This window comes from Glycine soja, chromosome 20 (assembly GCF_004193775.1).
Source record: "Glycine soja cultivar W05 chromosome 20, ASM419377v2, whole genome shotgun sequence".
NCBI lineage: Eukaryota > Viridiplantae > Streptophyta > Magnoliopsida > Fabales > Fabaceae > Glycine > Glycine soja.
The window spans coordinates 12464019-12536107 of NC_041021.1; the positions used below are offsets into that span (position 1 = coordinate 12464019).

At 34.7% G+C, this 72089-nt stretch overlaps 2 protein-coding genes and 1 non-coding gene across 3 annotated transcripts; all 3 read left to right on the forward strand.

Annotated features, from left to right (window-relative positions):
• Positions 1 to 10422: 10422 nt before the first annotated feature.
• Positions 10423 to 10529, forward strand: LOC114403972. Its single transcript, XR_003664738.1, has one exon. It is a non-coding gene; the product is annotated as a small nucleolar RNA R71 (small nucleolar RNA).
• Positions 10530 to 18956: 8427 nt separating this feature from the next.
• Positions 18957 to 39922, forward strand: LOC114402766 (nucleotide exchange factor SIL1). Its single transcript, XM_028365432.1, has 7 exons — positions 18957 to 19161; positions 19552 to 19643; positions 19717 to 19867; positions 37931 to 38058; positions 38165 to 38323; positions 38412 to 38597; positions 39440 to 39922. The coding sequence occupies exons 1-7, from the start codon at positions 18972 to 18974 to the stop codon at positions 39650 to 39652; spliced, it is 1119 nt and encodes a 372-aa protein (XP_028221233.1). The 5' UTR covers positions 18957 to 18971; the 3' UTR covers positions 39653 to 39922.
• Positions 39923 to 44570: 4648 nt separating this feature from the next.
• Positions 44571 to 44957, forward strand: LOC114401872 (uncharacterized mitochondrial protein AtMg00860-like). Its single transcript, XM_028364451.1, has one exon. The coding sequence runs from the start codon at positions 44571 to 44573 to the stop codon at positions 44955 to 44957; it is 387 nt and encodes a 128-aa protein (XP_028220252.1).
• The last annotated feature ends 27132 nt before the right edge of the window (positions 44958 to 72089 follow it).

The following is a 72089-nucleotide window of genomic DNA, read 5'->3' on the forward strand; positions in this document are numbered from 1 at the left end:
GGTTATTCCTCAAGTAAAGGAATTGTTGGATGAGGGTTTGGTTCATAAGAGCTTAAACCCTTGTGCTTTGTTGGTTCCCAAAATAGGTATTATGAGGCACCAAATCCCTATGATAGGTGGTATGATGAATGTGTTGAGTGGTGCAACCCTCTTTTGTAAAATCACTCATGCATTTAACATCTTCATGATTGGCATACATAGAGACTCATTAGGTAGGTTTGTTCTTATTTTTGGTTTCAATACAAACCTAGGTGCTCATATGGGACACCTTAGGTTTGTCATACATACTTTTTGATAGGAGTAATCAACATGAAAATATATAAAAAAAAAAAGGTATGTTTTATTGCATTACTTTCCTTAATTTTTTAAATAGTGATCAAGGGGTTCCCATGGACCCTAAGAGAATAAAGGTCATTCCTGAGTGGCCCACTCCACCAAGTATAAGGTAAATTTGGGGCTTCCATGACTTAATAAACTCTTACAAAAGGTTTGTCTCATATTTTTCTATACTCTTACAAAAGCTTTCTCTTACGAAGAGGAACACTTTAATCAGAGCGGAATCTTCAAAATCCACCTCAAGGATTCGGTCGAGAGCAAAGCTCCCAACCCTTTCTTTTGTAGTTTCTTTGAGGTAACCTTGACTTATATGTCTTTCTCCTAGGTAATTTAAGCTTTTCAAAGTATCTCTTGCGATTTAGGTACCATTATAGGATGTTTTTACACTTCCTTTGAAAAACCCTTGAAAATGATATGTTGTAAAATTTACCTTTTTATAAAATTGATGTTGTTTTCGTGACATTTGCTGAACCCTAGTCACATTGGCATGATCGAAATTTCAAAATGGTGTCTTTTTGAAGTAGACCCAGAAACACCCCTTAGCCCCTTTTAATTTGACAGGGGTATTTGACCTCGAATGTTAATATTAACATTGTTTTTGAAATCTAAACTAAATTGCCTTTGATTTGGTATATAGAACTTTATGATTTGACCGGTGGACATGAACATGAGAGACCTCCAAGTGACGCAGGGAGGAGCTGACGGAGGGATATCAATAGGTGAGGGGAGTTTATTTTTTGGTTTACAGTTTTTGATACCACGGTCGGGGTTAGGGAACTCAATTATGGGGATGTACGTATGTCCCTGTGCATGCTGGTTTTGAAGAAAACTGAGTTTTCGAGTAATAGGATGCAATATATTTGTTATTGATGAATGATATTGTTGTTTGATGAGACTTATGTTGTCTGAAGACCTGCGGAGTGTGAATCTCAGACACGAAATTTATATGTATATATGTGGAATGCTATTACTAATGACATTGATGTTGATGTTTATGATAATGTTGATATGAGATTATGTTGATGTTGATATTGATTATGTCATTATAATGATGTATGTTGTGTATGTACATGGGGGGTGTAGTGACCATGATGGATATCCCTGGTAGGGGAAATAGAATGGTTAAAGAGTTTTAAGCATCTTTGGTGAAGGACAGCTTAGAATCTCTAATTATCTACATTCAGTGCATTGATGGTGCCCATGTTTCATACTTCATATTGCATGGAAATAGTAAAAACTTTATCAGTAAGTACTTGTAGTTTTTCATAACGGAAAACACTTGAACTTAGGGCATATCACTCGATTTAGAACTCCCTTGTGACTCTGGCTGATCACCATGGGGGGGTTGCATATGCATGATAGGGTGACCTCAACACTTGCTACCTAGTTTTCCTAAGTAAGACTGTCACATGGACACACTTAGGCTATTTCCTGATGAATGGTACCACATTACATTTGAGAGTTGAGTCAGATGCATACATCATTCTTGGCATAATTGATTTGAATTGTGTAAAAGTTGATGACTGGTTTGTTAAGTGTATGTGAATTGATGAGTTAGTGAGGATGATTATGGTTATTATTATTCTTTTCTTGTTAATTATTGTCATATGATGCTAGTTGATTTTCTTTTAAATAATAAACCCATCCTTGCAATTTTGCACCGTGCGGTTGGTACTTTTGATGATCGTGAACTTTTATTTGTGGGAGTAGATGAGCAGTAGTAGATGATGTGGAGAGATATTCTTTTGTTGGAGCCGCCAGGCCGACGTGATGATGTTGGAATTATTTTGGGAGAAAGTTGTGTTTTGTTATCAACTCCTTCGTAGTCGGTTCCTTAATTCTATTTTGAATTAGACATGTAAATCATAGGCTTAGATACACGTATAAATTAAATTACTTTATGCCATGTGGTGATGAAGGATGGTTATTATATATATATATATATATATATATATATATATATATATATATATATATATATATACACACACACGTACTTATTTAAGTATTTGGTGTGTTTTTTGGTGAATGTATATCTCTAAAAATAAAAGAAAAACTACACATTTTAGAGTAGTGATATCATAGCAACGAAGTGGGTCATTACACTTTCACCATTGAACCCATAGTCGTTTTGCTAATGAAAAAAGAGGGAGAAGTTTATGAAAGAAATTTTTTATGTAAACACCAGTCAATCAATAAAATAAGGTGTTTTGAAAGCCATATTTGTGTCTACAACTGCATCCACTCATGCACATACATATTAGACGTAGGGGGAGCTGATATACATTGACATTCATACCAACTATTATTCTTATATATTGATGTGTCATCATTTTCTCATATTTCTTAACCCTTTTTGTCACCATTTTAATTACTGATTAGCCTTAATTGTCAAATTAATTATGCAATTTTATCATTTGGGCCTATTGGATTAATTTTGTCTTTTTAATTTAATTTCAGGAGAATTATAGGCAATTGGGCTTGAATCCAGAATTGGGCTTGGACTTGAAGAGAGCATACTATTTTATTCTACCAAATCTTATCTTATCCAGATTTTATCTCATCTAGATCTTATCTTATCTAGATTTGATCTCATCTAAATATTATTTCATCTAGATCTTATCTTATCTTATCTAGATTTGATCTCATCTAGATATTATTTCATCTAGATCTTATCTTATCTTATCTAGATTTTATTTTATTTATGGGCTTGGATTTAAAACAAATTTGTAAGCTTTGAGGCTGAAAACTATCTAACAGCACCAAGGTTCTAGTTTAAGGGATCTGTCTCTTCTCTCCTCTCTCTCTCTCTCTCTTTACTCTCTCTCTCTTTTTTGTTTTAGTTTTAGAGTGCTACTCTCAATTCGTTTTAGTCTCTTTTTCATTTTGGAAGAATAATTCTTGTTTTCTTTGTTTTCTACTGATTAATGGAAGGCTAAGTCTCCAGTGTTGTTTTCTCTTGAGGATCAAGCACAGCTCTCTTTGAGGTTCTATTATTACTATTAAATTATGATCAGTTTTTTCTCTTCACCAATTATTCTATATTTGTTCCTATTGATCCATGCATGCTTGGTGCTTGATTAATTATCTCTGCGCTTAATTTACGTTCATGCTTAATGATCGTTCATGATTAATTGGTGTATGTGTTGCTTAATCACATAATGAATGCCTTATGTTAAATTTCGCTTAGTAATTTAATTTAGGGTTGGATTAAGTGGTTGAATTGATAAAGGATAAATTCTCATAACCTAGGATAAGAGACTTGCTTGTGAATCAAGGGGAAGCAACGTGTTTTAATTATGATATTTTCTAATTCAATTTTACTCGCTGTTTAATTTACGAAAACAAACAACCCCCCCCCCCCCAATTCGTTATTGTTTTATTACCATCTATTATGAACGTTTGGTTGACCATTGCTCGTTAGGAGACGACCTAGGATCACTTCCTAGATACTGCATTTTTAATGTTTATTTGATTTGGGTACGGCCTCGATCAAATTTAGCGCTATTGTCGGGGAGCAGTGGTCCAAAGGTTCATAATAATCTTCCTAATCCCCTCACACTTATCCTTTTGCACTCCTGGGAAAAATTAAAAAAAAACAAAGCAAGGGACAATTCCAGAGACATTAAAGAGAAACAAACAGACACAACAACAATTACATATTTCTTAATGAATCTCAAGGAATGAAAAGAATGGGTAACATCCAACACGTAAAGAGTTAAAGAATCAAGGCCGCCATGAAAATCATCCAAGCATCTCAAACATGGCAAGATAGTAAATCAGCTCAAGAATGAAAAGTGATAAAGCCTCACAAGATATGCACTCCATCTCTCAAGTGTCTAGGCTACTGTTTACTCTCATAGCACCCATGAAAACAAACACCACATAGACTTGGCAAGACTCTAAAATTGACAACCACATCACAAACACATGCACATGAGTATCAAAAAGTCTTTTAAGGTTTTAATAGGCCAAGGACAAGGAAGATGAAAGTATGGGATAGTAGCTAAAACCCAAAGGAATAGAGGAGCAATGGGGAATAAGTGGGAACTAAGAAAAAAAGTAGTAAACCCCAAAACCAAAATTAAGAAGTAAACCCAAAACAAAATCAATCAAGTCCTTAAACCAATCAAAGTCTTCAAACCAAGACCTCATTTATTCAACTTCATTCTTTTTCTATTTTTTATTTTTTATTTTTTTATATTTTTATATTTTATTTTATTTTATTTAACATGAACAGTAGCAATTGAAAGCATTTGAAAAATAAAGCAACAATTAGGCAATATATGTATATACATCAAGCATGGCCAACAAAAACATATCATCCAATGAAACATACCCCCCCCCCCCCCCCTCACACTTATTCCCAAAACAATTCCAAAGCTCCAAAATTCCTTAATGGTAGGGTGAAATCATGGTTTTTCACTTAAGGCTTGTAATGAACTCAAAACAAAGAAAGGGGAACATAGGCTCAAAAGGGCTATCAAAGGAATTAATTCAGGGTAGACTCATTTGGCTAGAGGCTTATAAGAATAAAATGCCTAAATCATCTCCCAACATGCATGTGAAGCAAGAAGTATCAACAAGAGTCAAGCCAAGGCTATTGTGCAAGCAATCAATGGGGCAAAACACACCGAATAAAATAGATGATGATGGCTCAAATTCTCACTAAGGGTAAATCTATCAATTTCAATTCGAACCTTCAAAACTAACTTGACATGTAGAGAAAAACAAGGGTTTCAATTCACAAAATGCCAAGAAACTCCTATTTCAGAAACAATTACCCATTACATGTACATAACCCAAAATTCAAAGAGGAACATGCAATGTTGTACACAAACATAAAACCAAAATAACAAAATTAACCTAGAACCTAACAAACTTAAACTAGAAAACCTAATAAAATTAAACTAGAATACCCAACAAAATTAAGGAACAATCTTCTCCCCCCCCCCTCCCCCCCTCACACTTAAACAACACATTGTCCTCAATGTAGCACAATCATAAGATCAAGAACAATCAAAGCAATCAATAAATTTGGACAAGTGCAATAAAAGTAAAGAAGGAGACAAGATAAAGAAAACTCCCTAAGTCATGGCGGAAGAGAAGTAGGGTGAAGTAAGGAGGTCTCCTCCACCACTAAATCCACTAAGGAGGGATTTGTGAGGAATGGTTTCAACTAGTGTCCATTGACCTTGAAGCTTGTATTTGTGGATTCACTTTTGATCTCAACTGTACCATAAGGAAAAACATTAGTCACCACAAAAGGACCAATCCACTTTGACCTCAACTTACCACTCATGAGTCCGAGCCTAGAGTTATACAATAAAACTTTTTGTCCAACCACAAAGTCCTTCTTAGCGATCAAGCTGTCATGGAACTTCTTGGTCTTCTCCTTGTAGAATTTGGAATTCTCATAGGCTTCTAAACGGATCTCATCTAGCTCACTTAGTTGCAACTTCCTTTCCTCTCCAGCCTGGTCCATCGAGAAGTTGTAGGTCTTTACAGCCCAGTAGGCTTTGTGCTCTATCTCTACAGGAAGATGGCATGCCTTGCCAAAGACAACCCGATAAGGAGACATTCCTATGGGTGCTTTGTAGGCAGTCCTATACGCCCAAAGAGCATCATCTAGCCTAGTGCTCCAATCCTTTTTGTTCGGCTGCACAATCTTCTCCAAGATCCTTTTTATCTCCCTGTTTGAAATCTCAGTCTACCCATTAGTTTGGGGGTGGTATGGTGTGGAAATTCTATGCATGACCCCATACTTTTTTAGCAACGCGTACATGGATCTATTACAAAAATGGGTGCCTTGATCACTAACGATGGCTCTCGGGACTCCAAACCTACAAAATAGATTAGATCTAACAAAATCTACAACAACCTTAGCATCGGTAGTTCTGGTGGGTTTGGTTTCCATCCATTTTGAAACGTAATCAACAACAAGGAGAATATAAACAAAACCACAAGAGACAAGGAAAGGCCCCATAAAATCTATACCTCAGACATCAAACACCTCACAGAATAACATGGGTTGTTGAGGCATTTGTTGTTTCCATGAAGGTGAGTCGCCTGCTCTCTGACAAGGCTCACAAGTGCTACAAATTCTCCACACATCCTTGAAAATGGTGGGCCTATAGAAACCACAGTCAAGCACCTTGCGAGCTGTCCTCTGTATGCCAAGATGGCCACCTGGTGCGGAAGAATGACAGAATTGCAAGACTGAGTCAATCTCATGGTCTGGAATGCATCTCCTAATAATCTGGTCACTGCACAACTTCCACAAATAGGGGTCATCCCAAATATAATGCTTAGCATCGCTCTTAATTTTATGATTTTGAGCTTTAGATGCTAAGGGAGGAAAAACAGAAGCAACCAAATAATTAACAATATTAGCAAACCAAGGAGTGGGAAAGGAATCAGAAATACTATACAGAATATACCAATGGTCATCCGGAAAATCATCCCGAATGGGTGAGTCCTTAGACGCTCGCTCAATCCTACTCAGATGGTCAACCATGAGGTTTTGCGCACCACTCCAATCACGGATCTCTAAATCAAACTCTTGGAGCCAAAACATCCACCTGATCAATCTAGGCTTTGATTTAGCCTTCTTCAATAGGTACTTTAGAGCTGCATGGTCAGTATAAACAATAACACGAGTATCAAGCAACTATGAACGAAATTTTTCAAGAGCAAAAACTACCGTTAATAGCTCTTTCTCTGTGGTAATGTAATTTGTTTGAGCAGCATCCAAAGTTCTGGAAGCGTAGTAGATCACCCGAGGCAGCTTATTAATCTTTTGAGCAAGGACAACCCCCAATGCGTAATTGGATGCATCGCACATTAGCTTAAATGGGGTTGTCCAATCAGGTGCCTGAATGATAGGGGTGGTAGTCACCGCACGCTTGAGGCAATCAAAAGCCTCTTTGCACCGGTCATCAAAATCAAACTCCACCTCCTTTTGCAGCAGATTGGATAATGGAAAGGCCACTTTGCTAAAATCCTTGATAAAGCGCCTATAAAACCCTACACGACCAAGAAAAGAATGAACCTCTCGCACGCAAGAGGGCTAAGGCAATTGTGAAATAACATTTATTTTTGTCAGATCTACCTCTATGCCCCTACTGGAAATGATATGCCCTAAAACTATACCTTGTCCTACCATGAAGTGACATTTTTCAAAATTCAGCACAAGGTTAGTTTCAATGCATCTATTAAGAACTCTATCCAGACTATCAAAATATGTATCAAAAGAGGATCCATAAATAGTAAAATCATCCATAAAGACCTCTGTGCAACTCTCTAAGAAATCACTGAAAATGCTAAGCATACATCGTTGGAAGGTACCAGGGGCATTGCATAGGCCAAAGGGCATCCTCCTATAGGCAAAAGTGCCAAAGGGACAGGTGAATGTGGTCTTTTCTTGATCCTCAGGAGCAATATGAATTTGTAGATAACCAGAAAAACCATCAAGAAAACAGTAATGAGACTTACCTGCCAAGCGCTCAAGCATTTGATCAATGAAAGGCAGGGGAAAATGATTTTTTCTGGTTACCTGATTCTGCCTCCTATAATCAATGCAGACTCGCCAACTGTTCTACACTCTTGTGGGGATAAGCTCATCCTTTTCATTCTTGACCACTGTGAGGCCTGTCTTCTTAGGAACCACTTGGACTGGACTCACCCACTGGCTATCAGAAATGGGGTAGATGATTCCATCTTGTAAGAGCTTGGTCACTTCCTTTTTCACCACATCTAGAATGACAGGGTTGAGTCGTCGTTGTGGCTGCCTCACTGGCTTAGCTCCATCCTCTAAAAGTATCATATGCATGCATGTAGATGGGCTAATACTAGGAATGTCTGATGAAGTCCATCCAATGGCTTTCTTGTGCTTCTTGAGAACTAGCAACAACTTCTCCTCTTGCATAACATCAAGGGAGGTAGAGATGAGCACTGGAAATTTTTCCTTGTCCTCCAAGTAAGCATATTTGAGGTTTGCTGGTAAGGTCTTCAACTCTGGTGTGGGTGGTGGCTGAACAGTGGGAGGAACCATGGTAGGGGAAGAAGAAGGTTCCTCAGCCTGTACCTCATAAAGCAAGTCAGAAGTATATGTACTTCCTGCAACATGGTTAGTGCATTCTGACTCTAAAAAATCAACATCAAGAGGTACAACACTAGACTCAAATTCAAATTCACTCTCAGCATAAAAATCAGATATATGATCAAATTCAAACTCAGATTCAATGCATAAGGAATGACAAGTATGCAAATCATATAAAAATGGATGTTTCCTACCATAAAGAACAGAATCAAAATCAAACATATAATTATCAACAATCTGATCAATTATCTCAGCACAAAAAATAGAATGATCCTCAGATGGATGTTTCATGGCATCAAGAATGTTAAAATGAACAACAATATCACCAAATTTCATAGACAATGTGCCCGCATAAACATCTATCTTGATTCGGGTTGTTTTCATAAATGGCCTGCCTAAAATAATTGGAACTGAACCATGGGAAAATCCCTCTTCCATATTAAGAACATAAAAATCAACAGGAAAAATAAGTTCACCGACCCGAACCAGCACATCCTCTATGAAACTTGCGGGGTAAGCAACACTTCTATTTGCCAAATGAATCACCACATCTGTAGATTGTAAAGGTCCAAGAGATAAAGAATTGAAAATGGATAAAGGCATGACATTAACTGATGCTCCTAAATCTAGCATGGCATTCTCAAATTTATTGTTCCCAATAATGCAAGGTATACAGAAAGTACCTGGGTCCTTACATTTCTCAGGAATGTGTGGAACAGATTTACCTATCAATGTTGACACATTTCTGCCCATGCTAATCCTTTCATTGCCCTTGAACTTCCTTTTGTGGGTGCACAACTCCTTTAGAAACTTGGCATATCTTGGAATCTGTTTGATGGAATCTAGCAGAGGTATGTTCACCTCTACTTTTCTGAAGGTCTCCAAGATCTCCTTTTTCACTTCTTCCATTTTTTTGTTTGGAATTGCTCTAGGTGGGAATGGAAGAGGGATATGAGGCTGCGGTAAGTCAGAATTACTAGAAGAAGGTCCACCTACATGAAAATTTCTGTTAGGAAGCTTTCTCTTTTGTGCAACTATCTCATCCTCTTTTTTAGGTGTAGAATGAAGCTTGATAGGTTCTGGTGCAGGTGGTGCTACTAGTGGAGGCACTTGAATTTGGTTGTCAGACCTCATGGTGATGGCACTCACATTTTTCAGATTTTGCACAATTTGTGAAGGCAATTTGTCAGAATTATGGGACTGAGCTTGGTTCAACTGAGTAGCCATCTGTCCCATCTGATTTGTCAAACTCTGAATGGAGGCTCTTGTCTCTTGCTGAAATTGCATATTCTGGATGGTCATTTGCCTCACTAACTCTTCCAAGGAGGGTTGAGGAGGGGCCTCAGTTGCTTGTTGTCTTTGTTGTTGTTGCTGCTGTTGTTGCATTGGAAGAGGAACATATGGCTTGTTTGGACCAGCAGCATTCTGAAAAGGAGGGACAGGATGTTGTTGTGGAGGACTTGTCCATCTCAGATTTGGATGATTCCTCCAACCTGGATTGTATCTTTTGCTTGAAAAGGTCATAATTATTTTGTTGTTGTTGGTTTTGTTGCTGTGGAGGTCTATTATAAATGTTTGCAGCATAAGCTTCAGGTTGCCCATTGACTCCAGATTGCTGCAAAGAAGGACAAAGATCTTAATGGTGATCTGCAGAAGAACATAGACCACAGACTCTTGCAACAGGTGTAGATTTCTGATTCATGGCAAGTTGGGTTACTAGGTTAACCAAGGCATCAAGTTTTCCTTCAAGCTTTTTATTTTCAGTAGATGAAGATGAATCCGTGGCCACCTCATGGACTCCTCTAAGAACAATAGCATCATTTTTTGCACTGAATTGTTGGGAGTTGGAAGCCATCTTCTCAATCAAATTCCTAGCCTAAGTAGGGATCATATCACCAAGAGCTCCACCACTGGCAGCATCAATCATACTCCTCTCCATGTTGCTAAGTCCCATATAGAAATATTGAAGAAGAAGTTGCTTAGAAATTTGGTGGTGAGGGCAGCTTGCACACAATTTCTTGAATCTTTCCCAATACTCATACAAGCTCTCTCCACTAAGTTGCCTGATGCCTAAAATGTCTTTTCTAATGGTAGTGGTCCTAGATGCAGGGAAGAATTTCTCCAAGAACACACTCTTAAGGTCGTCCCAACTGAAAATAGACCTAGGGGCAAGGTAGTATAGCCAATCTTTTGCCACTCCCTCCAGAGAATGAGGAAAAACCTTTAGAAAGATATGATCTTCTTGGACATCCGGGGGATTCATGGTGGAACAAACAATATGGAACTCCTTAAAATGCTTATGAGGATCTTCACCTGCAAGACCATGAAACTTGGGCAGCAAATGTATTAGTCCAGTCTTGAGAACATATGGAACACCCTCATCAGGATATTGAATGCACAAGCTTTCGTAAGTGAAATCAGGTGCATCCATCTCCCTAAGAGTCCTCTCACGAGGTGGAGGTTGAGCCATGTTCTCAATATAAAAATTAATAGTGGAATGCTCAAAATCAGAATATTCAGAATCACCCTCAACATAATGCACAAAATGACCAGGATGCACACTAAGCCTAACTAATCTATGAAAGGTTCTATCTATTTTAGGATCAAAGGGTTGTAAATCACCTGGATTTCCCCTAGTCATGCACTATATGCAGCAAATAATGTGTTTCTCAACAAGCACATAACAAGGGGGTAAAACTACAGCTATACTCAAATGATATCAAAATGAGCTGAAATTTTGTGAGGAACACCCTAAAATCATGAAAAGATAGCACAAAAAATTTCAAACAAAAATTCAAAGTCTAACTATGGAAACTGCCTAAGGAAAGTTTAGAAAAATAGAACAATAAAACTTGAAAAAAAAACTAGTAAACATGCAATTTTGGCTAGTTAGAGACCTTAACCATGCTCTGCTGGGTTGCAAAAGTCTAACTATGGGAAATTTTTTTCTACCCCAAATGCATATATAATAATAGTCGTTCTGATACCCGGAGCAAAAGTTATGGCTGTTTTAAGTTTTGCTAAAAATAAGTTCTCAAATTTTTTTGAATCTCTCAAATCCAGCCACACCAATTGTTCCTGGTATTTTTCACACAAAATATGAGTCAAAATAACCTCCCACACAAAAATTCAGCCAAAAATAACAACCCTAACTATCAAAACAAAAATCGCCAATTAAATTGTAAACAGTCGTCGCTAATTCAGTCACTAATGTAATGTTGTGTGAACAGTAACGCAGAATCAGTCTCTAATTCCGTTGCTAAGCACTATTCACAGCAAAACAATAAACTGAAAAAGAAAAAGCGCTGAACAAGGGGTACTACTAAATTGCAAAACAGAACATCAAATAAAACAGAATACCACACTAACATGACACGAACACACTAAACAAAAGAAGTAAACGTAAAACAACTAAACATAAAACACGAATCACTAGCTATTATGAACCTTTGGACCGTTGCTCCCCGGCAACGGCGCCAAATTTGATCGAGGTCGTACCCGAATCAAATAAACATTAAAAATGCAGTATCTAAGAAGTGATCGTAGGTCGTCTCCCAACGAGCAATGGTCAACCAAACGTTCATAACAGATAGTAATAAAACAGTAACGAATTGGGGGGGGGGTTGTTTGTTTTCGTAAATTAAACAGCGAGTAAAATTGAATTAGAAAATATCAGAATTAAAACACGTTGCTTCCCCTTGATTCACAAGCAAGTCTCTTATCCTAGGTTACTAGAATTTATCCTTTATCAGTTCAACCACTTAATCCAACCCTAAATTAAATTACTAAGTGAAATTTAACATAAGGCATTCATTATGTGATTAAGCAACACATACATCAATTAATCATGAACGATCATTAAGCATGAACGTAAATTAAGCACAGAGACAATTAATTAAGCACTAAGCATGCATGGATCAATAGCAACAAATACAAAATAATTGGTGAAGAGGAAAAACTGATCGGAATTTAATAGTAATAATAGAACCTCAAAGAGAGTTGTGTTTGATTCTCAAGAGAAAAAAACACTAGAGACTTAGCCTTCCATTAATCAGTAGAAAATGAAGAAAACTAGAATTATTCTTCCAAAACAAAAAAAGAGACTAAAACGAATTGAGAGTAGCACTCTAAAACTAAAACAAAAGAGAGAGAGAGAGGGGAGAGAAGAGAGAGAGCCCTTAAACTAGAACCTTGGTGTTGTTATATAGTTTTCAGCCTCAAAGCTTACAAATTTGTTTTAAATCCAAGCCAATAAATAAAATAAAATCTAGATAAGATAAGATAAGATTTAGATGAATTAATATTTAGATGAGATCAAATCTAGATAAGATAAGATCTAGATGAAATAATATCTAGATGAGATCAAATCTAAATAATATCTAGATGAGATAAAATCTAGATAAAATTTGGTAGAATAAAATAGTCTGATCTCTTCAAGTCCAAGCCCAATTTTGGATTCAAGCCTAATTGCATATAATTCTCCTGAAATTAAATTAAAAACACATAATTAATCCAGTAGGCTCAAATGATAAAACTGCATAATTAATTTGACAATTAAGGCTAATCAATAATTAAAATAGTAACAAAAAGGGTTAAGAAATATGAGAAAATGATGACACATCATATATACTTGCAATATTCATTGCTCAAAATTTATATAGTTTGTTATCATCAAAAGGGGGAAGGTTGTTAGATAGTAAACGATCCATCACTGGATGACCCAAACATCTCTTACGGTTTTGATGAAAATAATTATTTAAATTTATGTTAACTACTTAGCTGTGTGTAAAGCTAATAGGATTGATGACTGGAAACAACACTAGAAGAGACCTATCCACAAATGGATAACTCGCCTACTGGAAGCATGAAACACTTGTCCAATGCATCAAAGCAACGAGTGAAACAAGCATTTTGTTGAATAATATATTTATTCCACCTTATATGATCTTGTTTTCAAAAGGAATATATCTGCAAAATCATCCTTTATTTCCTTTTATTTAATTAGTGGTCATATTGAGTTATGAATGACAGGAATGGAAAGTTCTGATCGTATTAGACAAGAATGCACAACATCCACTTAATTCAGGAAACAAGGATCAATTAGCACAATAGTCATAACATTCAATTCACAAGATCTTCTCTAGAACTACAAGTGTCTCTCTATATATAAATGCAACATCAAGGATTGAAGAACGTTGATGAACACATAAAGAAAGAAAAAAGTTGTGATTTAAGAAACAAGAGAGGAACAATAGTTGAAAGACACACTAATCCTAAGAGAGTTTATCCTTTGTGTATACAAAGTATCAGTGAGAGATAAAGAGTATTATTGTAAATCCACTCTTTGAGTGTTGTAAAAGAATCTTTGATTCTACCTCAAACATCTATTTGTGAAAGCCAAGAGTGGTTTAGTGACAAAATAATACTTGAGTGTTCTTAAATTCAGGGAGAGTCTAAGGAGTGTGCCAGGAATGGCATTGAGAATACTTGTAAGCCAAAAGTGGCAGGAAGGAATACTAGTTGTAATCTAGGTTGATTAGTGGAACCTTATACCGATTGGTAAAGGAGAACTAGATGTAGTTCAAGTTGAGCGAATTAGTATAAAACAAAGTATTTTTATTGTTCTTCATTAGATTATTAACAATATTTCATTATCCATCACTATCATACCTTGTACACAAGGTTTTCCATTAAAAGACAAATTTCAACTCACTGGACGACAACCCACCTCTGTCATTGGATTAGGGTTTTACAAACTATTATTTCAACATCTTCCATTTTCAAAAGGTTTTATATTTTAACTAACACGCTATTCAACCCCCCTTCTAGTGTGATTTGTGCTATTTCATGATTATAATTATCATAAGTTTAGCCTAAGGATCTTAGTTCATTGAGAATGGTTTGAAAGTGTCCAAGTATTTTGACTTGTTACTCCTGGCTATACAAGTATTCTTAATACCACTTCTGGAACTGTCTTAAACTCCCCCTAAATCTAAGAAACCCAAGTATTGAGTGAATAAACAGTAAAGCTCAAATACAAGATAGCTTTGCTTAACAAAGGATAAATAAATGAAAACTTTAAATCAGTCGTCCGGTGATTTCAACGGATTTTTGCTTTAGAGATATTCTCATAATGATTTTTTCCTTCTTGTTCTTTTCCTTTTGAGTAGAGATTGCCTTTTATAAACTTAAGAGAAAGATCCATTAGGGGATCAATGTTGATTCCTTGAGAAGACCATTGTCTCTCACTGGGAGATAAGACTACATGTCATGTTCTGATTTGTGAGGAAATGAGCAATAGTACAAACAATGTCATGTGCTCCTTGTCCTCGACAAAAGTGACCTCAAAATAATATTTTGCGAATACCTTCTATTCACTTCTATTCTATCTTTTTCTTATATTCATTTCAAAACAAAGAGAGGCAAAATAAATTTGTATAAGATAGAACACATGTACTTTGAATCACTTCAAAAGAATGTGTGAGTCTCTTACTAGCTGGGCGCAAGAGTTAACAAAATGTAGTGTATAACACTGATTAACATAGTCAGTAGACGCTCTTTGGTTTTAACACGTTGGACGCTAGTTAAATAATTAGCACAACATTTTCTTTTGGAGTGTAGATGATACATGTTGATTATTGTGAAATCCTTTAACATGATGATCTTGTCCACTTGTCAAATAACTCATTAGCGCATCAATAATTTATACTTATTGATCATCAATAAATTTGTAGAAGATAGAACACATGTACTTTGAATCACTTCAAAAGAATGTGTGAGTCTCTTACTAGCTAGGCGCAAGAGTTAACAAAATGTAGTGTATAACATTGAATAACATAGTCAATAGACGCTCTTTGGTTTTAACAAGTTGGACGCTAGTTAAATAATTAGCACAACATTTTCTTTTGGAGTATAGATGATACATGTAGATTATTGTGAAATCCTTTAACATGATGATCTTGTCCACTTGCCAAATAACTCATTAGAACATCAATAATTTATACTTATTGTTATTCATAAAAATCAAAGATAGATGTGAAGAGTGGTTATCCAAACCTAACACTCATGAAACTTTAAGTTTTAAAAATATAATTAGTATTTATAATCAATTTAAATTCAATTTTTTTTATAAAAAATTATTTTAATTGAATTAATTCAAATTTATTAGTTTTAAGTATTTGAAAATGGTTATGAATCCTTATCTGAAATTTTAAAAATATTACAAATGTTTTGTTGATACAAGAAAACAATGAAATAAATTAGTTATATTAAGATTTAATAAATTTCTTCTTAAAATTGTAATAAATTATGTTTTGTGAATATTTGAATTGATTTTATATTTTTTAATAATCTAAAAAATTGATAAAATTTTTAATATATTTTTTTAAAAAAAAATCCCTCCAAATTTATTCGTGTATTGCATGAGTATTAAGCTAGTATTTGAAATAGTATATGATATTTAGTTACATTTGCCGCTAATAAAAAATGACTATTTTATAATCTCAATCTATGATGGAATTGTCTATTAGTATAAAATAAAATAAAAATATTTTTTTAATCATTTTTAACATACTTCTATACTTTTTTTTAAAAAAAATAACATACTTCTAAATATTCACATTTCTTTGTATCATCCATTCATTCTCTAATTCTTCTTCATTTTCATACATTCAATTATGGTACAGGTTTATTTATATCAAAACAAAAGATCATAGATGACATCAGTATTTCTCTAAATTTTAACTATGTTTTTTTTCAATTGTATAGCTTTTTTTAAAACATTTAACCTTATGAAATTTCTTTTTCTTCTTTAGGAAGGTTAGTTTCAAAACTTATGGTGATTGGAAGGATGAGTATGATCTCGCAACAATGACTCCAATTGACCACAAGGTTATTTACTCATGTATACTAAAAACTTGATATTTTTTCATGTATCACGTAATCAATTTCAACTATAGTGACAAATAGAACTCAACTCTAAAATTTGGTCAAAAAAGAATTGTTGGCTCAAAAAAGGCATAGGTAACATAATTCATCTATAATTTTCAAATTATTTATGTTTCTCTAACATAATTCTAACTATTTTTTTAATTGGTAGCAAAATCTATGATGCAATTTCAAGTGATCACCGTTGTAATAGATTATGCATTTATGAGGTTGTAATTAGTTATTATATTTATTTTTCATTGTATTATAGGTTTGAGCAGATAATCTAACTCATCATTTTGTGCATTTTTAGGAGTTCTTCTATTAGAGACAAAATATAGACGATGAATTTTATAAAGAAACAAGAAGTATCATACAAAGGTATACAATTTTTTCGTGTAGATTGCATGAAGAATATTTTTGAATAATTTTGTTTGTCTTTAATTACAAATTCTATTGTTTTTATTTTTTTGCAGGGAAACTACAAATCGTCCTAAAATACAATCATTCGATCTCCTAATGAAGGAATAATTTAATATTATTAATCCTTGGAAAATTTGTAACCATATTATTTTTCTTATCTTTTAATGTATTGACAAATAAGTTTCTGGCTTATTACCCAAGCGATGCACGATCTCTAGTAATACATGAAATACCTAAAACACACTAGAAGGGGGCTAAATAGTGTGATGGGTAAAACTTGGTCTTTTGAAAACTATAAAGGCTTTTCTAAAAGCAGATGTCAATGGACGAAGAGTTTTGTCCAAAGGGTTCGAAATAACTTTGGACTTGGAAAACTAGTCTGGAAAACTTGGATATGATAGTGTAGAAGTAACTTAAAGAAAAGAACAAGATATATTGAAGCAGTAATGAAAACACAATGGTTTTATACTGATTCACCCCAACTCTTGGGCTTGTCCAATTCTCCTTCAAACTTTGAAGGATTCCACTAATCAAATATTTGATTACAACTAAGTATTTTATATGCCACTTTTAGCTACAACAAATACTCTCTAGGTCACTCCTAGCACTACACTTAATCTTTCCCTGAGATTAAAACCAAGTATCCTTTATTACTAAGCTACTCCTGGCTTTCACAAATAATATATGTTTGATAGAAAATGTATTATAATCACTCAATGAGTATTTACACAATAAGCTTGAATACAATGAAACTCGCTAACTTAACAACACTAAGATTCACTCAATTCGCTCAAGTTTCCTTCGCCTAGTGGATTGACAGCGTTACAACACATGTTTGTTTTGTTTTAGAATATTCTCTTGTTTTTCGACAACTTTAACACGAACATCTTTAGGCTTTATATGGATTTCAGAGCTTTGATCCATTGAGAGATCCCAACTAGTCATTGTCTAATAGCTTTGGCACTTGACATGAGGTCGCTACTATGTAGAGAGAGTGGGGACCACAGACGCTTTCTGCAGCATATCTTTAGAGAAGTTTGATCGTGTTGTTAGTGCTCAGAGCTGAATTTCAGCATACAAATAAAAAAACATTAACATCATAAGACAAAAGGAATTAAGAATGTCAAGATAAGACATTTTAAATCTTTCCTTTTGTGCGCTAAATCCTGAGCATTGTCTTTGTATTGTGAGCCAAGTACAAAAACACTTGTCTTCTCAGGATTGGATGCCAAAACATTATCGTCCAGTGACTAATACTTTGTCTATTGTCTGGTGTCCTTTTGTTTATGCTTTTCTCTTGTATCTTATAGAGATAAAATAATCTATAACTTAAGCATGAAAGATTAGTACATCAAATTTATTCTTTGTTAACATCAAAACCTAAGGGATTTAATTATTTGATACAGTCTAATGTGACTTGGACATACCAAACTCAACAATACAATAATTGTTTTTTCATTAATTAAAATTTGTGCATCCATGATCAATTTCTTTTCATTTTTGTTATAATCAAATTAATAAAAATTGACATTGAGAGTGTGTGTTTAAATAATTTAAAATATATAGATTTTAAAATATATGACATGAATAAATTAATTTGGTCACATTTATTACTTACCTTATATCTTTTTAATTGATATGTAATATTGTAGAAAAGATATAAATAAAAATTTAATTACAAAATTTGTCCCACATGAATATTTAGTACAAAATATAATATTAATATAAATTTTATATAAAAATAATTCAATATTCTAATTTTATTCTTTTTTAATTTATTATATTTTTATAATTTTATATATTATCTTTTAAAATATAATATATAAGATTAAATTTTATTTTCACATAAATTAAAATATGTATATTTATATAAACTTTATTTTTATTTTATATATTATATTTTTATTATCTTATGTATTTTTATCATATTATTAAAAAATTATTTTATAAAGTAAATATATAATATAAATTTTATCTTTAATATATATTTTTTTACATAAATTATAGTTTCATAAAATGTATTTTTTTATCTTTTCTTTAACATAAATTTTTTGTGTGTCGGCGCATCGAGAAAAATTCCAAACCGTTGGATCTGAAACCAACGGTGTCGATTCATCCGAGTGACGTGTCCTTGGTATAAAAGTGGGAAGAACGAACGCGAAGTGCAAATGCTTAGTGTGGCTAAATGGATCGAACACTCTGCCTCTCTCTACTTTTCTTCACGGCGGCGGTAGCGGCGGAGACCGGCGGCGCAGAACCCAACCTCACTTCCGGCGGGCTGTTATGGTCTACTGCTGCGGAGGAATCCGATCTGGCCCCGCCGCCGGATGACGGCGGCTTTTCTTCACTCGATGGCATGTTGCAGTGGGCTATAAGTATGTATTCTTTTTTGAACCTTTACAAATACATTGAATAGGCATTTGATAATAAAATTAGCCATTGAAGATTGATCACATATTTCATTCATCGAATTTATTTGATGAATGAAATACACGGCCTGGAATCTTAAGCCTAATTTTTCATGCTTCATGAACAATATCATGAACTCTGCATTCAAGTGAAAAATCATTAAAATTCTATTTATAAGAGTTCTCTGGTTAAGTTGAATATGAGTTTAATTTTCAGTCTAAAACTTGCTAACCAATTTTTTTAAATGCGACTTTTAGATTGATTATTGCAAAAATTAACAATGTTATAATATAACAGTTATCAGTGTATTTTACCTAAATTCATCACTATAAATAATTCTTTCTTTTATTGCATAGGTCATTCTGATCCTGGAAAGTTAAAGGAATCAGCAGAAGCTCAGCAACGGCTTCCACCAAGCGAGCTATATAAACGTCAATTTGAAATCAAGGTGCACTGAAACTAATTCAACTCATTTTTCTTGTGTGTTTAATATTCACTTATGTTATGTATTAATTAAATAGGAAATAATGGAGAAAATGAAGATGCCTTCTGATGCTGAATTGATGAGAATCGCAATAAGTGACTTGAATAACGTGTCTACATCCTTGGAAGATAGGCACCGTGCTTTACAGGAGCTTCTTGAGCTTGTTGAGTCGATTGATAATGCAAATGGTAGGTGTATACTATGAAGCATGGACTTTGACATGGACACCGGACACGGACATTTCGACACAACTAATGTCTAAAATATAGGACACAAGAACACCACATACACACACAAACTGAAAGATTCTAATTAAATGAAATATGAATAACATAACAAAATATCTAAGTTGATGGTATATACATCTTTTTAAATAATTTTTTTTATGTTTTTTCAATTGTATTAGTTGTTTAAAGGTGACAACTTAAGGGTTTAAGCCACCAAAAAGTAATTTTTGAATTAGACACTTAATAAGAAGTGTCAAATTAGTATTTAGGTGTGTTGGTGTCGGAATTAGACACAGCAACACTTTGAACAAGAGAGGTGTTTGTGCTTCATAGGGTGTATATGAATGTTTTCAAATACCATAATGTTTACTCGTCAATACAAATGGTAGCTGTCGTAATGCAGTTGCAGGGACCTCTAACCTAGGGTATAACTACTGCAAATTGCAGTTGAAGACTGCAATTTAAAACCTTGTAGTGTTGATTCCCAATCTAGTGTTTATGTCATTTTGGTTGAATAGTTGCTAGTTTAGAAATGCTATATTTGTTTCTTATATTTTTAAAGTATTTGATACATTCACTAGAACAATCATTCTTAGCTATCTCCAAATAAAAAATCATAATATCACACTCTCTAACACTTGGCAATTTGGGTGAAATTCATGTGGGTCTTATTTCCCATTTGGTGAGTCTCATTCTTGGACTAAATAAACTAGTGAGGCTCACATGAATTTCAACCAAGAAGAGACTGCTGGATGGAGTGTAAGAGAATAGAGAGTGTGCTGCTCATATTCGCCTTCTCCAAATAGATGCCTTGTAATTTAAAAGCCTCAAAATCTTCTTTTTTATATGATGTGCTTTATATTATTTAATATTCACTTCCCCTGGAAGCTTGACAATATGATCTCCTCTCATATTTTTTAGTGGAACTTTGGAAACAAGTTAAATGAAAATCAGGTCATAAAATAATTTCGGATGAACAAATGGAACAAGAGTGGAAGATTGTAACATTACATGTGTTTTTCTATCTATTGAATGATGTGTCAAGAACAAATAGTTGCATGTTTTTATTCTTTTTATTTATATTAGAGTAGAAGAGTAGAATTACTCCTTTTTCTTTTTACTCTATTAAGTAGAGTTAGTTTTGTTAGTTAACTCAACTAACCTTAGGTTAGTTGAGAGTTGTTCTGTCAGTTGTGACAGTTGTTTACAGTTGTACTCGCTCTAGTATATATACTAGAGTTGTAACCTCTTTTTAGTTGGGTTAGTTAATATCAAAACTCCATTTTTGAAGTTTAGCCTTTCTCTCCTTTATTGATTCTGAAAATCTTTTATGGTATCACAAAGCTTTGTTCGATCTTAGGGATTAACAATGGCTTTTGCATCTTCTAATCCTCCTTCACCCTCTTCACCATTGTTTTCATCGTTTCCGGAGGCTGAAACTTCTATTCCGGTGAATGCGACACCGATCCAAACAGAAATTCCGACGAATGTGACACCGCCTCAAACGGATAGGATGCTGATTCCGACGCCAAACTCAACGGTGACTCTGACACCGACTCTAATGTCGATTTCGATGGCTGTGACATTGTCAACACAGTCTTCCACCTTTTTCTTGCATGCGATTTTGGAAAAATTGACGAACTCGAACTACTTGTTGTGGTGTCAGCAAGTAGAACCAGTGTTGAAAGGCCATCATCTTCATCACTTCCTCGTGAATTTGTCGATTCCACCACGGTTCAGAACTTTAGCGGATTGTGATCTTTGAATTTCCTCATCGGAGTACCTCGCTTGGGAACAACATGACCAGCTTTTGTTGTCCTAGCTTCAATCAACCATTTCCGACAAAGTGCTTCCGCAGTTACTTTGTTAGGTTGAAGATTATCAATCTATGATTCCTTACTACTCTCAGAACATAGAACCAAGACCTCACACAAGAACTTAGAATACAGAGGAAGAAGGGAAACTCACTCGTGGAACTCACACGAGGAAGAACAGTCCCAAGGGATTGAGTGTTATTAATTTTTCTGAATCAATCTTATTACAATAGGCTACTGCTATTTATACAAGTGAAAGCAATGGGACCCGCTTAAACTCTAACAACCCATTTTATTTTTAACCCCTTACGGTTATTTTTATGAACCAAGTATTACATACTTGGTTGTAGAACTGCATGGCACCTTTGGGATAAACATCACTCTCATTTCCGATCCATGATTCGTGCAAAAGTAGGTCAGTCTGAAAATTTTCTACGTATTCAGATGCTTGTAAATTCTCTAGACTTGATTGGTGTGTCGATTACTCTCGAGGAGCAACTTGATGTTATTCTCGAAGGTCTGCATGAGGAGTATGAGTCAACTATGTCATTGATTTTTAGCAAGTTTGAACCTCTCTCCATTGATGAGGTCGAAACTCTGTTACTAGGTCATGAGGCTCGGCTTGACTAGTTTCACAAAAAGAAACTATTAGTTTCCTTCAATTTGATTGAAGGTGCTTCAAATTCCTAATTCTCTGTCTAACTTGCCTAATTCTTCAATTGACAATTCAAATAATCAGAATTTTGATGCACAAGCAAATCTTGCTCAGGCGAGAGTGCTAACAATTATAATGATGCTAATGGTGGAAATCGATTTTTGATGCACAAGCAAATCACAATTTGCTACATGTTGTAATCAAGAAGAAGTTAGGAGAGAGAAACATGAGAGGAGAGAGAAATAGTGGGTGGGAGAGAGTTAGGACTAGGAGGGAGAGGAAAGAGAGTATTAGAGAGAGATCTAGAGAGGGTCAATGTCTGAACTTCGCTGGCAACAGGAAAGGACGTCAACAAAGCTACATGCGAACAAATTGGAGAGACCATAAGGATATATCATCCTTCTACTTCACCTGTTTCCCTGAGGATGCAACTAAGGAAGAGTTGTGGCAACATTTCAAAAAAGCGGGCGACGTAAGGGAGATTTTCATCGCCAAGAAAAGAAACAAAAATGGAAGGAAGTATGGATTCGTAAGATTCAAAGGGGTGGAGGATATGCACTAGTTAGGGAGGAAGTTGGACAATATTGTCTTTGGTGGGCTAAAAATGTTTGTCAACATTCCAAAATTTGGAAGAGCTATTCCTGGAAAGTCACAACCAGTAGCCTATGGACGAGTATACGCTAAGCCAAGTGAGGAGGAGAACAGAGATGCGTACTTGAGAATGAAGCAAGGAGGGTCCATGGGAATGAAGCGAGGATCGTACGCGGATGCTGTCAAGAAGAATAACCCAAGAGCTGACCAGGGTCAGTCAAAGGGGAGTACTCATGCAATAGGTCGCAATCAGAGGTGCACCTCGACATACCGTTGGCAGGGCATAAATGGCTCAACGAAGCATGGGTGGGGAGATTAAAAAACTTGTCCTTGTTTGATAGAGTCGAGGATGACATTCTATGGGATTTCGAAGTTAACGTATCACCAAAGTACATTGGAGACGACATGATCCTGCTCCTCGGCCTCACAGACGACAAAGCATGAAAATTATGGATGAAGAGAATGAAGGAGGGGGTTCAATGTTCCACACTTTGGAGAAGTGGAATCCGCGGATGCGCCCTGGGTATAGGTTGACATAGATACACTGCTGGGAAATACCTCTAATAGCTTGAGACATGCAGCAAATGAAGAAGATAGTGGCTGGTATCGGTGACATGGTCGATGTCGATGATGACGTAGAGGGACTTCGGAAGACGGATATGGCAAGGATTTTACTTAAAACACCGTGGAGACCGCTTATCCAACATATCGTTACTGTGCACATTCAAGCGGAGATATTTCATGTGCATACAACGTAGGAATGTGGAACTTTCTCAAATATCTGCAAGTGCCGGCGCGATATGGAGTACAGTTCATCGGACGAGATACAATTAGAGGAGAGTGCTGATGGCTCGCCGCGGTGGATAACGGCGCCGATGACGCAGGAGAATGATGGCTCGACGCGCTGGATATTGGCGTCGACGATCCGATGGACAAAACAGCCAGCCTGACCCAAAGGACAAACAACGCCTATCGGGTACAAGTGTCAGAACCAGGAAAAGTCAGCGCTAACAAAAACATGCCTACCAAACACGAAATGTCCGTCATTTGCTGCGGCAACATAGATACCCAACAAGGTACTGTGCACAAAAATGGGGGAGCACAGACTAAAGGGACTCGTAGCCCTGTCGGAAGGAGAGAGAAAATGCACAAAAAATGAAACCTGGAGGCAGAGTGGAACGTTGGTATGGTGGGGAAGATTAGCTTTATTTCAAAAGTGTCACGTGACCTAGGGGCAACAGATATTGTTGGGTTGGGCTGTGCTAACCACCCCCCCCCGCACTCCATTAGTTAAACAAACTCTTCGAAAAGCCAGGCAGGCCCAGATAATTCATGTAGAGTCTATTATAGGAAACGATGGTGCAGAAGCAAGACACCCTTCCGGACGCAGCCATGATCAAACAATTAACAACGCACCCACACATGCAGGAGAGAGCACACACCCAGCGGAGTGACTGAGAACAAACCTGCCAATACTATTCATCACAACAATTAGTGAATGAGGAAGCAAATCTGGACAATAACCACATTCAGAAGGCAGAAAATTTATGGGAGATGGCAAAAGAATTAGGGTTTACAGTGGGGTTTGCACAAAGGAACCACCTGAAGCAAATAATAGAAATGGAAGAAAGAGACACTAAAGAGGCCGAGAGATTGGGAAGCAGGAGGAGGACCCCATAAACATTATTACATATAATGTAAGAGGGTTAGGGAGGGGGGTCAAATGGCCAGCAATTAGAAGGTTGGTCAATAATCATCACATAGACATGCTGTGTATCCAGGAAACAAAAAAGGAGGCAATCAAGAGGTCTATGTGTCAAGCTCTATGGGGGGAATCTGAAGTTAGGTGGGAAGCACAACCTTCATCCAATTCAGTGGGTGGCATTCTGTATATGTGGAGCGAAAAAACATTTATGCTGGAAACGAAGATTATTGGGACTGGTTTTATAATGCTGATAGGGAAGTGGCGTGAGGAGGCACAAACAATTAAGATTATCGACATCTACTCACCTTGTGATATTCAAAGTAAAAGAGTGCTACGGGATAGTATCAAGCAATTGAAAAATCACAGCCCTAAGGGACTATGGTGCATATTGGGGGATTTTAACATCAGGACTGCTGCAGAGAGATTTGGAGCTTCTCAGAGGGGGTTGGAGGATAATAGTTCTAGGGAGTTCAATGAGTGGATTGCAAAATTGGAGGTAGAGGAAGCACCATGGGTTGGTAGAAAGTTCACATGGGTTAGACCAAACGGAACAATTAGGAGTAAGCTGAATAGATTCCTGGTATCCCCGGAATGGCTTGCCAAATGGCCTGGAACCTCTTAATATACATTGGAGAGGAACTTCTCGGATCATTGCTCACTATTGCTTAGGTCCAAATGTGTTGATTGGGGTCTAAAGCCTTTTAGAACCCTTGATTGCTATCTATCAGACAAATCTTTCAAGAAAATTGTACTTGAGAGTTGGACCTCTAACCAGCAAAGAGGTTGGAGAGGGTATGTGCTAAAAGAAAAAATTAAAACTCTGAAAGAAAGAATCAGGGCATGGAACAAAGAACATTTCGGGTATACCTTCAGGAAATATAAGAAGATTGAGGAACATTTAAACAAGCTTGAAGAGGAAACAGATGACAGACAGCTAGCTCATCATGAGTTGGTAGCTAAGAAGCAACTTCAGCAGGATTTATGGGAAGCAGCTCAATCACATGAATCATTTTTGAGACAGAAGGCGAGATCTACGTGAATTAAAGAAGGTGACTGTAATTCTAGATATTTCCATCTGATGATTAATGCTAGCCGCAGAAATAATTGCTTGAAAGGAGTGATGATGGATGGATCTTGGATTGAAGAGCCGGCAACAGTCAAAGAGGCAGTCAGGAGGTTCTTTTCACAGCGTTTCCAAGAATATGACTTTGATAGACCTAGATTGGATGGTATATGTTTTCAGACTATTGCCAACCAGCACAACAACATGCTTGTGGAGCGTTTCCAGAGGATAAGGTGAAAAGGGCTGTGTGGGACTACAGGAGTAACAAAAGTCCGGGCCTAGATGAACTTAATTTCAAATTCATGAAGCAATTTTGGCAAATTATTAAACCTGGCCTCCTAAGGTTTTTGGATGAATTCTATTTCAATGAAATTTTTCCAAAGGGCTCTAATGCATCTTTCATAGCCCTAATCCCCAAGGTAGTGGATCCACAAATGTTGAACGATTACATACCTATCTCACTGATAGGCTGTACGTACAAGATAGTGGCTAAGATCCTGGCTAACAGATTGAAGAAGATCATGCCTCTTATTATACATAAAAGGCAAGCAGCATTTATAGAAGGAAGGCATATGCTACATAGTGTCATGATTGCAAATGAGGTGGTTGATGAAGCCAAAAGATGCCAAAAGCCATGCATTGTCTTCAAGATTGACTATGAGAAGGCGTATGATTCTGTATCTTGGGAGTTCCTGACTTATATGATGAGAAGGATGGGCTTTTGCACCAAATGGATTCAATGGATAGAGGGGTGCCTAAAATCAACATCTGAGTTCTTACCTCAGAAAGGACTTAGGCAAGGAAATTCACTATCACCTCTTCTCTTTAACATTGTTGCCGAGACACTTAATGGCCTCTTCTCATAGGCTATGGAGAAAAGGATATATCGGGGATTCTTAGTTGGCATAAACAAGGTGGAAGTGAGTATCCTCCAGTATGTGGATGACACAATCTTTTTTGGGGAGGCAACTATGGAGAACGTTAAAGCAATCAAAGCAATTTTGAGGGCCTTTGAACTAGTATCGGGCCTCAAAATTAATTTTGCTAAATGTAGTTTTGGTGCTTTTGGGGTGTCAGAACAATGGAAAGTTGATGCAGCCAATTACCTCAATTGTAGCTGGATGTCTTTCCCTTTTACATACCTCGGCGTTCCGATTGGAGCAAAACCAAGAAGATGTCAGACATGGGACCCTATCATTAGCAAGTGTGAGAGAAAACTAGCGTAATGGAAACAAAGACACCTGGCTTTTGGGGGGAGAGTGACTCTCATAAAGTCAGTGCTAACATCCATTCCTATTTATTTTCTCTTTTTTCAGGGTTCCTAAAAGTGTGATGGACAAGCTGGAGAGTTTACAGCGGACTTTCCTATGGGGTGGTGCGTATGAGCAAAACAAAATAGCTTGGATCAAATGGGAAATGGTGTTCCTACCAAAAGAAGTTGGGGGTTTGGGAGTCAAAGATATCAATTCCTTCAATCTATCACTGCTGGCTAAATGACAATGGAACTTATTCCAGAATCAGGGGGAGCTGTGGGCCAAGGTACTTGAATCGAAGTACGGTGGGTGGAGGAGTCTAAATGAAGCACCTAGAGACAATATTGAATCCATATGGTGGAGGGATTTAAAGCTGGTGTGTCAACATCTGCAATATGGTCAGATAATGAATAGTTCAACATTATGGATGGTGGACTGTGGGGACAAATTTAAATTTTGGGAGGACAATTGGAGAGGTGGAGAGGGTACGTTACTAGTGAAATACCCAAGGCTGTATCTCATATCTTCTTAGCAAAACCAAATCATACAACACATGGGAGCTTTCAAAGACACTGGGTGGGAATGAGATTTCAGGTGGAGGAGATCATTGTTTGATAGTGAAGTAGATATGGCGGTCTCATTTCTAAAAGATGTTGAGGGCCATAGAATTCAGCCTCAAACTAGAGATCAGTGGGTGTGGACGGCTGATCCAAATGGTCAATACTCGGTTAGGAGTGCTTATAATGTGCTTACGGAGGACTTATCACAGGAGATCCAGGATGGAGTGTTCGAGGAACTATGGAAGCTCAAGGTTCCATTTAAAATTGCTACATTCGCATGGAGACTACTCAAAGATAGGCTACCAACCAGAGTAAATCTGCGGAGGAGGTAAATCGAGTTAGATGACTCTATTTGTCCTTTCCGTAGAACCACGAAGGAGAGCACAGGTCACCTGTTTTTTCACTGCAGCAAAATACTTTCAGTATGGTGGGAATCGTTGTCTTGGGTGCATTTGGTGGGTGCTTTCCCGCATCATCCAAGAAAACATTTTCTCCAACACATTTATGGAGTGTCGGAGGGAATGAAGGCTAATAGATGGAAGTGGTGGTGACTAGCACTGACATGGACCATTTGGAAGCAAAGAAATAATATTATATTTTCCAATGATACGTTTAATGCAAACAAAATGCTGGATGATGCAATTTTCTTATTATGGACATGGCTCAAACACTTGGAGAAGGGTTTCAACATTCACTACAATCAATGGTCCACCAATCTTAGTGAAGGGTTTTTAAGAAGTTGAGGATAGGAAACTATAATAAATATCTGTAGTACAAATCTCTGTATCCAGTATCTGGTTTAGTTCAAACACAAAGTCTGACTTGGAACCAGTTCGGATTTGTAACTTGTATCTTCTAGTACCACTGGTACTCAATTAATATATATATATTATATCTTTGCTGATAAAAAAAAAATTACAGATTGCTTTCTTCTCCCTCATTAACTGTCTATTCTAGTCCTTTTGAGCTTGTTTTTTCAGACCTGTGGGGCCCTGCACCTTTCTTATTTAATTCAGGTTTCAAATATTATGTTACATTTGTTGATGCTCATACCGGACTGCGGTAAGACCGGCGATTTTGTACGGAACAGAATGTTGGGCGGTCAAGAGCCAACATGAGAATAAAGTAGGTGTAGCGGAGATGAGGATGTTGCGGTGGATGTGTGGTAAGACTCGACAGGATAAAATTAGAAAGAAGCTATTAGAGAGAGGGTTGGAGTAGCGCCTATTGTAGAGAAGATGGTGGAAAATAGACTTAGGTGGTTTGGGCATGTAGAGAGAAGACCGGTAGACTCTGTAGTGAGGAGAGTAGACCAGATGGAGAGAAGACAAACAATTCGAGGCAGAGGAAGACCCAAAAAGACTATAAGAGAGGTTATCAAAAAGGATCTCGAAATTAATGGTTTGGATAGAAGTATGGTACTTGATAGAACATTATGGCGGAAGTTGATCCATGTAGCCGACCCCACCTAGTGGGATAAGGCGTTGTTGTTGTTGTTGATGCTCATACCATATTTACATGGATCTACATATTGAAAAATAAATCAGAAACGTTGGATGTTTTTAAACAATTCAAGGCAATGGTTACTACAGTTTAATCTCCCTATTAAAGCTGTTCAATCTGACTGAGGTGGAGAGTATAGACCCTTCACTAAATTCCTGAATGATCTAAAGTATTAATCACTGGTTAATCTATCCCCATACCCATCATCAAAAAGGGGGAGAATGTGAATGTATGTATACATGATTTTGATGATGTCAAAAGAAGAATCAAACAAGGCTCATTTTGCCTCAAGATTGTTTCAACAAACAAAGCCTTGATTCAAGATTTCTTCAAGATCAAGCCTTGCCTCACAATGAAAGGTTTCAAGTCATTCAAGGCACATGTAATCGATTACCAATACATGTAATCGATTACCAATGGTTTGAAAGTGTGTAATCGATTACACATCATATGTAATCGATTACCAGAGACTCTGAATGTTGGGAATTCAAATTTTATATGAAGGGTCACAACTGTTCAAGAAAAACAACTGTGTAATCGATTACACTAATTCTGTAATCGATTACCAGAGAGGATTTTCAAGGAATATCGCCAACAGTCACATCTTATCATTTGGATTTTGAATGGCCATCAAAGGCCTATATATATGTGTGACTTGGGACGAAATTGAAGAGAGAGTTTTGCTTGGCAAAAATGTCTTATCCTCTCAAAAGACAATGAGAGATTCCAAAAGAACTTCGTTGTCAAATGCTCTCTCAAAAGAAATCCTTGACCAAACACTTGCAAAATCTATAAGAATTCTTACATGATCTTCATTGTAATATTCTTCTCTTGAAGAGAGAATTCTTCTTCCACAATGAGATTGGTTAAGAGACTGTAAGTCTCTTGTTGTAAAACATCTGAACACAAGGGATGGGTTGTCCCTGTGTGGTTCAGACTTTGTAAAGGAATTTACAAAGATAGTGGAAATATCAAGTGGGTTGCTTAAGTATTGGACGTAGGCACGGGAAGTGGCCGAACCAGTATAAAATTGTGTTTGCATTCTCTCTTCCCTTATTTATTTTGTTGCAATCAATTGTGTCTTGCATGTTTAAAGAACATTGTTAAATTGATTGTTGTTGCTTCTTCTGCATTCTAAGCCTATCCCTCTTAAGATTATTGAGGCCACAAGGTCCAACAGCTCTCCACTTGTTGCCCTTCTTCCCCTTTTCCTGCGATTTCCCCCCTTTTCTAGCAGCTGCCCCTGTCCTTTGCCGAAGCTCCGGCAAGCTTTCTAGCAGGTGACCCCACCACCAGCATTGTTGTCCATCGATCTACACGATCATGGTTACGACATCTCAATTGGGCTTGTGATGCTCCTTCATGCGCCCACTCTCTTGTGCGCCAAACTTAGCCAAACAACGCATTTCTTTGGCGCATGGCGCACTGTCTTGGGCTGCGCTTCTACTGCAGGAGTCGCCCCTCCCCTTTTGTGCGAGCATAACTTGAGAGTTTTGCCTCAAATGGAGCATCCTTGCGAACACACCATTGGGGCTCGGTTCTATTTACCTTTCTTTAAGTACTGTATGGTTTGCAATTTTTTTTCACGTGTTTTGCATTGTTGGGAAGAAGTTTCCAGTCGCCTATCCTTGCCGCTGTCTCTTTTTCAGTGTGTTTTTCAGCAACCGCCTTCATCTCACTGCTCATTTTCCAGTGAAAAACTTTATGCTTGCCTCTTTGTCGCTGTATCTTTTGGCGTGTTTCTCGGTGATTTTTGTGCTATGCTAGTTGCGCGTTTCAACCACTATTTCCTCCTTTTCAAGTTTGAATAATTTTGTGTCCCCATTGTTTGTTTGAAGCTTCCAAATCTTGGTTTTAAGAAGATCGGAACTTGCTTTGAATTTTCTTTGGCTGATGGATATTCCAACTCTCTTCCTAGCAATATTCGCCGATTTCACCAACATCCCTGAGTCGTCTTCAAAATATTGGTTTGAAACTTCCAAATGATGATTTTAAGAAAGTCAGAACTTGCTTTTCTAAGGCTGGTGCAATATTCCAGCTCTCTCTTTCTAGCAATATTTCCCGACTTCACTAGCATCCTTGAGTTTTCATTCAAACTATTGCCTTTTTAGTGGAGCTCACTTTTTATGTTTATTGTTGGGAATAAATTTTCTTGTAACAAGCTGATTGCTTAGTAAGCTTCAGCTTGACGATGAGTGTTGAAAATCAGAATTAATATTTTGATTCTAGTATTAATTACAGTTTGTAAGGATATTATCTTTGATTTAGAGAGAATATAATATCCTCTGTTTATGTATAATTAATGTAATTATCCTATATAAATACGCATCCTTTGTGCACTCTGACACACGGTTTACACTCAAGTATCCCTCTTTGTTTTCTCTCATTTTACAATAATGATACTTTCTCACCAGTTATAAAACCTGTAACTGAAGATTATTTTCACTCTTGCGATCACTAATAAGTGGCCTTTACAGTAGTTGGATGTCAACAATGCTTTCCTAAATGGTGTGCTAGAAGAAGTTTACATGCAACAACCATCTGATTTTGAAAATTCTAATAAGCACCTAGTTTGTAGACTGAATAAGGCAATCTATGAGCTTAAGCAAGCACCAAGAGCATGGTATGACAAACTTATAAACATACTGCTGCAGTATGTGAGTATTCTACTCAGCTAAGTGAGATTAGAGTGTGGAAGTTAGTAGTCCGCAGCTAACTGTTAGAAGCTTGTTCTAGGAGTCTCATAAACTTGCTCTGCAAGTCTTAGATACTTGCTTTGCAAGTCTCCTATGTCTATAAAATTTAGTGTAACTGAAACTGCCTGGGAAAGAAATTAGATCTCACAGTTCCACAAATTTTATTTTCTCTCTCTTTCTATTTCTCTTTCATTCTATTTTGGTATCTAGAGCTTGATGGTCCTACAATGGCCAAATCTCCTCCTCCTTCTTCTGCTACTCCTTCCTTCTCTTCATCTTCTGCTTTCCCACACTCAATCTTTGAGGAGCTCACTGATTTGAACTTCTTGCTGTGGAGGCAACAAGTAGAACCAGCGATCAAAACACATCAACTACACCGATATCTGGTGTGTCCGAATATTCCTCTTCAATATGCAAGTGAAGCTGATCAGGATTCAGGCACTGTCAATCCTACATACATTGTGTGGGAGATACTAGATCAAATGCTCCTCACATAGCTTCAATCAACTCTTTCTAGCTCGATTCTGTTGCACCTTCTAGGATCAGTTCACTCCTTTCAAGTATGCGAGAAAATTCACAATCACTTTTAGAAGCTAACTCGAGCAAAAGCTCGTCAACTTCACACAAAGTTGCGGTCTACTACACTTTATAACAAGACCGTCTTGGAATTTCTGTTGCGCATCAAAGCTTTGGTTGATGTGCTAACTTCTGTCGGTCGGAGATCCGATCATTCTGGAGCAACATGTTGATTTTATCCTTGAAGGTTTACATGACTACAACTCAGTGATTTCAGTCACCGAAAGCAAATTTCAGCCGATGCAAATCGAGGAAGTTGAATCTCTCTTTCTTGCACATGAGATGAGTTTGGAAAAGTTGCAGAAGAAGCTCACATCTGAAACCGCTTCACTAAATCTGATCGAAATCCCTTCCTCAAAGTCGCAACAACAATCGTCCTCCTCTGCTCAAGCAAATGTTGCTTCTGAAAATGCAAACTTGAACTACAACTCGTACTTTGGGTTTCGCAGCTTTGGACGTGGTCGCAGCAGTTGGAACAATCGTGGTGGAGGCCGCGGTTGTCGCGGTCGGTTTTCCAATGTGCAGTGTCAAGTCTGCTACAAGTTTGGACATCCAGCCTTGGATTGCTATCATTGTTATGATCAGAATTATCAACCTCAAATGCCTGCTAATCTTCAAGGATTTCAGACTTCAAATCTTTAGAATTCATTCATGCCAGCACCGCAGAACTATGGAGCTTATCAATCTAACAGTTTCTCCAATTCTGCCAACTTGTTGGGAATGATGCCAAAGCAAGTGTAATTCCCTCAGCAATTTCAGCAATCTCAGCCTCAACAACAAGCACGTCTTCCTAGTGCTATGATCACCAATTCAGGAATACTTGGTTCATGTCCTACAACTAACAACACTTGGTTCCCAGACTTGGGAGCATCCTATCATGTCACTGCAGATCAGAATAACATTCACCGACTCAGATCCTTTGAAGGTCCAGACCGAATCTACATTGGTAATGGACAAGGTCTGCACATTTCTTCCTTTGGATCCAATTACTTTCATCACCTGTTAAACCTAATGTCTCTTTGTCTTTGCATAGTTTACTTCATGTTCCCTTAATCACCAAAAATCTGATCAGTGTCAGTTGTTTTGCTAAGGATAATTTAGTTTTCTGAGTTTCATGCAACTAAAGAAATTCTGCTTCGAGGCACAGTGGGTTCTTATACCAGTTTCCAAGCCTGCACTTGCAGCCTCAGTCCAAGTTGTCTTTTCCAGCAAATTGTTTAGTCTCTATTTCTGATTCACAAACACCATTTGTATCCACTGTTGTTTCTCCTAGTTCTAGGTTTCTGTGGCATGTCCACTGGGGACACCCCAATGATTATACTCTCAAACTTGTATTGAATCATTGTAATATACCCCATATCAAATAAAGAGACTACTTTCTTTTGTTCTGCTTGTGCAGTTGGTAAATCTCAAAGTTTGCATGCTCCTTTGTCCACTACTACTTACTAAACGCTTAGAACTTGTTTACAGTGACTTATGGGGACCTTCCCCTATGCCTTCATTTGGTGGTTTTCGCTATTACTTGTCTTTTGTTGATGCTTATTCAAGGTTCACTTGGATATATCCTCTAAAAACTAAAGCTGATACTTTCACTGTCTTTAAACAGTTTGAAACCATGGTTGAGTTGCAATATGATAACCCTCTTAAGGCCTTACAAACAGATTGGGGGGAAGAGTTTAGAGCTATCAACAAATTTCTCAGAGTTGGGGATCATTCACAGACTTGCTTGTCCTCACACCCATCACCAAAATGGTGTGGTAGAGAGGAAGCATCGTCACGTTGTGGTGTTAGGTCTCACTCTTAGTCATGCCACTGGCTCTTTGAAGTTTTTTGTCCCTTGTACTGTTCTAACTTGTCAAACTCGTACATATAAACATCTTAAAGCTTTTGGGTGTGCCTGTTTTCCCTTTCTTAGACCCTACAACTCTCATAAATTGGACTTTAGATCTCATGAGTGTCTTTTTCTAGGGTACTCCACAAATCATAAAGGCTATAAGTGCTTATCTCCTAGTGGAAAGGTGTTTGTTTCCAAAGATGTGGTGTTTAATGAGACCAGATTTCCCTATAGTGATGTGTTTTCTAAACCCAGTTCTCCTTCATCCCCACCATCCTCATCCTCCTTTTCTGCAAACATTCCCCTTGCTGATCCAGCACCCTTTATTCCCATTCCAACCACTATACGGAGTTCCTCCACTTCCTCACAAAACAATGTGTTTAATTCCCCTTCCCCTCCTCAAACCTTTACCACTATACGGAGTTTCTGAACCTGACACTCAGTCAGTTCCTAACCTCTATTCCAGAAGCTCCCTCTTCCACTGCCACTGCATCTAATTTAAATTCCCGAGTCAGCTCCTCAACATCCTATTCCTCAAAATTCTCACCCTATGCAGACCAGGGCTAAGTCTGGTCTTGTGGAAACCAGACTACATCCCTCATTATTCCTCACACGCACTGAGCCCGCCCAAGTCTGTCAAATAGGCCCTACAAGATCCTAATTGGCAGACTGCTATAAGCTGAGTATAATGCTTTACTTAATAACAAGACTTGGACTCTTGTTCCTCTCCCTCTTGGTTGCCATGCCACAGGCTGCAAATGGATATTTTGAGTTGAGGAGAATCCTGATGGCTCCGTTAATAGGTAGAAGGTCATATTGGTGGCAAAAGGCTTTCATCAAGTACAGGGGTATGATTTCAATGAAACTTTTTCTCCAGTGGTCAAACCTACCACTATTAGACTCATTCTTACATTGGCACTCAATCATCACTGGGGCTTACATCAATTGGATGTCAACAATGGCTTCCTCAATGGGCTTCTTCATGAAACAATATACATGCAACAGCCTCCCGGGTTCTCTTCACAAGATAAATCACTTGTCTGCAAACTAGACAAGGCTCTCTATGGACTCAAGCAAGCTCCTAGACAGTGGTTTGAAAGACTCCAAAGTACTTTGCTGCATTTTGGGTTTCACACCAGCAAATGTAACTCCTCTCTCTTCATCTACTAAAAGGACAGAAATGTTGTTTATCTTTTAGTGTATGTTGATGATATCATCATCACTGGGAGCTCAAATTCTCTTATACAGACTCTGGTTAGTCATTTAAATTCCACCTTTGCTCTGAAACAACTTCGTCAACTAGATTACTTCCTTGGCATAGAAGTTCATCACACTTCTACTGGTTCTCTTATACTCACTCAGAGCAAATACATCTGAGATCTTCTGCACAAGACTGACACGGCTGAAGCCAAACCAATCTCTTTTCCTATGTTGACTAACTTGAAGCTCTCCAAAGCTGGCAATGATCTCCTCCAAGATCCTACTATGTACAAGTCAGTAGTGGGGGCTCTTCAATATGCCACTATCACCAGACCCGAAATTAGCTTTGCTGTGAACGAAGTCTGTCAGTTCATGTCAAGACCCTTGGTGTCACACTGGATTGCAGTAAAAAAAATCCTCCAATATCTGAAGGGTACTCTGCACTTTGGTCTCAGATTTTTACAAGCCTCTCTTCATCAGCCCTTAAGCCTGCATGCTTATTGTGATGCCGACTGGGCTGCTGACCCCAATGACCGAAGATCCACATCAGGTGCAGCTATTTTCTTGGGCCCAAATCTGATCTCCTGGTGGTCCAGAAAACAGCAAGTGGTAGCCCACACTAGCACAGAAGCAGGGTACAGGAGCTTGGCTCAAACTTCAGCTGGCATCCTGTGGCTTCAAACCTTACTTCAAGAACTTGGTGTTCCTACTTCCAAGCCTCTCATTCTCTGTGATAATCAAACCACTGTGGCACGAGCACATAAACCTATTCTTCATGCAAGAATCAAACATATGGAGATCAATCTCTTCTTTGTAAGGGAAAAGGTTCTAAGCAACAAACTCTTCTACCAGATTTCAGTTTATTAGGAACAAACTCAAGGTGTTTGAGCTCCCTCAAGCTCACCCATCTTAAGTTTGTCGGGGGTATGTGAGTATTGTACTCGGTTATGTGAGATTAGAGTGTGGAAGTTAGTAGTCCAGCTGTCAAGTGACAGCTGGCAGCTAACTGTTAGAAGCTTGCTCTGCAAGTCTCATAGGTCTCTATAAAAACTACAGTGTAACTGAAACTGTTTGGGAATGAAACTAAATCTCACAGTTCCACAAATTTTATTTTCTCTCTCTTTCTCTTACTCTCTATTTCTCTCTCCTATTTTGTAGTTTCAATTCATTCCTAGTAGATGTGATCCCTCTCTTTTTGTGTACTCCAAGTCAGAATCTGTAATGTACACTCTAATATATGTAGAGGATATCATAGTCACTGGAAATGACTCTAAACTGATTTAGAAACTAGTTTCTCAGCTTAACAACCTATTTTCCTTAAAAGATCGTGGAGATCTTGATTCTTTTCTGGAAATTGAAGCAGCTAATCAAGCTGATTGCTCTCTAACACTTACTCCATCTAAGTATATGTGTATTAGGGATCTTCTAGCAAAGACAAAAATGGATGAAGCAAATCCTATTGCTTCTCCTATGGTTGGAGGCTGTAAACTCTCTAAATCAAGCTCAGAAAGATTCTCTGACCCTACCCTTTACAGATTAGTTGTTGGGGCACTTCAGTATGCCACCATAACAAGATCAGAAATCAGTTTTCTGTAAATAAAGTGTTCCAGTTTATGTCAAATCCTTCAGAAGAGCATTGAACAGCTGTGAAGAGAATTCTCAGATATTTGAATGGTGCTACTGCTATCAATCTTGGATTAAGATTACAGCCTTCTACCTCTTCAAACTTCTCTGTTCAAGCATACTGTGATGCTGATTGGGCTTCAGACCCAGATGATAGGAGATCAACAATCAGGAGCAGTGATTTTTCTAGGACCTAATCTTGTGTCCTGGTGGTCTAAGAAGCAGAAAGTTGTGGCTAGATCTAGTACAGAAAGCAGAGTATAGAAGCTTGGCTCTTGCTACTGCTGAAGTGACTTGAATTCCGAGTTTTCTATCTTAATTGCAAGTCAGACATACTACACCAGTGGTTTTTTGTGACAATGTGAGTACAGTGGCTCTAGCTCACAACCCAGTTCTGCATTCAAGAACAAAGCATATGGAGCTGGATTTATTTTTTCAGCGAAAAAGTTCTGGAGAAAAGACTTCAAGTGATTCATGTTCCTGCTATTGATCAATATGCAGATATCCTAACCAAATCTATCTCCCCTTCTAACTTCACAGTTTTTAGGGACAAGTTCAGAGTGGTAGACAAATTTTTTGTCAGCCACCTCATAAGCTTGCCGGGGGTATTAGAGTAGAAGAGTAGAATTACTAGGTTAGTTGACAGTTGTTCTGTTAGTTATGCCAGCTATTTGCAGTTGTACTCACTCTAGTATATATACTAGAGTTGTAACCTCTTTTCAGTTGGGTTAGTTAATATCAAAACTCCATTTTTGAAGTTTAGCTTTTCTCTCCTTTATTGATTCTGAAAACCTTTATCACTTGCTCTACCACTTTCTATAATGGTGAAGTTCTTTATATATGGTACAAAAGAGCATTAGTTGAGAGTTTTCTTGTTCTTGTTTTCATGTGTTAGAATTCTTCTTTCCTGTTCTATGGTGTATTTCTCATAGATATTCCCATGCCTGTCAGATTTAAGCAAACTTGGAGGACTTCTCGCGGTTAGAGAAGAACTTTATTGCTCTGATCCTGGTATAAGGACAATTGCTGCATGGGTTCTTGGAAAAGCTAGTCAAAATAATGCAATTGTTCAGCAGCAGGTTTGTTTTTTTTTTGCTTCTTATGGTTAATGGAATTTTATGAAGCTCTTGGGCATTGACTGGACCTAAACAATATATTAATGCTGCCAAATTTCGACTGTCCCAGATCTTGGAACTTGGAGTGCTCTCAAGGCTGATGAAAATGGTAAACTCTAATTCGATGGAAGAAGCCAATAAAGCATTATATGCTGTTTCAGCTTTGATTAGGAATGATTTGGCTAGTCAGGGGTTGTTCTATGCTGAAGCTGGAGGTTGGATGCTTCAGGTGACCTACCTCTCTATGGTTTAGTATTATATTAATTTATTTTGAAACAACTTTTCAGAATTGGCAAATAATGCTATTGAATTTTTAGGATATTTTGAGTAATACAAGTCTTGATGTCAGACTACGGAGGAAAGCTGTACGTCTATTGGCTGATCTAGCAGCGTATCAATTAGAAAATGTAGATAGGGAAGAACAACCATTTTTCAATGACCAAGATCTGTTGAAGGCTGTGGTTGATTTAACTACATCAACCGACCTTGATCTCCAGGAAAAGGTGATTGTTGATACAGCACCTGATACTATCGTTAAAGCATTGTCAAATGATCTGTTTTGTTTGTGACTAACCTTATCTGTGCAATGCCAATGTCATAAAAACACATTTTGAACTATGCCTCTTTCATATGCAAGACTCCAAGCCATGTTCCATTATGGTATGTCTACATCTGAAATTGATCCAATGAGGTTGTTCAATGTTATCTGCTTTCCAATCTATGATCTCTCAATTTGCCCACAATGTTGTGTTTCTGGTGATGTTAAGCATCCTTCTGGAAATCAGTAGAAAAAATTGTTTTAGATTTATTTTTGAAACAAGGTAGTATATATGTTCAGTAGAGTAAGAGTGAGGGATTGTTTAAAACTGGTCATTTATAGTTGTTCTTTATTTCAATTTTGTATGTTTATGCAGATTATACTTGTGTATATATTCTAATCTTATTTAGATAAATTTCTCCATAAATACTTATAGAAGAAAATAAAAATAAAATTCATTCATAAGTTAAAATCAAGTCATGCATCTTAACTTTCGAGAAGTTAGACTACAGAAACAAGGTAGTATTATATGTTCAGTAGAGCAAGAGTGGGGGATTGTTTAAAACTGGTCATTTACAGTTGTTCTTTATTTCAATTTTCTATATGTTTATGCAGATTATACTTGTGTATATATATTCTAATCTTATTTAGACTACAGAACTTCTAAAACAGTCATGCATCTTAACTTTTCGAGAAGTTAGACTAGAGAATTTCTAAAAAAGTCTTGATTTTAAACTTTTGTGAGAAATTTAATTTACATAGTTTTTTTTTTTTTTGCCTACTGACTTCTGGGATGGTATTAAGCAGGCCCTTGTTGCGATTAAGAGTCTCTTGCAATTAAGAACCACTGAAGCTCGGGTTTTCAAGGATTTTTGTGCTTTAGGTGATGCACTGAACAGAATGAGACAATTGTTGCATGATTTGATGGCGGATGAGTATCAGAGAGACTATGTGATGGATGTGGAAAATCTTCGTGTTGAAGTGGAACACACTTTCCAAAGAAAGCTGAAGCAATCATGAGTTGACGTGTCCATAAATCTTGTATCAGTATCTAGTTTCTAGAGATTTCTCACAATTTTGAAGCTGCTGTAGGTGTTTGATGAATTCATGTTAATTTTATAGGTGTACAGGTTAATCCCCGTCAATATACTAGTACCTGGTGATTTGTATTCTGCCATTAGTCCTTTTTTACGTATAGAATTTGTGTTAACAGGCGTCTTTTATTTTATTGAGTAAAACGGCTTAAACTTAAACAAAATAGTTATAATCAAATGTTTTTATATACTTAGATATATGGATTATTTATTGAATAGATTGTTGGCATAAATTTACTATTGGGTTTTCGTATGAGTGCATTAATATCCTACATCAAAAGTTTTAGACCAAAAAATCACTCGGTCCTTGTTTTACTAATTTAATATAAGGATATTATAATAATATCATATTATTTTATTTTAAAATGAAAAAAAAAAAAAAAAACAACCTTTCTCCTCTCTATGTATGATTAATCTTTCCTCTGACGTCTCACTGCCATTGAAATTGAACAATGTTATGCAATACACATCAAACGTAGAACAAAATGCATTCCCCTATTTTCTTCTCAGATTGCAAGAATTGTCTCCGGTGTGGCTGCTTTTTAGCCTCTTCCTTCTACTTTTTTGGCAAACTTCGGTGAGATTTTGTGCCTCTCTGGTGTCTATGCACGGATGATCTTAAACTTTCTCAATGATAATGTGCTTTTTGTGAAACTCTGTTGTCCCATGACAGAGATGTGCTGGGGCGTTCTGATGGAGCACAACGTGATTGGTGACTGGTGATGTTGTTGCAGCTCTGTATAGGAACTTGTGGTAGAGTTCTTTGATGGAGAGTGATGTAGCTTCATTTAAGCTTGTTGGTTTTGGATCTTCTTCATCAATGGAGTCATTTGCTTCTTAAAGTTTAATGGCAATGGAATGAAGAAGGAAGAAAGATGATTGGAGACGCCACTTCAAGGAGAAGATGAGTCAAGAAGAAGCTCACCATCATAGGAAGTCATGGATAAGAGTTTGAAGGAGGAGAAGATGAAGGGAAGGGGAAGGAGAGAAGGAGCATGAAATTTGGTGCTTCAAATGAGGTCTAAACTTTGAAGTGTAATTCTCAAATGATCAAAATTGAAATAATGCACACACATGACCTCTATTTATAACCTAAGTGTCACAAAATTGGAGGAGAATTTGAATTTATATTCAAATTTCACTTGAATTTGAAATTGAATTTGTGGAATCAAATTTTGAAGTCAAAATTTTACTAATTATGATTAGTGAATTTTAGCTATAGTTCAGCCAACTATTCCAAGATCAAGTCTAAGATTCTTCACTAAGTGTGCTTAGGTGTCATAAAGCATGTAAAGCATGAAGGACATGCACAAAATGTGACTATATGATGTGGCAACGAGATGTACCAAGCAAATGCTCACCTCCCCCTCTAAAATTTAATTAGATTGGGCTTCTCCCAAATCAATTAAATTTATTTTCCAACACACACATCAAATATTCACTTAATGCATGTGGAATTATAAAATTACCCCTAATACAAAAACTAGTCCAGGTGCCCTAAAATACAAGGGCTGAAAAATTCTACATTTTTAGGGTACCCTACCTACATTATGAAACCCTAAATACAAGACCCAAAAATAATGAAATCTTAATTTAATATGTACAAATATAAGTGGGTTTATACTTAGCCCATGGGGCCGAAATCTACCCTAAGGTTCATGAGAACCCTAGGGCCTTCTCCTGTATCTCTGGATCAATCTTCTTGGAATCTTCTATCCAATGCCCTTGGGGGGTAGGATTACATTAGAGAGGCAAGTGGAGAAATAGTTAGATTGGACAAGTACAACGACCATGATATCGGTGATGAACAAATAAGCATTATAGAACACCAAAACACATATACCTTGTTTAGTGGTGGTGAACGGAGACATGAGAGAGAAATGAAGGGAAAGAAGAGAGATTGTTTTTTTATAAAAAAAAATCAAATAATATGATATTACTATAATATCCCTATATTAAATTAGTAAAACAAGAAGGACTAAGTGGTTTTTTGTTCTAAAACTTTTTTTGTTGAATGGTAATGCACGTATCCTGAAAAAAGGATGTGTGTGTCACTTGCTTTAATTATTTTTTGGTATTCACTTTTTTAAGACTATTTTACCCTTGATAATATTAAATATTACATACATATTAATTAAATTGACCTAAACTACCCACACTTCCAAATCATGATTCAGTTTCTTTCGTCCCTTAAATTATTAGTGAACACAACTCTTCCATTCATTCAGCCTTTTGTCGTCACTCCTCTTATGATTGCACATGAAGAAGGGAATTCTTAATTTTAGCATTTTTATGGATTTACCATTTCTTTCTCTTCATTGATCCACCAAAATTGGAGATATTGTAATGTTGTGTTTCATACTACATTCAAAGTAATTTGCTTTGCTCTGCATATAAAATTCAAACTCTGAATCTTCATTCTTAATTTTCACTTCTACATTTGTTATTATTATTAGAAAATTTTAATTGCAGTTATTTTTTAAATACAATACGCTTGTTGATAGAGCACGAAAAACCCAACCTAAGAGAGCAACTCACAAACCTGCATACCTACAGGATTACATGCAAGGATAGGCCAAAAGTCGTTAGTAGTGCATGTGTAGTTAGAAAGTTAGTGTGTGTTGATAAGAAAGTTAACACTAGTGCGCAGTTGTTAGAAAAGTTAGTGATTTTGGATAAGCATGTGCTATAGTAGAATAGTTTAGAGCAGCCTTTGGTTGTTATAAATATCACGGAAGGCAATGAATAAAGCATAAAAGTTAACTTCAACCTTTCCTTTTCCTTCTTGTTGCTAGAGATTACCCTTAATCTTGAAACCAAGGGAGAAGCACTAAAACCACACCCGCTCTAAAACCACAGATCGATTAGAAGAAGCTATCCTCCTCCTCACACAGAATCAATCCACCCTCATTGACGCCCACCATGACCTCACATTCGTCTTGATTCCATTCAGGAACAACTACACCAGCTCCAACTCAGCCCACCCCTTCTCCTACACCATCACCATCTCATAACCATCCACGCCCACATATCAAGCTCAAGGTTCCCTTGTTTTAGCAGCCACGACACCATGGGATGGATCTTCAAGATCTCCCAATTTTTTTACTACCATAACACCCTCGACGAGGAGCGCATCACCATGGCCTCATTTTACATGGATGGACCTGCTCTTAGTTGGTTTCAATGGATGTTTCACAATGGCTTAATCACCTTGTGTTCCTCCCTGTTGCAAGCTTTGGAGTCACACTTTGCTCCTACCTTCTATGATGATCCAAAGGGAATGTTATTCAAACTCACTCAGAAGGGTAGAGTCAACGACTACCTTCATGAGTTTGAAAAGCTTGCCAATTGAATAATGGGTTTACCCCCATTCGTTCCTCCTCAGTTGCTTTGTTTTACGGTTGACGTTGGAATTGCGTCATGAGGTCCAGGCTTTTCAGCCCATCTCCTTACCCCAGGCTATTTCTCTAGCCAAAATTTAGGAGGATAAATTGGAGGATTGTCGTCGTAGTTATCGTGCTCGGCCAGGATCCATTTCCCTGTCCTCACCTCTGGTTATCGCTCCACTCTTACCTTCAACTACAATTCCTGCCACCACCAACAACCCACCCAAGACCTAGGTCAAGTGCTTAACTTCAGAGGAAATGGCTTACAAGCACGAAAGAGGCCTCTATTACAACTGTGATGAGAAATGAGGGGCCAATCTTCGATGTAAGGCTCGTTTCTTTTTGTTGATAGCTGACGACAACGAAGCCACACCAAAATCACCCCCTGTTCCACCTGATATATTGAGTCCTTCATCTTCTATTCCACCTCCACCTGACTTAGTTCACGCATAAATTAGTTATAACGCTCTTTCTGGCACCTCGACACCAAAGGCGCTTCGTCTTTATGATTATGTCCGTCAATAGCGAGTCACAATGCTTATTGATGAAGGCAACACCCATAATTTTATCCAGTCTAGGGTGGCCAAATACTTACAATTCCCACCTTGTCCACCACCCCATTGCAGGAAATAGCGGGCAATGGCACCATACTGCCATGCAACCAACTGCGTCCTCACACCCCGTTACTCTTACAGGCACATGCATTTCCTATTAATCTCCATATTTTACCCATTAGTGGTGCTGGCATCGTACTTGGCATCCAGTGGCTCAAGCAATTCGGGCCCATCATGACCAACTATGATACACTTGCAATTCTGGTACTATGATGAATCCGTCCCTCCAGTTGCAACGCCTGGTTCAAACCTATTCAGCTTCAGCTTTCTTCTACATTTCCATTTCCTCACATCCTTCATCCTTCTCAATACCTTCCCTCCATCATCCAATACATGCAATCACCTCCCTCCTACACAAACCCACCTTTTCCAAACACCTACTACCTACCCCTATCGAGAAACAACAACCACCAAATTCACCTCCTCCCAAACACTGAACCCGTCAATGTTAGACTGTATCGGTACCCTTACTTTCAGAAAGTTGAAATCAAGAAATAGTTCACTGAAGTGTCATCTGCCAAACTCATCCAACTTAGCCACAACCCGTTTTCTTCTCTGGTACTCTTGGTTAAGAAGAAGGATGGTAGCTAGCGATTCTGTGTGGACTACCGAGCTTCAAACGCACTAACAGTTAAGGACCATTTTTTGATGCCAAGGATTGACGAGTTATTGGATGAACTTAGTTCCGCTTCGTGATTCTTGAAGCTAGATTTACGGCAAGGATTTCATCAAATCCTCATGGAGAAACATGACACTGCGAAGACGGCCTTTCGCACCATCACATTCACTATGGGTATAGGTCATGCCCTTTGTCCTTTGTCATGCTCATACTTTCCAAGCCACCATGAATGAGTTATTGAAGTCATTCCTACGCAAATTTGTGACTGTCTTTTTCGACGACATTCTGGTCTTCAGTCCGACATTTGATGATCATCTCAAGCACCTCGCCTGTGTGTTTGACAGTCTTACTGAGGGACAATTTTTCCTTAAAGAATCTAAGTGCTCGTTTGCACAGCAACAACTTGAGTACTTGGGCCATATCATCTCAGCCAAAGGAGTAGCACCAAACCTTGCCAATATAAAGGAAATGGTGGAATGGCCAGTTCCCACCACCACCAATTCTTTAGGTGGGTTTCTCGGCCTAACTAGGTTCTATCAGAAGTTTATCAAGGGGTACGCCTCCATTGCCACACCATTGACAAACTTGCTTCAAAAGGATAATTTCCACTAGGGAGTGGATGCACAAACAACTTTCGACAGTCTCAAGCGAGCCATGACTCAAGCACCGGTATTGGCTTTACCGGATTTCTCTGCACCGTTTACACTAGAAACAGACGCTTCAGGGACTGCCATGGGTGCCATTCTCAAGCAACATGCTCACCCGCTGGCCTTTTTCAGCAAGCATGTTTGCCCTCGTCTCCAACGAGCTTCTACATACGTCCGAGAGCTCCATGCTATTTCTTTTTATCTCTTCAAAAATAATTCTTATTATGTTTCAACAATTTTCAATTGCTATTTCTTTTTAATTTTAGTTTGCTTTTTATTTAAACACTCACTGAAAATTTTCAGTTTTTAAAGAAATTTATTTAATTATTAGTGTCTCCCTTTACAAAAAATAAATAAATAATGGAGAGCAACAAAAATAACTAATTTAAATTATGAAAGCGTACTTCAGTGCAATTCTTCTTTTCACTTCTTTTATATTATTGGTTTCTATTTACTGATTTTTTTCTCGAGTTTTTTTAAAAAAAAACCTTTTATAATTCTATCTTAAATTTGAACGTGAATTAAGTGTTATGTAAAAATCTATTTTTTCAATTAAACTTTCTATTTAATTTGCATTCTAAGATATCAGACTCCTATATTAATTGTTCTAAGATATGAGACAAAAATCTCCTTTTATACCACATGCTTAATTTTCTTTTCTTTCTGCAGTTTCATGACTCAAAGGCGCAAAGATAAAAAAAAACAACGTCAAATGATATCTTTTAATTATAGGTGTCACGTAATTGAGTATAATTTGTCTTTAATGGTGAAGGTTTGGACATTATTATATACTAGTGAAAACACATGCGCTTTGGCGTCCATGTACCACATTTTTATTGTGTTAATTTTTTTTTATTTTGTGATATTTGATATATTATAATATTTATTTATTATGCATTGATGTTTTGGTTTAATGTATTTTTTTTCTAAATATATGTTTATACATATACATTTTTTTAACTTTGCATGCCTCTATAGCTTACGGTAACTGTTGATTGTAAAATTGTAAACATACATAAAAAGGATGAAAATAAATCCACCTAAAAAAGATTAAAATAAAATTAGATTGTCAATTCTAGGCAAGAAAGTAGCGTGTTTGCATAAAATATGCAATTGATTATGCAACAATTATACAATATATGTGCATATAACAATGTCCAAACTCCATTATTAAATAATTTCTTATAATAATATAGTTGTAAAGATGTAACATCCTCAAATTTTCTTATCCATTTATTTTTCTACACATGTAAAATTTCATTATTAAAGGTTAGATAGTGGAAATTTTGCATTGTATAATTTAATTATATGACTTTATGATTTAATTTATTCTTTGTATGATATTAATTGTATAAGTTCAGTGATAGTTATATTTTTTAGTGTAAATAATTTTATTTAGTTAGTTGGTAGAAATTTAGAAATTGTTTGAATAAAAATTCCATTTGAGCAAAATTGTACCACGCACTAAGTAATGGTGTAATTGAAATCTGTGTGAGAGTTTCTCTTTGTGATGATCACTCTGGGTACACATATTCTTAGGAAAATTAGCGCAACAATCTAAGCGATTAAGATAAGATTTATTAGTTTTGCTAAAAAGCAAATTTACCCATTTTTGAAAAATCCTATCCCTTCCATTTTTGGTAGTTTTGCAAAAAGCAAAACTACCCATTTGTGGTATAGCTTGGCACATTCAAATTGAGAGTCAAGGGGGTCATTCAAAGTGTCACAAAGCCTTGTCAATTAAAGCCTACAACATAGCTTATTGGTCTTTGTGACAAAAAATCTTTTGGAGCCTTTATCCCTTCATTTTGCACAAATTCAAACTTGAGGGAGTGGAGTTCAGTTGTGCTTCTTCTTCTTCTTCCAAGCTTGTTCCTAGTGCTCTTGAGCCTTTGATTCATCAAGCTTAGGTAAATGAGCTTCATTCTTCATCCTGGACTTGATTCCTCTTCATTCTCTTGTTCTAGCTTCTTTAATAACTGGAAATTGTCATTTTGTTTTACTGATAAGTGTCAAATTTCAGTTGTTTTGGGATTAAATTGTTAGCTCTAATCCTTTGATTGTAATAGTTTTTTTATAAACTACCCTTAAATCTAGTTGTATATATATATATATATATATATATATATATATATATATATATATATATATTGTACATTTACTAATATTTTTGTTTAAATATGAAAGATTCATCCATGATTTTGTAGGTTTTGATGGTTGTTTGTTAGATTCAGAAATAAAGCTAAAAGGAAGGGCAAAATGGTCTTTTCATGAAGGTTTCTAACCCTAAATTCACCCAGGCTAGCATCTAGTTCGCCTGGGCTAAGATAACTTCAGCCCTAAACAACCAACTCGCCTGGACAAATTGGTGCCTTTAGCACTAAGTCACAAACTTGTCTGGGCGAGCTACAACTTGCCTGGGCCAATTTCTTTGCACTACATGGCTTTCTCTATAAATAGTTATGCTTGATTCTATTTGATCACTAGTGTCATGAAATTGGGTTTTAAGTGAGACTTGAAAGTAATATTAGAATTTCAACCAAATGATCTTTACTTTCTACGTTACGTTGCTAGGCACAGAGCATAATGTTTTAATTGCAAAAAACACAAGAATATAATTGTAATGTTAAGATATTTACTGTATATGCGAGAGATCGGTATTTAGTAAATGTTCTTAGGTTTCAAGTGCGAGGAATCAACTTGGGATAATTATGTGTGCAGCAGTAATGTTAGAAAATGGTTTATACATGGTAATCTTATTAAGATACTAAGGGTATGAACGATGAAATCCAATCCTATGTTTTCTTAAGTTAATTCAAGTCATTATTATTATTTTCGTAATTTACGTATTTCCGACGCATTAAATTTCATATTTTCCGTATTTTCGTTATTTTCGTAAATCTGTTATTTTTACTCTTTTTTTTACTTTAAGTTGTCTTTAGTTAATCAAACCAAAACCAACAACATTCGATTAATTTTGTACATAACTATTAAATTGATAGCCTTTATCCTAATGAATTAAGTAAATTCAAGTCCTTGTGGAGACAAACTCTTTTTATAAATGTGAAGCCTACAATGAAAATTGGTATGCTTGCCAAAAGTCTTAACATTTACTCATGAAAGGAAACTTTGAAAAACTGAAAATTCTTCACTCTCAACAAATTGAAGAATTTTCACAAAAGTTGCAAGTAAAACAAGTTTTAGGACCTTTAGTAAAATGAATTTTTTTCACAAATTTGGACTGTTACAATAGTATTGACTTTTTTTTATTAAATTTTTGCCTCAAAATTGAGTTTGTTAGGTTTGAAAATGTAGGGTAGCATATAAGATTTGCGAAAATCCAACTCCTAGGGCACCGAGAGCGCTAAAAATAAGTTAGGAACAAAATTGTGAAAACCTAAGTGACAGAGTGATTTTAAATAGTACATAACTTAACTTTGGAATCCATGTCTCTGTATAATTATCTTAGAACTATTTATTTTTTGGAATCACTAAGTTATTTACTATTATATGTCTAAGATAAATGCAAGATATGAGGACTAATGTATATTCTGAAATTATGATGATTTTTTGTTGATAAAATTACTGAAATGTGTGTTTATATTTTATTATGATTATTGAATGATAAGACTGACAGAGTGTGAACTCTGACAATTATATCTAAGACATGCAGATTTATTTTCTAGAACATATGTATGTATGCATGTCATTTTATCTATATGCATTGTGGTTTGGGTTCGGGGGTGTTTAGCCCTCAACAAATTGTTTGTTATGTTTGGAAGATAGCTATAATTACAATCTTTATGTTGTTTGTTTGTTTATGTGGCAAGTGGTTTATACAACTTAAGGGATCACAATTGGTTCCCTGAGAGTAGTACGTAGAGCCTCGTCTGTCTTCCTTGTTTCTTGTTTGTACACGTTCAAGGATGTACATGGTAGGAGGACTGCACACACGATGTGGTGACATTATTCAAGATAGGGAGTAAAAAAACCATTGGTTTTATTTTCTTTTGAGAATGTGAGGTTGCGTTGAGTAAGTGGATGATGTACGTAGATACACTGGGTGTAGTCAGCGGAGAGGTTCAAAGAACCTATGGGAATTAACCAGTAGTGACTACCTGACTTGTGGTGCACTCATTTAGCGCGGGTAACTTACAGGTCTCACTTTGCTACTCCTGATGAGCTTCGAAAGATTAAAAATTTGAAAAACAAAACTACTTCTTTATATATTCCATCGAGCAATTAAAAAGTATCAAGTAATTTAACATAAAAGATATTAAAAAATATTGTTGTGAATAAACTTTCAAGAAAGAAATTAAGAAATCTATTTAATAGGTTCAACTTGGTTCCTTTATTTTTAAAAGTTTTAATGAGGTCCTTATTTTTTTTATAACATATTTAATTTGGTTCTCTTGTCTTCAAAAGTTTCAATTAATTTTTAAAAAATTAATTCAATTTATTCATATTTTAAACCAAATTTAACTATACTTTTTAAAAATGTTTAAAGATAAGAGAATGAAATAAGATCAAATTAAATTCATTTTACATGATAGAAGACCAAATTGAAACTTTTAAAAATAAAGAAACCAAATTTAATTTATCTTAAAAAATAAGAGACCTAATTAAACCTATTAAAAAAAAGGGACCAAATTAAATATAATAAATAAATTAAGGAATAAGAAGAGTAATTTATTTAATATTTATAACTTTTTTTATATCTATTATATAATAGTCACATTTTTTTATACTCTAACCCAATAGTAAGATAAAAATATTTTAATTTCAGTGAAAATGTGAAATAAAAATGTGTACATATAAAAGTGGCAACACATGTGTTTAAGCTATATTTATAACTTTTTTTATATATCTATGTATATAATAATCACATTTCTTTATACTATAGTCCAATAATAAGATAAATTGTATAAACTTTACCACAATAGAAATATGGACACGTAAGCGCGACAATACTTGTGTTTTCGCTAGTATATACATACATATATATAATATTATATGACATATTAAGTAATAAATTAATATAAAATTATGATAAAATTATTTGAGATTAGATTTTAAAATATTACCTCTGATCCTATATATAAAGAATAAAAGAATTTTTTGTCCTAATTATAAAAAATGTATGTCTACTTTATTGTTAAATTTTCTTTTTACCCCTAGTTAATTGTGTTCATTTTTTATGAAAATTAGTGCATTTTTTGAGCTATCAACAAAATAAGATATACACATTGGTTGAGTTTTAAAAGTAATTACCTTTTACACCATTTTATGTATGGGTAGTCTTGGAATAAATTAAAATTTATGATAAAATAATGAATCTAATCACTGGTATGATGAATTAGGTAATTCTTATATATAGGACCCGATGTGTCATAAGATTATGAGAATAATGCTCCTACACTAGCAGTGTACATAGACAATCAATCACATTCTTCTGTGTTGTTTACGCGAAGAGGCATCCTCGTATGGTAACCCCGTTGGCTAGAACTAATATAAAGTCTTGTTGGTATAGGGTGTGGGTACGTCTGATATGGCCAGAGGGGGCAACTGGTGCGGAGTCATTAGGAGCCAACGATGATTTCTGCTTTATAGTCATTATTAGTTCATGCATTTGTGCTTTTGCTGTGTTCACTACTCTGTTATAGGGCCCAAGGAGGATGAAACTACTTGTGTCATCCAAAGGGAGTGCCCTCCCTTAATATTAATAAAATTTGAGTTTCCTGTTCAAAAAAACAAAAGAAAAGAGGGGTGCCTCTTGAAGAATTTGAGCTCATGAATTCAGCCATATGACGGTACATTGATATCTGTATACTTGTCTTGAAGCAAGTTTTTCATCCAAGTACTAAGTTACGCCCCATAAGAAGGAGATTTTACTTTATTTATGCATTTATGGTGTATATATATTTATGTTGTTGAGTAGTAAGACACACACTCAGACTTTGTCTCATTAGTTTAAGTTTTATGTTTCAAATTGAAAAGGTTAAGGTGCCTCTTGGCTGCAACCATGAAAACTTTTTGCTATAATATTTACATTCTGCTCCATCTTTGAAGAAACATCAATTTGATGATTGTTTAGGATTTATATACAGGAACCTCTCATGTTTTTGGCTTGGTCCCATAGATGTAAACCCTGTTATTAGTTTGTTTGAAAAACTTGTATAGCCTCTCATATACTTCATATTAGGAGACATTAGAAAGTTTTGTATTGCTATCAAGCAACGGAAATATAATATTACATGTATACTCTGTCTCTGTCCAGAAGTGGTAATATAGTTATAGTCATATATATCTTTTAGGGAGTTATAATATATATTTTATATTTTTTATATAAGATTTAAAGTATTAATACAATAATAAATTTTATTTTTTAAATATGAATATACACTACTAGAAAGTAGAAATGCATTAATTATAGACCAATCTAGATCGAAAATATTCAATTACTATAAAGATTGATTTAGAGACTGAAAAAGTTAGCCTAGATATCTAATGGTCATTGAAAAATTATTTATTAAAGACTAATTTTTTGGTTTCTAATCGAAATGTAACTAGAGACTATTTTTTTACTAATAATCATAAAATCTTATTATTTTTTTAATAAGAGAGTCTATTTTTACCTTTTATTGATATATAAATATTAACAACATGTTGGGATATGGATAATAAATAATATTATTCTTTAAGTATATGATTAATGATTCAATTTTAGTCCGTAGTATAGAAAAATATATCTAGAAAAAAATTATCCTCTTAAATAGATTTCAATAATATCATGAGTTCACCAAAAATAGATTCATTAGGTACATCACATAAATAGTATTTTAATTAAATGAAAAATAAAGACGTAAACAACATTATGTCTCTTGCACATTTTATGCTATCCTTTTCCTGTTTCATCTTTCTTATTCTTCTTATCTTCCTCACTCTTTAATCCCCAATCCCCATAATAACACTCTCTTACACTTAAAGACATAACTCAACCATACTCTTTGTTAACATTGACATTTTTCGATTATTGAAAAATGATATTTGACGAAGTATTAAAAAAGTCTTTTAATAGACTATTTTGACTAAGTGTTAAAATATAGTCTTTTGACATGATGTACGGTGACAGAAGAAATGAAGATTTAGAAAGCAACAAGACGTGAAAAACATCAAGATACTAGAAGATGTCAACGGAAGAGATTGAAAATACAAGTCATCAAGGATGAAGATCAAAGACAGTCATCGCCGGTGAAGATGACGACATGAAGTTATTTGAGAAGTTACAAGTAATTAGAAATTATTGTCTATAAATACTAGTTTGTACCATTGTAATGGAGGTTGAAACATGTATATCCTCATATCATCTTAAGTCCACACGACGTTTACTGATTGACAAATTAGGACAATATTTTCAACCAACATTTCAATTCCAAACTTTATTTTCCTCTAAATCTTTTTACTTTTTTCAATCTCCATTTTTTCTCCAAACTTTTACTATTTCAATCCTTAATTATTATTATCGAAATTGCTATCAAAATTTCTATTAGAACAATTATTAAAAATATTATTAGAATTATCATTGGAGTCAATATTGTCGAAATTCATCACTCTTTTGTTTATAATTTGTTTCAATAATTGATCTTTGAAATTGATAGTTAAATACACATACCCATGACGAAGGGCCTATCAAGAGGATAAGAGACCTCTAAAGAAAGAATTGTCTGTTTTCTCGAATATATCTTTCAGATTATGTTTGTTAATGAAAATAAAAGCAAACTTCACTGTTAACAAAATGACGCACTAGGTAAGGGCCCCAAAAAATAGGTAACATGTGTTAAATTTTTAGTTATGACCATTAGTTATTGCCCAACATTGTTACATTCCAAATTTCTTTTATCTATATTCTTAGTTGTCAATATGATTAAATAGAAGGCATTGGAAGGATATATTTTTTCATGCTTTTGATATTACCAAAGACCATATTTTCTTTTCTTTTAATGGCCAATGATTTTTTTTTATTAATAACCATTCATGATAAAAAAAAAATTGAAAACGCCAATGATCGGCGGATTGCATGTCATTGAAATATAATTAGACATGACTTGAGTTTGAATGGTTTAATAAAAATAGTTATTTTAAAATTAAGACTTACAAAGAAGTATGGAAAAGTATGTTTCAAAATAAAAATAAAAAATGAAAGTGTACCGGTTAATTGGTTATGAGTAATTATTCTTGTTATACTTTAAAATTAGTTATCCTTTTCTTGCTCTTTTCAATAAGGGACAGTTAAAAAAATGTCAGTTTTCAAATGTGGAAATTTCAATTGTCGTTTAAAATTAAAGCGACATTAAAAGAAAAAGAAAAAAATGAAATATCATTTTTGAATCCGCGGGAAATCACAATTGACGTTGAATGATTTTGAAATTCATTTCTCAATATGTTGATCATTATGGTTGATTGAAGATCAAAATCCGATGCCCATGCAACATGATGCCCATGCAACATGTTATTTTGCACTTGTTAGTGATTATGGCAAAAGGGTATATATATAACCGTTTGATCTTGAAACCGTTAAAAATGATTGCCAAAATTGATAATGTGACATGAATAAGATAGAAAGTAAAACATTTTATTGATATTCAAACTAAACAAATAAGAAGCCTTCAATTCGAATGTTATCGAATTTACCACAAGATTACTAGAGGATGATAAAGCATGGCTATTTCCTTAAAAAAATGGAATTACATATGTAGTCGATGTCAAAGCCTTGTAAAAAATACCAAGCATGCAGATTCAATGTGTTATTTTGGTTGAAGCTTGAAAAAATTAAAATGAACCTCAAAGCTTGGTTTAAATCCAAAATTCATTAAATTTTGAATTAATTCTACTCAAAAGAGATTTTAGTATTTATATTTTTCATTTCAATCAAAAGATAAATACCGGGGTTTAGGTAAACATTGACATTTTTTCAATTATCTAAAAATAATCTTAGACGAAATATTGAGAAATAGTTTTTTAATAAATTAATTTGACTAAGTCTCAAAATATAATCATCTAACTAATTCTACAGCCAAAGAATAAATGAGAAAATTTATAAAACATCAAGTCAAGACAATAAAAGATATCAATGGAAGAGATTGAAGATATAATTCAACAAGGGTGATGACCACCCCGACCACCTTTACGGTGAGGGGCCCTACGGAATGGCACTTCAAATCAGGATAAAGAAAGCATGGAGGTTACGAAACCTTCCACTTCTGATCCAAATAAGAAGGCCAAAATGTCTCCTTGTAGATTAATCGGCCACCCATCTATGGCAGATTTTAAATCATAAGATGAGACATGTTCCGCTCCAACCAAAAGGTCTAAGGGTGAGACTTGATTATCAGTCCCATCCATGGCTAGTTAGAAATTATTATTTATAATTACTAATTTGTACCATTGTAATGAAGGTTGAAATATATAACACATTCATATCTTCTTAAGTTCACACCATGTTTACGGGTTAACTGGTTAGAATAATATTTTCAACCAACTTATTATTTCTAGTTTTCATTTTTCTCTAAATCATTTTACTTTTTTTAATTTTTATTTCTTCAAACTTTTACTATTCAAATTCCTACTTATTATTATCAAAATAACTATCAAAATTTCTATTAGAATTATTATCAAAATTATATTGGAATTATCATTAGAATCAATATTATCAAAATTGATCACTCTTTTACTTATAATTTATTTCCATGATTGATCTTTGATATTAAAAGAAGTTTAACATATAAACTCATCATAAATGGAAAATAAAACGCATTTAAAGGAAGAATTGTCCCCTTCCTTATAGATTATGCTTGTTATAAAAAACAAGGGTAAATTTTACCATTAATACTCACCAAATAAGAAATAAGAAAGCAGGAAATTAACAAACACCTAAAAAGTTGCTATTTCAAAATATAAGAAAGCAGGGGAATTAGATCGTGATTGAAGTAGAGAGAACAAAACAGAAATTTGAATATCTATATAGATAATTCCAACAAAAATTTGAATAAAGAATAAGGGCTAATCCTCGATGAATCCAATCATAAGGAACAAAACATACTTCATGCGATTATTCTGGTTGTTCATGAAAACCGTTATCCATGATAGAATATCGAATCAATAATTACCTTTATGGAACCAGCAACCATGGCTATAAAAAACTCCCTTTGGCATCGTAGTTTCAATTTTTGCTTTCGCTGTGCTGGAGGCGGCGTTAACCGGAATGACGGAGGTAGCGGCGTTACGCGTTAGTCAAAAGGTGCAAAACTCGGAACGTGCAACTGCAATGGTCGTGATGTTGTTTCCGTTTTTCTTTTTCTTTTTCTTTTTTATTTAATTAAAACATTATTATGTGAGAAGGCAAAATAGAATTATGTGAAACATGTTTCAATTTTTTTTTTTTAACATTTTTAACATACATTTATAAATATACTTATAAACATACGGATGAATAATATAGACACATATCTATAAATATATATTTAAAATAAAAAGAGAGTATAAATATATTAAAACTTGTAAATTGTAATCTTAAGATGGGTGCAAGACACAAATTATTACACTAATAAGAGTAAAAATGTGAAAAACAAAAATGATCTTCAAAGTTATAAAAAAAACATGAACTAAAATCACTATATTATGACAAAAAACATTTCACTAATATTTGGGACTAAAAAATATAATTTTTATTTGTCTTAACACAAATTTTAATTTAAAAATTAGAGAAAGGCTTTATCTTAATAGGTTTGGATGACACGTGTTGAAACAAAATCAATTTTAATTTGATTCAGTTACAAATTAAATTTAAATATTAACATATTTATTGTTCATTAAAAAATATAATTCAATTAAAAATTGTGAATATTTAAATCAGACCTTTAGGATCTTTTATAACCCAAGCTTTTATAATTGGATTTTCTTATATTTTAAACATTTTTAATGATTTAGAATGTATTTAAAAATATATTTGTAAATTTAATTTATTCTAAAGTATTTAAAATAAAATGTTTTTAGTATATTTTTTAGATATTAATTTTGTTATAATTAAATTTGCAATAAGAAAAACTTAAATATATTTTCATATATAATTTTTTAATAATTACTGAATTTGTCTGTTATTAGTTAATTATAAATAATCCAACAATTAAATATTCAATTCTAATTATTATAAATCAATTATATGTAACTAAGATTGTGATCTTCTCGATTTGATTATTTCTTAATTATTTGAATCGAATTTAGTTTTCATTTCAAATTCCAAATGTATTTTTTATCCATCCTTTATATGTTTTGTTTCTTTTCTTCTTTCTTTGTCTAACTTTTATTGGCATTCCTTTTGTTGAGTCTCTTTCATTTTGCACTTTTTTTTTCTGCATTATTTTCTTCTTTTTTTTCCAATTTCACGTGTTTGACAAATGATCTCTTCCTCAGTTAATGATTTCTCTCTATTTCCATTTGTCACATGGTACTTCAAAATGTTTTATGGAATTATGGGTCATCCTTTACCATAATGTTAAAATTGATTTTGAACCAAATCTAGTGATTAGGGTTATAAATGACATTGATTTTGTACTAAAGTTTATTATGGATAAAAATATATAATTTAATGGGTATTTTCATCTAAGAGTAAAATAAATCAACTTTTATTCTATTTGCTTATTAACAAGACATGAGTAGGTAATAATCAAACTTACTAATACTTGTAATTATTTAAATAACTTTAGTTATATATAAGTTAAGTTGTTCTGATATAATTTTAGTATAAATATAAAGAATTAAAATTATTTATTTTTATTTTAAATATATGTTTTAAAAGTATTTGTTCTAGTATATTAATATGCTTTAAATTTGTTTTTGTTTTTAATTTAATTTATTTTTTGTTTTAATTTTTAACTTCACCTATGAATATACTTGCATAAATACTCACACTCATGCATATGCACACATACACGCACATGCACGGACATAGAGACATATATAATTATATATTTAAAATAAAAAATACATTACAAATATATTAAAAATTATAATAATATAAGAATTTGTAAATTGTAAATGTAAGACCCATCTAAAGCACAACTTATTACATGAGTAAGTGTAAAAATGTGAAAAAAATGAAACTCAAAGTTATCACAACATGAACCAACATCACTATACTAAGACAAAAAAACATTTTATGAATTTTAGGAACTAAAAAATATATTTTTTGTTTGTTGAATACAAATTTTTATTTAACACACTAGAAAAAGGTTTATCCTAGTTTTGAATCTATAATATTAAATTTGAGAATTCAAAAATAGATTTAGATGACACGTGTCGAAACCGGGTAGCTTCTCAAGGTTTGAAAGACATGTGTTATCATCATTTAGTGGTTTGTAGTAAGTTAGTTCGGTTGCAAACTAAATTTAACTATTAATAACTTTATTGATCATTAAAAAAATATAATTCTGTGAATATTCAAATCAAATCGTTAAGATGTTTAGTATCTTAAGCTTTTATAACAACATTTTCTTATATTTTAAACTTTTTATGATTTAGAATGTATTTGAAAATATGCTTGTAAATTTAATTTATTCTTAAATATTCAAAATAAATCAAACAGTTAAGATCTTTTGTAACTTAAGCTTTCATAAAAGTATTTTCTTATATTTTAAAATATTTTATGATTTAGATATTAATTTTGTTAAGATTAAATTTACAATAAGAAAAATTTAAATATATTTTCATATATAAATATTTAATAATTAATTAATAAAATTGATTAGTATTTCAAATTTACATGTTATGAGTCAATTATAGGTAATCCAAGAATTAAATATTCAATTCTAATTATTCTAAATCAATTATATGTAATTAAGATTGTCCATTTTTTTGGTTTAATTATTTATGAAGTATTTGAATTGAATTTAGTTTTCATTTTAAATTTCAAATGTATTCTTTATTCTTCCTTTTATATGCTTTGCTTCCTTTCCCCTTTCAACTGTTTAACTTTTCTTGTCCTTCCTTTCCCCTTTCAACTGTTTTTTTTTTCAATTTCACCGGTGTAGCGAAAGGTGTTCTCCTTTGGTAGCAATTTCTTTCTCTTTTCATTTGTCGCATGCTACTTCAAAGAAAAATGTTTTATGCATCCTCCTCTTTAAAATTGATCTCTTATGTTGTTATGTTGAAGACAATGGATATTATGCGATAGTGAGAATGCATGGAACAAAACAAATGATTATGATTATGAATGATGTTGATTATGGTTTTTAATTAAAAATATTATTTTGTTTGTGAATCCTCAACTTTTGTTTGATGCATCTTTTAATTTGGATCATAAGTATGATGATTCGACCAAGATGACAGAAAAATATGTACTAAAATTTATTATGAGTTATAAACATATAGTTTAATGGGTATTGAAATGACTTAACTTGTCAGGATTGGAACTTAGCTAGTTTAAATTTGAAATTTAGAAAATAAAAATTTGTTTACTCAAAGTTAGATAAAATTACAAATATATATTTTTTTCTGACAATCGCAAACTTATATTTCAATTCATAAAGTATGAAACTTGTAAAACAAAAATGATTGGCAAACATGTGTTCAAGTAGTGAAGAAACATATAGGTTGGCCACATGAAATGACCTCGTAAGCAAGTAATTAATCGAAAATTTATATAATAACCTTTAAACTCTCAAAACAAATATTAAAGTCATAAATCAACATGGACATGCAGACGAGTACGAATTTCATAAAGAATCAATTTAATTTTGAGATAAAACTTGAAATGTCATTGTCTATCAATACTTGCTACACATTTTCTAAGGGCATTAGGATAGGGAATAAATAAGAGTCACATGTATTGAAGGAAAAGTTCCATGCATGTTAAAACTCTAGGGAGTATAAATATGACATGTTTAATTACGTGACCAAATTCTTTGATAATCATTAGATATAATACATTCCTCCAATTAACTAACTAGTTCCAACCCAACAAACCATTACTGATAATAAACTTCACCCATCCCAGTCACCTATCAAAAGTAGCACAAATATAATAACTGAGGTGTCTATCCTAGGATTCTTCTTCTTCTTCTTCTTCTTCTTCTTCTTCTTCTTCTTCTTCTATCCAGGTACTCGTAACCAAGGGTATCTTGACACGAAATGTCTTCACATGTGATATCTCATCTTCCTAGTCACCTCGAGCCTTTTGTCTTCTACATCTAGGAGTGGTCTTCTTGGCACGCTACTTATCTATCCATTGCTTGCAATCAAACAAGGCCACAATCAAGAAACAAAAAGTAGGGGGGGTGACAATATGTTATTCGCCTCAAATAGCAATTCCCTCACATACCACATGATTCAAAATGCAAGTATTATACTACTAACTATGACAATATGCTTATCACACTTCTTCATCAATCATATAGATAACTCAAATCCCTTCTTGAATTGAACTTGTACCAAGCAATAAACATTAATTACTCATAGGAAATAGGCAGGTAGTACCATCACCTCAAGTAATTATACCACTAGAGTGAGATCCAAATACAGAATACCATTATCTATTAAAATCATAATTATTCGAGCACCATTAATTCCTTACCAACCATAACATGGAATCTTCTACAAATCCAAATATAGATTGCCAAGCTCTCCATATCGGGCGAACAATTCATTCTATAACCAATGGGGCTCCGTGGAATCTTCTACGGAAGGACCTCACCACATTGGCCCATACATGGAGCATCCTAAGTGTAGAAGCATATATGCTATGAAGTTTTGATGATGCCAAAGATAAGCGCTTCTCAAGTTTAATCCAAGTCAAGAACTCAGAAATTCAAGAAAAATGATGAACTTAGTCCCTAGAACTTAGAATGCATTCCTCAATTGATGATGCACAAGTTTGGCCAAAGGATATCTTACAAAAGCATTTTGTGATTTCAAATATATGGTATTTTCTCTCTGGTAATCGATTACCAGAGGACGTAATCGATTACTAGTGGTCAAATTCATTTCTGAAACAAATTTGCAAATTTTGAATTTAAAATTTAAAGTTTGTAATTGATTACACAAAGCTTGTAATCGATTACTATAAGTTTTAAACGTTTTATAACAACCTTTAGAAATTTGAATTTAAATTTTAAAGCCTGTAATTGATTACAACTTGTGTGTAATTGATTACCAACATGAGAATTCAAATTTCAAGTCTGAAGAGTCACAACTCTTCAGAAATTAACTGTGTAATCGATTACAACAGTTATGTAATCGATTACCAATAAGGAATTTTCGAAAATAACTCCCAAGAGTCACAACTGTTCAAATTTTTTTTGAATGGTCATCAATGGCCTATAAATCAATTACCAGACATGAAAATTCAAATTTCAAGTCTGAAGAGTCACAACTCTTCAGAAACTAATTGTGTAATCGATTACAACAATTATGTAATCGATTACCAGTAAGGAATTTTCGAAAATAACTCCCAAGAGTCACAACTATTCAAGAAGTTTTTGAATGGTCATCAATGGCCTATAAATAGGTGACTTGGGACATGAAATTCCTTAGAGTTTTTCTGAACAACATTGTTTTATCCTCTCAAAACAAAATTGTCTTATAACTCTCAAAATATTCCTTGGCCAAAACACTTGCACATTCAATAAGGAATCTTGAGTGATCTTTCACTGTAACATCCTTATCTTAAAGAGAGAAAATTCTTCTTATTATTATTCGAAGAAATCTAATTAAGAGACTCTTAAGTTGTAAGGTTATCTGAACACAAGGAAAGGGTTGTCCATGTGTGGTTCAAACTTTGTAAAAGGCTTTTTACAAGATAGTGGAAATCTCAAACGGATTGCTTGGGGACTGGACATAGGCACAGAGCGTGATCAAACCAGTATAAAAACTGAGTTTGCATTCTCTCTTTCCTTAAACTTCTTTTATTTATTGCAGTTTATATTTTACTTTAAAGAAATTTATTTTGAATTGTTCTTGAAATAATTCATAATTAGGGTTTCATTATTAATTAAAAAGAGAGTTAAATTTTAATTGGGGATAGTTTGGTATCTTAATTCAACCCTCCTTTCTTAAGATACTGAGGCCACTTGTCTAACAAGTGGTATCAGAGCTTTATTCTTGTATAAAGTTTAGAAGCTTCAAGAATAATGGCCTCATCAAACTATTTATTTCCCGAAGGGAATTCTATAAATAGGCCTCCCATTTTTAATGGCGTGGGTTACCATTATTGGAAAACCTACATGCAAATATTTATAGAGGTTATAGATCTGAATATCTGGGAAGCCATAGAGATCGAGCCTTACATTCCCACTATGGTGGCAGGAAATACAACCATAGAGAAACCTAGGGAAGAATGGAGTGAGGAGGAAAAGAGATTAGTTCAATACAATTTAAAAGCCAAACATATAATTACATCTGCGTTAGGAATGGATGAGTACTTTAGGGTATCAAATTGTAAAAGTGCAAAAGATATGTAGGATACCCTACAGGTAACACATGAAGGTACAATAGATGTAAAAAGATCTAGGATAAATACATTGACTCATGAATATGAATTATTTAGAATGAATCCAAATGAAAGCATACAGGATATGCAAAAGAGGTTCACACACATAATTAATCATCTTGCATCTTTAGGAAAAATATTTCCAAATGAAGATCTTATCAATAAAGTTTTGAGATGCTTAAGCAGGGAATGATAACCCAAGGTAATAGCCATTACTGAATCACGAGATCTATCTAACATGTCTTTTGCTACTTTGTTTGGAAAGTTACAGGAACATGAAATGGAATTGATAAGATTAAATCAACATGAGGAGAATGATAAGAAAAAGAAAGGAAATGCTCTTAAAGCTTTATCATAAACACAAGAAGGAAGTGATAAGGAGGATTCAATTGAACTAGACGAAGATTATGATCTTAGTCTATTTGTAAAAAGATTCAACAAATTTTTGAGAGTAAGAGGAAATCAAAGAATATCAAATTTTAGATCAAAGAAAAGGGAAAAAGATTCATCCTCTACTCCAAGATGTTATGAATGCAATCAACCTGGACATCTGAGGGTTGATTGTCCAATGTTCAAGAAAAGAATAGAGAAAGGACATGGCACTTCTACATGTTATTTTAAGAAAAATAGCAATAATATTAAAATGATATGGGTCCCAAAAGGATCTTATATTGAAACTAACACACAAGGACCCAAGGAAATTTGGGTACCTAAGTCATAAACTTGCTCATATAGGTTTTCTTGAAGAAGAGTTGGTACATAGATAACGGATGCTATAAACACATGACGAGAGATACATCAAAATTCACTCATATTTTCCCAAGAAAAGCGGACATGTGACTTATGGCGACAACAATAAAGGTAGAATTCTTGGAGTTGGAAAAATAGGTACGAATTCATCTACCTCCATTGAAAATGTTCTAGTTGTTGAAGGTCTTAAGCACAGTTTGCTAAGTGTCAGTCAATTATGTGATAAAGGCTATCTAGTATAATTTGATTCTCATAAATGTGTTATTGAAAATGAGCATGATAGGAATATAAAGCATATAGGTTATAGAACAAATAATGTTTACATGATAGATTTAAATCAAAGACAAAACCAAGATCAATGTTTTCTTAGTAAAGATGATGATCCATGGTTATGGCATAGAAGGATTGCCCATATAAATATGGAACATCTAAATAAACTAATTTCAAAAGATTTAGTTATAGGTTTACCAAAACTCAAATTTGAAAAAGATAGATTATGTGATGCATGTCAGAAAGGAAAACAAGTAAGAGTTTCTTTTAAATCTAAGAATATTGTGTCAACAACTCAACCCTTACAACTATTACATATGAATCTTTTTGGTCCTTCTAGAACTATGAGTTTTGGAGGAAACTATTATGCTCTTGTTATTGTTGATGATTACTCTAGATATACATGGACATTATTTCTTACTCATAAAAGTGATGCATTTCATGCATTCAAGAAACTTGCTAAAGTTATTCAAAATAAGAAAAATCTTAAAATTGCATCTATCAAGAGTGATCATGGAGGAGAATTTGAAAACAAAGATTTTGAATAATTTTGTGATGAACATGGCATTGAGCATAATTTTTCAGCACCCAGAACTCCTCAACAAAATGGAGTTGTTGAGAGGAAAAATAGATCCTTAGAAGAAATTGCTAGAACATTATTAAATGATACTTTTCTTCCAAAATATTTATGGGCTGAAGCCGTAAATATTGCATGTTATATCATGAATAGAGCTTTAATAAGACCAATCTTGAAGAAAACTCCATGAGTTATTTAATGGAAGAAAACCTAACATTTCACATCTTCATGTATTTGGATGTAAATGTTTTGTGCTAAACAATGGTAAAGACAATTTAGGAAAATTTGATGTTAAATCTGATGAGGGAATTTTTCTTGGCTATTCATTACAAAGTAAAGAATTTAGAATATATAACAAAAGAACTATGATTATTGAAGAATCCATTCATGTTTCTTTTGATGAATCTAATGCTATTTTTCCAAGAAAAGATGTATTAGATGATATTTCAGAATCATTAGAAGAAATGCATATTCATGGAGAAGATCACAAAGGTAAAGAAGATGAAAATAATGAATATTTTCACATTGGTGAAATTAAAGCAAATGCTGATCTTCCAAGTGAATGGAGAGCTTCTAGATATCATCCTCTTAATAACATCATTAGTGATATATCAAAAGAGGTAACCACTAGACATTCTCTCAAAGATATATGCAATAATATGGCTTTTGTTTCTATGATTGAACCTAAAAATTTGAAAGAATCCATAATTGATGAACATTGGATAATAGCTATGCAGGAAGAACTAAACCAATTTAAAAGAAATAATGTTTGGGAACTAGTTGAGAAACCAAAAAATTACCTTGTTATATGAATAAAATGGGTATTCAGAAACAAGTTAGATGAAAATGGCATAGTTATTAGAAACAAGGCTAGGTTAGTAGCCAAAGGATACAATTAGGAAGATGGGATAGACTATGAGGAAACATATGCTCCAGTTGCTAGATTAGAAGTCATAAGAATGTTATTAGCCTATGCATCCATAATGGATTTTAAACTTTATCAGATGGATGTGAAGAGTGCTTTTTTAAATGGCTTTATCCAAGAGGAAGTATATGTAGATCAACCCCCTGGTTTTGAAAATTCAGATAAGCCTAATCACGTTTTTAAATTAAAAAAAGCTTTATATGGCTTAAAGCAAGCTCCTAGGGCTTGGTATGGGCATCTAAGTAAGTTCTTTTTAGAAAAGGATTTCTCTAGAGGTAAAGTGAATACTACTCTTTTCATTAAGAAGAAATTAAATGATATTTTATTAGTTCAAATCTACATTGATGATATTATCTTTGGATCTACTAATGATTCTTTATGCAAAGAATTTTCTCAAGACATGCAAAGTGAGTTTGAAATGTCAATGATGAGAGAACTAAATTTCTTTCTTGGGTTGCAAATCAAGCAAACCAAGAATGGACTTTTTGTCAATCAATTAAAGTATTGCAAGGAATTGATTCACAGATTTGGGATGGAGAATGCTAAGCATATGGCTACACCAATGAGTACTGCTTGCTATTTGGATAAAGATGAAACCGGTCAGTCAATATACATTAAGCAATATCGAGGTATGAACGAATCACTTCTTTATTTATCTGCTAGCATATCAGATATAATGTTTAGTGTGTGTATATGTGCTAGATTTCAATTAAATCCCAAACAATCACATCTTAGTGTCGTTAAGAGAATTATAAGATATATGTTAGGCACTATGAACATAGGTTTATGGTATCCTAAAAATTCCACATGCAATTTAATAGGATATTCAGATTCTGACTTTTCCGTTTCTAAAAATAATAGAAAGAACACCATTGGAACTTATCATTTCATTGGATTAGCTCTAGTTTCTTGGCATAGTAAGAAACAGAATAGTATTGTTTTATCTATTGCAGAAGCAAAATACATTTCTGCTTGCAGTTGTTGTGCCCAAATTCTTTGGATGAAGCAACAACTTTCTCATTATGGAATATTACTTGATCATATTCCTATAAGATGTGATAACACGAGTGCTATAAATCTATCTAAGAACCCTATTCAGCACTCAAGAACCAAACACATAGAAATACAACATCATTTCTTGAGAGATCGTGTTCAAAAGGGAGATTGTGTTCTAGAATTTGTTGATACAAAGAATTAGTTAGTTGATATATTTACAAAACCTCTCCCTAAAGAAATATTCTTTGTTATTAGGAGAGAATTAGGTATTTTAGATATCAATGATCTAGACAATAGGTAACTCAAATTGAGTTTTATCCTCTTTATGATCAATATATTGTCTATAAGTCTAGTAGCTTGTGTTATTAATATTTATATTAACTATTGTTTATCATATAATAATTGTCCTTCATTACCTTTGTTTGAATTTTTTTTAATAATAGGAATAGAATTTATTATGTATAGTTAATTAATTATTAAATTGATTAGATTTGTTTGTGATTGATGATTGTTGATTGAATGTGTTTGCTTATGTTTGTGATTGAATGTGTTTGATTGTGCTTGTTGATTTGAATGCATATGATTGTGGTTGATTATCATAGTTAGGTGTGTATTTGACTTAAAAATAGTTAACTTTTTAGTGAAAAAGCCTTATTTAAGGGTCTGGTAATCGATTACATTAGAACAACAAGGCTGTAATCGATTACCAGTAAGCACCATTAGTTACAGGTTACTCCTGTAATCGATTATGATGACTTGTAATCAATTACAAGGCGTCCCTGTCTATAAATATTTGCGTTTTCACAGAACCCTCATCCCCCTTTCTTGTGTGACGACACCCCCTGCTTCCAAATCTTCAAATCTTCGTATCTCACTCATTTCTTAACCAAATCACTTCAAAAAAAGCCCAATCTTCATCTTTTTCAATTCTCTTCCAAACTCACCGATCAAAATCATCTGAAACATCTTCAAATGGCAGAATCATCCAAGAAGCAAAAAGGATCTTTCTCCACCACCACCGCTGCTGGCCACCGCCGCCAAGGAACTTCTGGAGACCCACCCACACCAGTTCCATCCTCTCTTTCATCTCCTTGATCATCTACATTATTCTCCTCAGATGATCAGCGTCAAAGGTACTATTCTCAATTCTGTAATAGAGTCATTCTAGACCCTATGTACCTTGACCTTGAATTTTTTGATGGTGAAACATTTGATTGTTACCAAGTGTTTCAAAATTCTGCTTTGATTGATTTCATGTCTCAAAAATTGCCCTACTTTCTTGAATTAGTTAATGTTTTCTATACTAATTTGAAAATTCAGGATGGTATCTTTACTTTGAGGTGCATAATATTCCCATTGTTATTGATCAGTCCTTGTTCTATTATTTGACTAAACTGCCCAGTAAAGGTGTTCCTTTTGAGGGCACCCTTGTTGATGACTGGAAATTTGATTATTCTAGTCATGATGCTCGCAGAATGGTCTGCAATGACCAGGCTGGTATAACCAAAAGATTACTTGTTGGGTCATTAACTTTCGATTGTCGCATCATGCATTATATCATTGTTCGTATTTTGCTTCCCCGGTCTTCAAACCTTGCCCAAGCCTCTGAGGAGAATTTGATTCTGATATGGGCTTTTCAAACTGGTCATCAGATCGACTGGGCCCATCTAGTTCGGTACCGGATGCATAAGGCATTATGGGCCAATGCACCTCTGCCTTATCCCCACCTTGTTACTCTTTTTCTTCATCATTTCAATATTCCTTTGGATGATGAACCATTTGTCAAGGTAAAGAGGTCTTTCTCTATTAGTGCTGGTGCGGTTGCCTCCTTTGGTTTCCGAAGGGATGTTGATGGTCAGTGGGTTCGCAAACAGGACTTGCCACCGCCTATTCCCGATGAACGTACCCCATCTCCTCCACCACAAAGGGTTGATTCTACTTCTCTTCTGATTGAAGTACTCACAGAGCTCCGTGACCTTTGAGCTTTTGTGAGTGAATGCTTCGATGCCATGGACACCAGGATTACTAGGCTTGAAGATGATATGAGCTTCATCAAGCATTACTTCGATCCCCCGGCCGACTTAGTTATCTTTCTTCTATTTTATTTCCTTAGGCTTTATGGTTATTTCTTTCGCCTTGTATTTTGGCTTTTATTGCTTAGTACTTTTGTTATGATTGTCTTGGATATTTACCATTCTGTTTTGGTTTGTGTTTGGTTATTTTAGATTGTGTTTTGGATGTTTAAGACTTTCTTGGTTTATTTTATGGATTGAATCAGTTTATGGTTATGTTGTTCTCTGATTTTAATGTTGCTTTAGTTTTTTCCTCTAGACGTTTTTGGCTTTTCGATGTTGCCAAAGAGGGAGAGAACTTAAGGGGTAGAATTTATCATGAACTTAGGCATAAATTCTAATCTTAAGGGGGATTAAGGGTTGTGAGCACGCGTTATCAATTGTATATCATTTATCTTGATTTCAGATTATTGCCATCATTAAAAAAGGGGAGATTGTAGAAGCATATATGCTATGAAGTTTTGATGACGCTAAAGATAAGCGCTTCTCAAGTTTAATGCAAGTCAAGAACTCAGAAATTCAAGAAAAATGATGAACTTAGTCCCTAGAATCTTAGAAAGCATTCCTTAATTGATGATGCATAGGTTGGACACCATGGAAATGCGAGAACAAGTGTAGATCTAAGTTTTGATCATTTTATTTTTTTGAATCTAATCTAAACAACACCAAACCACTAGACAATGGAGGAGATACATGGAGAAGACGATGAACAAAAAGAAATTAAAGTGAATTGACCGAACAAAAGATAGAGTAAGCAAAAGATCACCTAGATGAAGATACTCTGATACCACATAATGTAGCTCCATGTAGAACTTGTAGGCCTTGGATATCCTTCATCAATGGAGTCCTTTGCTTCTTGAAGATCAGTGGTAGTGGAATGGAGACAGAGGAAAGGTGATTGGAGACCCCACTTCAAGGAGAAGTGTAGAAGCAAGCTTCATGATGTTGAATGAAGATTGATCCAAGGAGTTTTGATGATAACAAATTTGATGATAACAAAGATGATGACAAAAAGCCCAAGAGAATAAGTTCAAGATTGAGTCAAGAACACTTCAAGAATCAAGAGAAATTTGATTTCAAGATTCAAGAATCAAGTTTCAAGATTCAAGTTTCAAGAATCAAGTCTCAAGAATAATCAAGTTGAAGATTCAAGAATCAAGAAAAGACTCAATCAAGATAAGTACTAAAAAGTTTTTCAAAACATTGAGTAGCACATGAATTTTTCACAAAACCTTTTACCAATGAGTTTATACTCTCTGGTAATCGATTACCAGTTTATTGTAATCGATTACCAGTAGTAAAGATTGTTTTCAAAAAGCTTTCAACTGAATTTACAACGTTCCAATTGATTTCAAAATGGTGTAATCGATTACAATGATTTGACAATCGATTACCAGTGTGTTTGAATGTTGAAATTAAAATTCAATTATGAAGAGTCACATCCTTTCACAAAAATGCTTTGTGTAATCGATTATAATGATTTGGTAATCGATTACCAGTGACAAGTTTTGAACAAAAATCAAAAGATGTAACTCTTCCAATGGTTTTCAGATTTTCTAAAGGTTATAACTCTTCCAATGGTTTTCTTGACTAGACTTGAAGAGTCTATAAAAGCAAGACCTTGACTTGCATTTTTAAAAGGACATTCATTACAACTTACTTACAACCTTTACAAACAATCTTTTACAACCTTTGAATCTCTTTGAACATCTTCTTCTTCCTTTGTCAAAAGCTTTCTAAAGTTTTCTGGTTTTCCAAACCTTGAAAACAAAAGTGTGCTATTCATATTTTTCATTCCCTTCTCCCTTTGCCAAAAATAATTCGCCAAGGACTAACCGCCTAAATTCTTTTTGTGTCTCTCTTCTCCCTTTTCCAAAAGAACGAAGGACTAACCGCCTGAATTCTTTTGTGTCTCCCTTCTCCCTTGTCAAAGAATTCAAAACGACACAATCTGAGAATTCTTTTGATTCTTCCCTTTCCCATAAACAAAAGACTTCAAAGGACTAACCACCTGAGAATTCTTTTGTTTCCCCATTCACAAAGTTTCAAAGGACTAACTGCCTGAGAACTTTGTCTTAACACATTGGAGGGTACATCCTTCGTGGTACAAGTAAAGGGTACATCTACTTGGGTTGTTGTGACTAAGAACAAGAGAGAGTACATCTCTTGTGGATCAGTTCTAGTGGAGGGTACATCCACTAGGTTGTTTAAAGAGAACAAGGGAGGGTACATCCCTTGTGGATCTTTGCTTGTAAAGGAATTTACAAGGTTGAAAAGAAATCTCAAGGACCGCAGGTCGCTTGGGGACTGGATGTAGGCACGGGTTGTTGCCGAACCAGTATAAAACTCTTGTGTGTCTGTCTTCTTCCCTACTCTTTTAATTTCCACTATGCACTTTAATTACCGCTTTTACTTTTGGTTAAGTTTATATTTCTGTTCTTTACTTTCTTAACAACATAGTAAAAGCCTAAGAAGGATTAGTTTTAATCAGTAAAGGTCTAGTAATAATTAATTTAACCCCCTCTTCTTAATTATTCTAAGGCCACTTAATCCAACAAGAAGATGAGTCAAGAACAAGTTCACCACCATAGGAAGTCAAGGATAAGAGCTTGAAGGTAGGAGAAGATGAGTGGAGGGAGAAGGAGAAAGGGGAACAAAATTTTGAGAGAGAGAAGAGGGAGAATGAGGTGTGAACTTTAAAGTCTAATTCCTAAAATCATCAAAGTTGCAAAATGCACACACAAAGGATTTATTTATAGCCTAAGTGTCACACCAAATTGGAGGGAAATTTGAATTTCTATTCAAATTTCACTTGAATTTGAATTTGAATTTGAATTTGTGGAGCCAAATTTGAAGCCAAAATTTTACTAATTATGATTAGTGAATTTTATTTATGGTTCAGCCCACTAATCGAAGATCAAATCCAAGATTCTCCACTAAGTGTGCTTAGATGTCATGAGGCATGTATAGCATGACGGACATGCACAAAGTGTGACTATATGATGTGGCAATGGGGTGTAGCAAGCAAATGCTCATGTCCCCCTTAGGCTGATCCGAAATTTAATTGGATTGGGCTTCTCCCAATTCAATTAAATTTTTCTTCCAACATACACATCAAATAGTGCACTTAATGCATGTGAAGTTACAAAACTACCCCTAATACAAAAATTAGTCTAGGTGCCCTAAATACAAGGCCCAAAAAATAATGAAACCCTAATCTAATATGTACAAAGATAAGTGAGCTTACACTTAGCCCATGGGCCCAAAATCTATCATAGGGCTCATGAGAATCCTAGGGCCTTCTCCTGCATCCCTGACCTAATCTTCCTGGAGTCTCCTAGCCATGGCTTTGGTGATGGGTCCCCTCCTTGGGAGAATTACATCACATGGGGTGTATGCAATAATGAGGTAGTGATGACTAGCTTCCAAAAGAACCTAAAATGTTGTATTAATATATTATATAAGCTTTTATTTTGATAAAAAAAAATGAGTTTTTATTTTATGATAGTAAACATTTTAGGAAAATTGCACTAACTTTGAGTTTTGTCTAAAAATTTAATTATCTATTTGGTCCCCAAATTATTTTGAATAACTCAATTTGGTTCCCACCAAATTTTCAAAATAAAAGCTCCAATTTTATGCTCTAGTTCTTTCAATTAAAATTGGTGCTAGTGACATTAGGATGAAAACTCTAGTGGTTTCATTTGCAATTAGTGTGGCAACTAATTAAAAACATATATATATATATATATATATATATATATATATATATATAAAAGTTTTCTTAGTTTTTTTCATGGACTTCACTATCATCGCAACTCTCATAAAGAAGCTTTACAACAATGTCTATGACATCTTTAGAAGATTTGCAGACGATGGAATTTTTGTCACTCCAATCAAGCTTCACACTCTGAGCTCCACCATTCAGTTCGACGACTACCGCGAGATTTTCTGCACCGCCAAAGTGTCCTCGCTCGATTCCTTGTTTCCAACCCTTGAACTTTCAAAGCTCAATGAGAGGAAAAAGAACAAAAATGTTTAGTGCTCCAAGCTCGATTACTTGAAAGTCTTGAACGGGTTAGGAATCTAGATGTTGCTATGATGCCTTTTGAAGAGCTTGTTGTTGATCCTAAGAAGAAAGGTTGCTTCAAAACATGGTCATTTTTCGTCTTGATTTTTTCTTTTTCTTTTTTGGCATTAGCATTTAACTTAATTATGGCTTGGAATATTGAATTTTCATGTGTTTTGCCTGAAATCCAGATTCAATCCGAGAATGTTTGTTCTTCAAACCTGGCTTTGTTTATGCATCCTTCCCCTTTTGACTACATTTCCATTCATGTGAATTCTTTCTGAGAGTAGAAGGGATGAAGATATAGAAGGAAAGGAAAATATATAGTGACAGTTTTTAGCCGCCACTATTTGTAAACAAAATCATGAGAATTTTCATCCTAAAGTTGTCAGCACCAAATTGACAAAAGGGACCAAATTAATGCATTTTTAAGAATTGAAGGACCAAATTGGAGTTTACAAAAATTTAGGCACCAAATTGATTCAATTAAAATAATTTGAGAACCAAATTGATAATTAAGCCTTGTCTAAGTGCCATCCCGATATTTGATCATGCCCTGCACCGCTGGTCCTAGGGTCTCTCTAATCCCTAGGTAAGATGTTAGAGTTAACCATGTGTTACTGTTTTGTCACTCTTGGCATGGCTAGGCTAACTTATGCAATATGAATAAGTGATCTCAATTTTTCGACGGAGGAAGGACAAGTGGTGGAACTACCGGAGAGAGAAGGAGTGTCGTCAGATAATAATATCACTCCTCAAGAATATTGGATGGTGGGGAAAGTCCACATAACATGGTCATTTAACCCTAGGGCTTTCAAGAATACTATCATATAGCATTGAAGGTAAAAGAAGAGGTAAAGGTACATGATGTCGGGTGAAATCTATTCTTTTTTTTTCA

Coding starts and splice junctions, on each gene's coding strand:
- LOC114402766 (XM_028365432.1), top strand. CDS start 18,972: ATGGATCGAACACTCTGCCTCTCTCTACTTTTCTTCACGGCGGCGGTA. Junction 19,644..19,716: donor AACGTCAATTTGAAATCAAG/GTGCACTGAAAC, acceptor TTAATTAAATAG/GAAATAATGGAGAAAATGAA. Junction 38,324..38,411: donor CTGGAGGTTGGATGCTTCAG/GTGACCTACCTC, acceptor TTGAATTTTTAG/GATATTTTGAGTAATACAAG.
- LOC114401872 (XM_028364451.1), top strand. CDS start 44,571: ATGAATGAGTTATTGAAGTCATTCCTACGCAAATTTGTGACTGTCTTT.